The 51,481-nt window shown below is 39.7% G+C and overlaps 1 protein-coding gene across 1 annotated transcript; it reads left to right on the top strand.

Moving 5' to 3' along the window:
• Nucleotides 1-12,892: 12,892 nt before the first annotated feature.
• DIDO1 (death inducer-obliterator 1) lies at nucleotides 12,893-48,158 on the top strand. The gene is made up of 16 exons (XM_010181380.1): nucleotides 12,893-12,989; nucleotides 15,028-15,138; nucleotides 15,451-16,354; nucleotides 16,677-16,995; nucleotides 19,712-19,924; nucleotides 20,711-20,936; nucleotides 32,189-32,636; nucleotides 33,564-33,723; nucleotides 34,403-34,519; nucleotides 34,734-34,841; nucleotides 35,290-35,425; nucleotides 35,536-36,082; nucleotides 36,918-37,071; nucleotides 38,095-38,184; nucleotides 38,819-39,014; nucleotides 44,782-48,158. Exons 1-16 carry the CDS (start codon nucleotides 12,893-12,895, stop codon nucleotides 48,156-48,158), a joined length of 7,203 nt encoding a protein of 2,400 aa, XP_010179682.1.
• Nucleotides 48,159-51,481: the final 3,323 nt, after the last annotated feature.

Raw genomic sequence — 51,481 nt, 5'->3', positions numbered from 1 at the left:
GGACCGTCGGTGCGGCTGCAGGGCGCGGGCACACCGGAGGCCTGGCCCGGTTCCAGAGGAGGTCGGCGACTCAGTGCGGGGGCCCCGGAGGAAGCCAAAAGCCGCCGCCCTATAAAGCTCCTAACGTGGTTGGGCCGGAGCGGAGAGGACGCCCTCCCCGGGCGGAGCGGGCTAGAAGGCGGGCTCCTCCATGTTGAGGGGAAAGGAGAGGACGGTTGTGCTCTGAGGCGATCGACGTCATCAAGCTGACGCCGGCAAACTTCTCCGTTACGACCGACTTGAACCGCCTTTCTCGTTCTGTTTCACCGTTGCCCGGTACCGGACGAGCCGTTGGCCGCGCGGCCTTGCCGGTGGCCGCGTGCGGGGGCAACGGAAAACTCAAAGGAATAAAACCGTTCCGGGGCTTTGAGGGTCTGTGGAGGGAGGTTGGGTCTAAAGAATTAAACCTGCCTTGAGGTGTCGTTCATTTTCTCTGGGCGGTGGAGATGATCGCCTTCTCGGTGAGTTACACAAGAAAAGTTGAACTTTTGTCATGTTCTCGTGACTTTCTCGTAGGGGAAAGGAGGAGGGTTGGATTTTTTAAGCAGTGGTAATCGTTGGCTGGCTTGAAGTATTCAGTAAATTACCTGTCAGTTCCCCACCGCTTGCACTAATGTACTCAAATACTGTCCCTTGGGGGCGATGATAGTTTAGAGCTGCCTATTTGGCTTGCAAAAGCTGCCTTTTAATTTTGTTTTATACCGTTAAGTAGTTTTTAGTTTATACCAAGTGATAGCTGTATTTTGACAATGGGTTAAGAAAATCTTAGCAGTTTAGCTTAAAATTTTTAATTGGGAAACTATTACAGGCTTTTTAACATGTTACAAAATGTATGTGTGTTACTCTCCCTGCTGTTTGTATATTCAGTGATGCAAAACAGTGTAACATGCTGCTTTTCTTTTTTTTGCATAGTCTTTCATGTTTTCCTTCTAGGAATTTCAGGGAGACAAAATAATGCTGCTTCCTTTTACTTAACTCAAAAGGATGTATATAGCCTTTGAAATTTCCCTGGCTGTTTTATTTTTTCTCTGGATAATCTCAGATTTTTTTTGCAGAAATAGTTCTTTTGAATCATGGCCTTGTTTAAGTAAGTTCTTTAGCAGCTGATATTCAAGACTATTTTGCTTTATTTTATGAGACCTTTTTCACTACTTTTTTTTCCTTCTGTTTCACACAGTTTTCATGCAATTGTAATTTAATTCGGTTTAGCTGCAGCTGTCAAGTTGCTGCTTTTACAAACAAAATGTACTAACTTTTGAAGCAGTTTAATTGCTGGTCAATGAAAGATGCTAATGTGTAGTTATTGTACAAGTGCAGCATATACTCTACTCATTGTAATAGATATTTTGGGTTCTGCTCCACTTTTATGTCTGCCAGCTGCTTGTTACCGTTGTTTGACATTTGGAACTTTCTATAGCAGCAAATATAGAATTAAGCTCAAAATAGCTCTTCAGTTAGGCTTTAAATTTTTTTCCCTTGATGGTTCCAGAGATGTATTGCACATAAAGGTTTTTTTTTTAATGCACTTTGGAAGAATAAAGGCTCATGTTAGCATTCTGCCTGCTTTGGAACCACATAACTCCAATGATTTGGAAATCGAGTCATTGTTGATTTCAAGAGTAGCAATTCAGTAGTTATTTTCTAAAAATTTCCTTTCTTTCCTAAAAGACCTCTCCAACCATTATGATTTGGTGATTTAATGGGTATTTTAGTTGATTTCTGTTGGTGTGCAAATGAAGTTTTCTGCTTTGCTGCAAATTTATGTACGCTACAAAATACAGATTTTTAAACTGTCCAAATATCAAATAATGTGTAATTCACGCAGTGCTTCAGGGGATGCTTTCCATATAACTAGGAAATGTTTTATTTAATTAAAAAATAAACTCTGAAACTCCCCAAAACAATATTATTAGAACTATATGAGTCCAAAATAGTAAATTAAATGGAATAACCATTTTTCAGTGTCTAGTGGACTCATCAAAAAGCTGTGTTTGTTCTACTTAATCCTGCTTCACCACTACGGTTTTCTGACAGTAGATTATTTGTTTCTAATTTAAGATAGTAATTGTCTTTATAGTTGTAACTTACAACTGGAGGATTTTAATTCTGTACAGCCTGAAACTTCTGCTAGAAATATTAAGTGGAGGGAGGAAGGGCAGGGATTATAGGGGTTAGGCTGAGAGTTGATAAAATTCAGCTGATAAAATGGGAGAAGAAGGAGCTGTACACAGCAGGAACAAGATTAGATGGGTTTTAGTTGACAAGTAGTAGAATTTCTCTACACTGGTTTTAATTTCTGGTGCACGTTTTCTGCCGTGTCTCATGTAGTGCTACAAGTAGTAGGACAGCGATAGGAGATTTAGGGAGAGGATTTTAATATAAGTAAAATTTATGTAGTTTATGCAGGAACTGGTTGCTTTTTAGTGTGCTGTCAAGCCTTGCTCCTCACTAGGAGTATCGTTAGTGCACTGTCATTTAATGCTCTCAGGGTTGTGCTGCTTTTCAGTTTTCATCTAATACAGCTGCTGAAATGAGTGAATGCTTCAGTTATTAATGGTCTCAAGAGCATTGATAGACCTTGAAGTTAAGAAAAATCTTAAATTTCCAGTTAGGGAGCTAAGACAAAAAGACTGCTTGTGTGTTATGTTGTGTGTTATACCCCAATGAAAATTGGGAACTGAGCTGTGTTTGCTGCACTTTTAATAACATAATCAGTATGCTGTAATTGGGGAGTTTCACTAAACTCTGAGGAAGAAATTAATTTCTGTTTTACTTCATTTAATGAAGCCTTTTTGATGGAATAAGAATGAAGATAATAACTTGTTTCAGTTGTTATATTTTAGTTCACTTGTTACACATGCAATGATAGAAAAGAAGTGTAAAAGCACAGGATTTTTCTCCTTCAACAGCTCTGCTGATAGGGCCAGAAATTATAATCCTGCAGTTGCTTTGAGTCCATGTCTGTATACACAGTTCTACTGACAACAGTAACTAGACATGCCAGAGGATACAGATCGTTTAATGATAGTGTAAAACTAACATTTTTCTACATGTAATATTTTGGGATGTGTAACTGTGTACTGTAATAGCGCCAACTTGACCAAAAGCCCATACAGCTTTTCTTAGTTTGTGTAAAACTGTTTGAGAAGAGGGATTTTTAAGTACAGTGTAAGTATTCAAGCTGAAATGTGATAGTTGCAGCATTGTAACTTGAATGCTTAAAAATAAACAAGCCGTTGGATGTTGAAGGGTTAAATGGGAAGGTTCTCAGACTGAGCCAGTTACCATTGCTGTTCAGTTAACAGCTGCGTAACTGTTGCTGCTCAGTTAAGGGCCTCTATAAAGAATGATGTCTTCGGTGCTTCAGCAGAGGAATGCCAGACTGTGTGAATCACCTTTCAAAGCCCATTTTCCCATGCAGTTACTGAAGATGTGTTTTCAGTGCTGCTGAAGAGATCCAGTTCAGTAGCAGAAATTGAACGCTAGGCAGATGTCTTTTAAAAATATTTTTATTCAAGGTGATGTGAACGGAATGATAAGGATATATATTAAGTAAAGGTTTATATTGAGTAATACCCAGTAACAATCAAAGTTAATAGTGAATATTGCTGTTACCTAAGCTTAGGACCATGGCTTGTAAAATGGGCTTGTACTGGGTCCTGTAGAAGGTTTCTTGTACAGAGATGGTTATGTTTGTTGTTTTAATCTAAGCTTTTGACCACTGAAAGCTGCCTTTTTTTTTCTTAATCTGTGTAAAAGAGGAAGAGGAAAAAAGCAGAGTTATCTGTGCTGCTTGTGATTCTGCTCACAACTTAGTGAGCAAAGTCCATTTGCAATCTCATTTTTGCTCACACTCTTCAGACCCTGAGAGAAGAAGTAAACCTGACCAAAAAAATCAGTTTTGTTTTGTTGTCTTTGGGTAAATTTTAATTGTTAGGGTAGATATGGGATTAGCTTACTCAGAAGAATGTGAATACAGGCTTCAGAAGGTATTACAGTAGTGGTAAAAAAGCCAAATGTCAGTCTGTTAGTAGGGCACTAGAGTGTACCTGCTTAGTCTTTTAAGCACCCATGAATCTCTGAACTAGAAAATATGAATGGCATATACATAATACTTTTCTTTCCTCTTAAAAACACTAAACAGTTTGTTGTTTGTTTTTTTAGCTAAAAAACCAATTATGGGCCTACAGTTTGGACTGGTCCTTTGCTAATGTTCAGTTAGTACAGTTGTCAGTTAACAGCTCTTTCCCCAGCCACCAACAGAAAGAGCTGTGCTGGCAAAAACTCAAAATTTATCAAAAATATCTTGGAATCTGTTTGCTAATGTAACTTTTTTGCATTCAAGGAGTTTGAGTGAACTTTCCTCCCAAGATAAACCAATTCCCTACTTGGCAGGGCCTGTCCTAGTGTGTTGATAGAGCATTCATGTGTGCAGCCACTCTGACCAAACTCCACTGTGCCAGGATGGGGCACAGCTGCTGCCCCACCCTGCAAACAGAATGGCTCACACAGGTAAAGGTACAGTTTTGCAGGTGTAAGTACACAGATATGAGACACTTATGCCAGCACAGCTCTGTCGATTAGGGATTGTACCCCTTAATGTTCCTGACTTAGGCAGTTGTGACAGTGAATGCCTGTAGTGTAGATTTGATCATAGTCTTGTCTGTCATTAAATAAAATTTTCTTGTTTGCTAGATTTTTGGTGGGCCTGCTGCTAAAGTGCCTTGAATGAGAAATTGCTATTTAGCTGAATTTAGCTGTGGGAACTTCACTCTGGTTCAAAGCACTTTTAGCTACTTACCTGGAATAAAATACACTTGTAATACCTGGTGCTGTTCTCATTCTGCTGCACTACCTACTGAGTGGTCCATCCCTTATTTCCTGTGTGATGCAATCTGAAATAAGATTTTTAAAAAAATTGCTTGGGAAAGATGATTTTTCTAGTCTGAAAGACACAAAAATAAACTTCAGTGTGTGTGTGTATATTTTATTCTGCATAAACCAGGGAACTACTTTATGCACTTTTGCTTGGAGTAGTTATGTCCTACTGTGGAGTCGCACAGTGTCTTTTCTCTCTAACTGCTGCTGTGCACTGGAGTCTGCTGTGTGTGTGTGGTGATGTGATTCTGTGCTTGCCCTTTACATTCAGCACTTCCAGGAGGTCCCAAATTCACTGCAAATGTGCAGGATCACTGTCCTGCGCCTGCGCAGTGATCACCATGTGAGGCAGTGGCCTTCTTATGGGGCTTACATAAGGTAAGTGAGCAGCCTGACAGAAATCATAGAAAGGATGGTGGTGTGTAGATTCGTTTGAGACAGAAGTAGAGGGAGTTTGTAACAATGGATGGTTAAAGATGCTTTAATTTGGAAAGGTTCATTTCTTTATTACATGCACAGAGACCAAGTGAATCTATAGAATGTTTTTAAGAGAAGTTATTTCTTGTACTTCTTGGAATGAATACATTTGCTTAATTATTTTAAAAAGTAAGCGGTCAAGTTGGTTTGCCATGAAGTTTATTGTCAATTTAGATTATTTTTTCAGTAACTTTTTCAAGTGGAAGAAAAGGATCTTGTGAAACTTATAAATGTATGAAGTATCATTTTTCATGAAAGAAAAATCTGGAAGAAAATTGAACATTAGTTTCTACATCTTTGGAAGTAAAAAAAAAAAAGTGTTTACATTTAAAATATCATCAGTTGATTGGCATCAGCACTGAATATTGGTAGTACTTGGTACTGTGTAAGTTTGCCTCTCATGGGCTCTGCTGTACCAATACAGGCCGGGTGTTTTGCCCCATAGCCTGGGCATTGGAAATAACTTTCAGCACCAAGGAGAAAGAGCTGTGTTCAAAGAGTGCAGATTCTGTATCCTCCAGTGTAAGCATTGCTGTCCTGAGGCAGGCTGATCTCCCATGCTAGTCCAGTCAGTTCTTTTCCTTACTTTTGGAAGGAACTACCCCACACTGCAAAATGAGGCTTTGGAACCTGTCTTTGTAAAGGGAGATTTGGAAGTGAGGGAAGAAGCAAGTGGGACTGAGCAGAAGGATGTGATGTGAGACTGGATGGTAGATGTCAGCGGTGCTATCCCTGTCTGTCTCGTTGTGTGATGTGCATCTGGGGTTGAAATACTGTTGTCACGCTAAAAGCTACCGTAAAACTAGATGTTGGTGATACTTTGTCTTAATTTGACTAGCACTGTTTGTGTTCGCCTAATGTTGTTGCTGCTTCATGCAGTGTTTAAGAAGAGTACACATTTCTCTAATTAGGTTGGGGTATTTCTGAAAAACATGGCTGTATTACTGGATTATGCAGTAGTGAATCTACATAGTGCAAATTTAGAAGCTTGTCAATGTGTTAATTTTTTAATAAATGGGAATAGTGTATTGACTCTAGAATAGGAAGGAATTAACTTCCACTTTTAGTTGTTAGTTTTGCAGGTATATGAGGTGATAGCTTTCTTGATATGTTTATAGTCTTGGAATTAATTTAGTGTGTTTAATGATAGCAAAGCATTTACAGAAAAGTGTTAGTTTTTGTAGCGTTTTTATTTTTCTAGGTCTAACTATAAGCACTGAAATACTTTTGATTTTATGCAAATTTTGTTTTTAACATGATCATTCAAATGTATATTTTGGTATAAAACCTTTGCGGACTTTTGACCTTGAACTGCAGCTTGTCTGTAGCAGTCAAATAAGGTGGTGAGATGGTAAGAGGGGTAGGGGAGGTTCACAACAGTTTTCTTACGTCTCCCCATATCCAGCCTTGAGCCTTATGACTGCTGCCTCTCTCACTCTTACTCCCATTGCTTCCTTCTCATCACAACATTCCCATTTCACAACTTCCTAAAAGGTATTTTCCTTCTTCCAGAAGGAAGATACTTAAATCAGTAAGCAGTGGGATAGGTTTCATACGAAAAATAAAAGACCATATACTAGCTGTACTTGGTCATCTCATTTTCTGTTGCTTGTCATGTAAGTAGTTGCTCTCACGTCCTTCTTGGACAAGCAGCTGGAGGGAAGTGCCCTACAGCCCTGTGTGAACGTGGCTTTCCCCCGTGCTCGTGCAGAACCTGTTTTCTGCTGTTAGGGGTCAGTGGATTGTACATTTTGTCCGTGGTGTGAATGGAACCGCTCATTTATGTACAAAGTAGGTTTTGCCCTACTGACTTCCTTTAGGCTGCTTTTGTAATGCTTGTTAATGCAAGGGATTTTGCTGCTGCTTAGTAGGAAGAGTGCAGGTTTCCCTGACTGATGAATGTAGCCTACTTTTAAAAGCTTGAAGACTTAAAATACTTATGCTTTGCATCTCTTTGCGGAGACAAAGTGTGTTCTGTCTTCTCACTAACCCTTGTTTTCAGAAAGTTGAACTTCCTATTGGTTGTTCGAGATTTCTGTCCTGTCCTTGGATCCTGGCCATTGAATTTCCATGATGTATCTAAAATATTAACAGGAGCTTCAATAGGAAGACTTAAATAAAAGAGGAGGACAGGGGGCTTTGTTTCTCTGTCGCAGTAGAAGTAAATGTTTGTTAGGTCTCGCTGAAACAACTCCTGCAGGTACTAAAGTCTATCACAAGTCTTAATATGAAGTGTACCTTGCTTTCTTGGATGCTTGTGTAGGAGTGAGTACATGTGAGCTCTTTCAAAGCCAGAGACATCCTTCAATAGAGTTCTCGAGATGAGTAGGAAATATGAAAACTAATAGGTGCCAGATATCGATAATTTAGACTAAAGTATTCATGCGAGGTGCTTGTATAAGCTGTAAATAATGAGATACTGGAATCTGTGCGGATTACAGTGAATTGGCGGAGTATTGAAGAGTGCTGACATCCAAGAACATGGAATAAGATGCAACGTATTTTGTCATCAAGCTGTTGACAGTGAGGATTAACATTAATGAGAGGATAAAGATCACGAGTCTTACATAGATTCCTCAGGAAACAATAAAACAGCTAGTAAGCTGGAACTCAAGAATTTACCCTGATTTTTGACATAGATGTTTTGTTGTTTGTTTTTTTTTTTCCAAACAAGTCCTTGGCTAAAGGAGAAATTAAGTTATTTCTTTTGGTTGTTTATAGTTCATATTAAAGGTTTTATTACTAAGCTGTCTTTCAAGATCCTTTTTTCTGAAGTGAAGTCTTCCTGGTTAACTGCAGCAGGGAATTCTTAACACGCTTAAAATGATAAGTTGTAGAAAAGACAAAATCTTTATGCAGTCAGTGGACCCATTGAGCATTTTATTACCTCTTCAGGGCAATGAGAGAAAAAACAGAAGTGGTGGTACTGATCTGAATGTGTATGCGTTAGAAGCTTGTTGAATTGGCCTTTGTCTAAAAATATAAAGACAAAAAAGATGGGGAAATGCTGTTCTTTAGCAGCTTTGCTCTGTCATCATCAGATTAAGATGTTATATTGAGGCATCTTAGAAAGGGTTTAGTGCAGTCAGCATCAGCACATCCAGGTGTCTCAAAGCTGCCTGCCCTGCAGTTCACTTCCCTCAGCTCCGTGTTGCTGGCATAGATAATCTCTTCCTTTTTGCCTGAGATAGTACTATGCTTTTCTTGAGGTTTTGGGGTTTCAGCTGAATCTGAGAGGGGTAATATATTTACAGAAAGAGAGAGTGAGATTATAAGCTTTCTGGTTTTTTGTTGTTGTTGTTTAATGAAGCTGTGTTGGAGGATTGATTTTTAATGTTTACTGTGTGTTTGTGAACAAGTCGTATTGTAGTAGCAGGATTTGCAGTTTGGGAATATCTTTTCTGTCTCATTAAATTGGCTGCTGATACTGCTTTGGAGTTTTTTTCAAGATGTATATACTGAAAATCAAACAGGTTTGCAGTAGTGAAAGAATCCACAGGGATGCTGTATGTGATTTTTATACTTTGTGCTTCAATCGCTTCTGAAATTTAGGTTCAGGATGCATTAAAGTGCCTAACTTTTTTGGGGGAAACTGGAACATTTTACCTGCAAAATAATACAGGAGGAAAACCTAAATAAATGTTTTATTTGCTGAATATTCTTTCTCGAGATACTGTGCATCAGCTTTATGCTCCGCTTTTAGATAAGTGACTGTTCCATGTCACTGGAATGCTCATGTTATTACAATTTGCAAGCTTAAAACAGAGTGAATGAAGCAGCGAATGAAATGCTGCAGGGTGAGGAGCGCTTGCTGCATGGGCAGCGGTGTACACGTGGTGCATGGGAGAGCAGGAAGGTGCTGCACCAGCTCAGCCTGCTGAAGGGGATCTTCTCCCTCCCTGCTCTTGCATGTCTTTACAGTGATTCTGGTGTTCGCTTTTTTATCCTTTTGGATCACTACTTGCAGGGTTTATTTTTTGCTGAATTCCTAAGTCGAGTGTTTCCTAAGTAGCCAGTGACTGTTTCTGTGGCAGGGGTCTGTGGGTGGGTGCTGTGTAGACCACATAACAGTGCGGGAGAAGGGGACAGGGCAGTAGGAGCCCAAGTAGTGTTAGGGTTGTACTTTGTAGTCCATAAACACAAATTTAATAAACACTGTGAATACTTTCTTAATGAGGACCTGCTGTGTGTGTTATGTAGCACGTTTCAATCAACCTAGAGTTTATATTGGCAGCGCTTCATCTGTGAACAGATTTTCCCTTTACGAAACTCTTGACTTGTGTTTATAACTTTATAATTTATCTTTAAAACTTAAGCAATGTGCACTGTGAAAATGCTTATCACAGAATTTGTTACCTTAAGCAAAACCAGAGGACTTTTTGAATGAGCAACAGTATATGCATTCATTATTATTTTTCCTTCTGCCCTGTCATTTATAAATACTCTTGCCTCACATTTTTCAGAGGTACATAATACCCTCTCTAAAGGAGATGCTGGCAGGCATTGTCTGTTAGGGGAACTACGATAACTTTCAGTTTCCAACTAGAACTTCCAGTTTCAGAAATGTGATTAGTGGACTGTATTAGAAATAAAATTAACTTGATCCCAGATGTTCAGTTCCTTTAAACAAGACAGCCACTTTGGTGCTTCAGCTCACATTTCTGTCAGCGTCTCAACTGCAGTTCAAGAGTTAACTCGAGAACAAAATGAACAAAACCCCATGCTGAATTGGCAAGAGAAACAGATATTTGAAGACTTCCAGAGTTGCCTTATGTTGTAGTAAATATTTTTGCAGGCTGCTGGTAGAATGTTTGCTAGGAAGTGCCAGCAGCCTTGCTAGGTTTAAAGGTATAATTGTGAGTTAAAGCTTTGTGCTTTTGTGTTTTGATAATATTTCATTTTTCAGCTTCTTTTAGATATTTAAGTTTAACCTGTATTAAGATGCAGTTCTGCAAAAGCAGATTCATGTAAAATAAGTTTTAAACTGACTCTATTTTTCATGAAAAATAACTTGGACCAAATGGGAAGAGGAAAAATGGAGTTACTAAATAATAATAAGGAACAACCAAACATTTTCCAGCAAATGTCGGGGTCTGCAATTTTAGTGTTTTAAGTGTACTGAAATTTTATACTTCTCAAATTTGAAATTAATTAAAAATTGCACTACTGGAAAAAGTTTTTTTCCTGTAGGTAATAGATGTAATAATACAGGTGATAATAATAATAATGAGATAATATCTACTAATGCAAAAAGAAGCCCGATTCTTGCATAGAATCTCTTAGTTTTCAATTATTATTTGTGTTAAAAATGCTGTTTTACGTTAACTCAGAGCTGTGCACTGTGCAGCCTTGCCGCTGGGTGGGGTATGGTGAACACTAAAATGTTACTTCAAAGAGCCACAGCATCTCCTGAGAAGAGAGAATGCTGATTCCATCTTTGCAGTGCCACCAGCTTTATTTAGTGATACCAGCTCTGACTCAGAAGTAATTGTAAAGAGCATGGTGCACACAAGACCTTGAATGTGCACTGTGCAGACAGTCCTTTAGACAATTCTTTCTTTAATATGTTACTGGATAAATTATTCAAATGGGATGCACTTTTTGTATGTTCTAGAGGCATACTTTGTTTTCATAGTTTAATATTAGAGATGAACAAGAAGTGCTTAGCTGACTTTCCCCCCTTCCTTTAGGCGTATCACTTAAAAATTGCATGATGTGTGATCAGTTGGAGATTCTGAACAGGGAGATTGAAAAGTTATTACAGAGCAGCAGCGTGAAAGAAGGCACTTTAAACTCAGACTGTCTTCAGCCATCAGTGACTGACTCCCTGGATATAATCACTGATTCAGACAATGGAGCAAAAAACATATTAGAGCAGGTATTCAAAACCATGAGATACGGCACTGGGGTGTTTAAATTTAATTTATTCTATTCTACTTTTTTTTAAAAAAACTTAATTTTTTTTTCTCCTCTTTTTGGAGTGGGAATAGTTGGTTTAGATAATGCACATAATCCCCTACAGAGAAGGTGCAGGGGAAGGAAATATAAATGTGGATCTAGCTCTATACTCATGGTGGGTTTTTTCTAATTCTGCTTTGCTACAGTCAGATAAAATGTGAAATTTATTGTTCAAGAAATATTAAAGTGATCCACTGACGAAAATCAGATTTGAGGAGCAATTTCTCTTCCTCCCCCCTCTCCTTATTTTTGGGTTTTGAGACACGGCATTTGAGAACACCTGGAGATGATCGAAGTGTGTTTCTGAACAGCAAAGACACTTTAAGAGCTGGGAGCTTGAGAGATTTGGGGGAAAAATAAAACATTCTTTAGAAAGAAAAGTCAGACTGTGTATTGGCACGTCTATGACGGATTATCTCCTCTGCTCTTAAATTTGTAGGTCTCCCCACCTGGGGTGTTAACAATCCGTTTTCAATCCTTTGACAGAATTATTAATATTTTAGTCATTTCCTACACTTGCTCTGGCAGTTCCCCTGCACCTTTAGTTGCAGAACGCTGACATGCAGAGTGTGTGTTCAATAATGTTCTTCTGTCTTCACTATTTGGTAGGGCAGTTCAGAAATGACTTTTTCTGTCCTGCCCGTCTGGCAGCGTTGTTCTGGTGGGCAGACTTCTTTGGGTTAAATGCAGGACACGGTCTGTGTGTGAATTGGGATCTCTGGACTAAACAGATGTTTGAATGCTGTAAAGGAATTTCCTGTGATTTTTTTTTTAAAGTATTTTCCAAAGGTTACTTTTTGGGAAAGTGTGCTGTTATTGATGTAATCTGATGTCCTTGAAATAAAGCTGCTGAAATTTTCACTTTGTTAGTAAAAGGGGCAGTGATAAGGAGGATTCCTTTATTCTGAAGCTCAACTGTGGATTTTCATTATCCCACCTTGTAAAACCACTGAGTAGCCACTTGGATTTCAATCCTCAGGTGAAATTTAGTACAAACTGGTAAATCTTCCCTACGGCAACCTTGGGCATGCTAGTGGAGTTTAAAAGCACTTCTGTATTTCCATTGCACAATATATGCTTATTAAATTTCATTCAGAATGCTTTTAAATACTGTAAATGGAATAGGCTTGTTGATTAGTTTGTTACTGTTCTTGGAAGTTTTAATGAGATTTAAATTAATTGATGAGAGTACAATTACATTTTGTGTTTATTTCGAGGTCTCAAGTGTTGGTAAGTGGTAGTGGGGGCATTGTTTTACTTTGACTTTTCATTCCAGTTTCAGTGGCTTTCTGAAAACAGAAACCTGTCAAAAAGGCAGAACAACAAAATTTGCTTTATAATGTAATAGAGGCAAAACAATTCCAAATTCATGTGTACAGACGTAAGGTGAGTTCATAAATATATCGGTGCCTTATTTTGTCTCTTCTTTTTCCAGGAGCAAGCAGGAAAAGGAGCATTAACAGTGTTTGGTCCTGCTGACGGTTCAGACATTCAGTTGGGCAGTTCTGAAGCAGGGAATTCAGCATGTCCCGGGAGGACAATGCTGAATGACTCCGATCCTTTGCTGCCCTCCTCTGGCTCTCCCCTTCATTCAGCTCTACTGGGAGAAACTGTTGGGGCATCTAATGCTGTGTCAGGTAAAGCATATTGAGGACATTGAAGACACTTCTTATTTCTTTACAATTAATCTGGAATTTAAGCCTCACAATCTGGATTACCTCTTCCTGTAGCTTTTTAACATTTCTTCATCTTCAAAGGTTAAAAAAATGTCAACGTTAACTATTTTTGACTTCTTTCCTTACTTCCATTGCAGCCTTTTTCTGGTATGAAAATAATTTTAGTGTTGCTCAAAAAAAAAGAAAACAAACAAAAACCCACCAACAAAAAAAAAACCCACCAAAACAACAAATGAACAAACAAAAAACAACCCCACACACCTAAAAAGTATAGTTGGTGATTTTTTTTGTGGGGAAACTTAATAGAATTTCATATTGGATTAAAGTAGTTTCAGCTTTTTACTTGTGCCATACAGGCTTAAAAATAGCTTTTATTTCTGGCTGTAATGTCACAGTCAGTTGCTATTTAAACTGATGTTCTGGAGCCTGCTGCTTTAACAGCTATGTTTATGGTATTGCACTGAAGTGACTCCTAAGTTATGACTTAAGTGTTAATTTTTTAAGCGTATCTGCATGGATGTTTGTTTCCATGGCATTATCAGTTGTGTTTTAACATTGTTAAATGTCATACTGGAGAGCAGAAGAGTTGCACTATATAGAGATCATGTTTGATATGGCAGAACAGTAATGCAGGTGATGCTGTATATGAAGTAAGGAGTCATTTATCTATATATTATGCACTGCAAGATTTGGAAAAGCTTACTAAAGGATGCCTCTGAAAACTTGTGGCTGTAATGTATACAGCTGTTAGAAGTAGCTTTGATTCTTTCAGCAAGTACTGTTATTTGGGAATTCTGTGAGTGTTCCCTTTTGGCTTACCTGTGCAGTTCTTGAGCCAGGAATATGCATAACTGCTCCAAAAACATGCTGGAGGGAGAGGTAGGGGGTTTGTTGTTGTTGCTTTTACAATGCTGTTTCTGTTTACCCAGTTTGTTGAGGTAGACTCGCTGTTGCATATTATAGTTTCACATGAGCAATGTAATTGCAGTGACTGCACAACATAGTTTCTGCATTTATTTAGCATTTACATGGCATGCAACTCATTTAAAACACATGATGTAATATTAACTTTAATTCTTATCTAAACCAGGTTATTCCTGAATTGCTCAAAATGCAGTCTCAGACTTTATATTCCTGTAATTTGCTTCTGTCTTCTCTAACAAGAGTCACCTAGTATGCTGGAAAAAACTTGAGGAAAAAGGGATCCTGGTTGTCAGCACATATTTCACCCCCCACCCCGCTATGGTTCCACATGTGATAGTTGGAGGTTTTGAGGTTTTTATGGGGTCTCTGTGGTAGATCATAGAGGCTGAAAATCTTTTTGTAAATAACCATGTCAAGGAGCAGCCTTTCTCAAGTTTTGTTCAATGCAGGTTTTGTTTGTTTTCCAGAGAGGTGTTTGAGAAGATTTCTGTTTTGTTCTTTGTTGTGTATTTCTTCTATCCAGTAAACCTTGTAGAGAAACAATGAAGGGCACGTGTGTAGTTTTGTCCTGAAAATCCACCAGTGCTTCTGAAACAACTTTAAAATAGCAGCTAAACTATTTAATAGGCAAGATACAGACCTAGTATATTTTAACAAGGAAAACTTCATAATACTTTGAGTAACCCTGTATTATCTAAACAACAGTAGCTTTGAATTTCTTTTAAGTGACTGATGTTTCTACTTTATTTCTGATCCTGCTGCAGGTAATCAGCAGTCCTTTCTGCCAAAAAATGTTACTGCTATCAAATCCCATCCTTTCCTTTAAAGCAGTAACTGGTCTGTACTGTCTGTTTGGATGACTCTTTGTTCTGCTCCGTGGTCTTCCACGTTGGTGCATGCAAGGTTCCTGTGTCCACATAAAGAGTAAAACTGCTACAGGTTTTTCCCCAGACAGACCTCAGGGAATAGGTTCATACCATGAAAGGGCTCTTTTTGAGAAATACTAGAAATCAAATGTCAGTATAGTGTCTAAACTTACTTGGATCTGAGTTTTGAACCATGTATGTCTCTTCAGTGTTTCAGGGTGGAGCCAGTGGTGTCCATGCTATGGAACAAGCTGTAAGTTCACAGCCAGAGCCATTAGAATCTGAATCTAATACTGACAACATGGAAAATAATTCTCCTGGTAAGATTTCTTCTTTATAAGTTGAGCAGAAAATCGGCTTATTTGTCCACTGTATGTGTGTATGTCTATATACTTATATTTTTAAATAACAGAAGGACATGTAACAGCTGGATTATGTTGGCACAGTTTTCAATGATGTATTTATTTGTTACTGCTGTGGTGTTACATTTGCAAGAAAGCATTTTATCTGTTTTCAGGGTCATAAATTGAGATGATATATATCTCAGAGAAAGTAGTACTATGTTGAAAAAAACTTTTAAGAAAAAGCGTCTTCCTTCACCACCAGTTTAATAACTATTCCCTTGTTTATAGCATCAGTTTTGGATGAGAAAGGTGAACAAAGCAATGAGGAGGAACAAAAAACTATCAAGCCTACCAGTAAAGAATTCAGGAAAACCTGGGGGTTTCGAAGGACTACGATTGCGAAGCGAGAGTGTGCAGGAGATGTTGATGTGGACTCTAGTGAGCCCCAGCCACAACAGCAGCAACATAGCTTAAACCTCAGGCGTAGTGGACGGCAACCAAAGCGAACAGAAAGAGTAGAAGAATTTCTTACAACAGTGAGACGCAGGGGAAGGAGGAGCATTCCTACCATTCTGGAAGACTCCAGTGAACCAGCGTCCTGTCCAGCTACAGATGCCGAAACTGCCTCAGAAGATAGTGCTGAGAGCATTCCAGATACAAAACCTGTGACTCGGAGGATTGCCACTAGGAGTAGTACAGATCAGAAAGGCTCTAAACGCAAACGTGAAGAGGAAGAAGACGACGATGAAGAGGGAGAGGAAGATGATGATACTTCGGATAGTGATAGTGATGGGTTAACACTAAAGGAACTGCAGAATCGACTAAGAAAGAAACGTGTTAAAAAGAAACCTGTGCAGTTGACATTGAAGGATATACAGAACCGCCTGAGGAAAAGAAATCCAGAACCAGATCCTACAGAAACAGGTGATGTCCAGTCCGAAAAACAAGTGGAGTCTGAGTCGCCTGTCAAACAAGAGCCTGAAACTGCAGACAGCACTGAGATTGGAAGTCAAGTGGTTGTGTGTGAGGAGAACACCGAAGATCTTCAGGTTAAGGAGGAGGAAAAGCCTGCCCTTGGCATAAAAGGCACCGCAGATGAAGAACCTGAAGTACTGCCCAAAAGCAAACCCGAGTCTGAGATTTATGATGCAAATGCCCTGTATTGTATTTGTCGTCAACCTCATAACAACAGGTGGGCAAAGGTTTCAACTGAAAATGGTGTGCAATTAGTTGGAATTTTTCTGTGAGGAAAAATTGGACCAAATGCTCGCGCTTATTTTTTGAGTATGTGTAAATGAGCTGTTGGGTTTATTTGAAGTTTAGGGGGGAGCATATACCAGCTATTTAAAAGAGGAGGTAAAGAGTTGAATACAGAAGTGAACAGTGAGGCAGAACACTAACCTCATGCCTGAGAGGGGCACTTAAAAACTGCTGCTTGGAATATCTATTGAGCGTTAATTGTATTTTCACAATGTTTTACTGTTCCTTGGGTTTTTGTTTTCTTTCTTTTTCAGGTTTATGATTTGTTGTGATAGATGTGAGGAATGGTTTCATGGTGACTGCGTGGGTATTTCTGAGGCTCGAGGCCGATTGTTGGAAAGGAATGGTGAAGACTACATCTGCCCAAATTGCACCATCCTGCAGGGACAGGATGAGCCTGTTTCAGAAATGGACCAGCAGGAAGCTAAAGCTGGGCAAGTAAATGCGGATGGCACAGAACTCACAAGCATAGGAACCATTGAACAAAAATCTGTTGAGGACCAAGGAATCAAGGGTAGGATTGAAAAAGCTGCAAATCCAAGTGGGAAGAAAAAACTAAAGATATTTCAACCCGTAAGTATTTGAATTGTTTCTTATTTTTCATATTTCACTGAGTACATTGAGACGATGGCTTACTTATTCGGCTCTAAATCTGACTTGGTTTTTTTAAAGCTAAATGTGAAGCTGAACAGCTTGCTAAAGAGTATTGACATTTTCAATGATAGTGAAACTTCTTCACACCGACAAGTGTCCATTGGAGTTTAATTCCAGCTGTACTTCCTCTGTGCTTCCAATTAGTCTTTGAAGTTCTGATTTTTGTCCTGATGCTTGTTCAAGTTACTAATACATAGAGAATTGTTTTATACTACCGTTTTTAACATAAAAATATGTATTTTGTCTTACTGCAAACTTCTGGCATAAGATAGAAGTTTAAATTTTGTAATAGCAAGTTCCATGCCCAATTCAAAATGCAAGCAAAGAAGCTTCTTCAGCTCAATGGACACAAATTTAAAAGCTTCATGCTACAGCAGTTGTCTTTATACTGCCTAAGCTCCTGGAGTAATGACAACTGAATATTGAATATTTTCAGTTTCTTCTTACTGTGCCTCAAGGAGCATGTTTAGTTTGTGTGCTGTTAGAATGCTACAGCTATTCATCCTTTTTCTGTATGAATTCGTTCTTTGACACTTAATCTTTAAATTTTGAAATAATCCCTAGAACAAGTATTACAAGTTTGATTATAAGTGTATCTCTGGAGGAATCTTTCTGTCGAAGTACATTTTCTACAAAGTCTTTATGGAACACCCCCACACACACCTTTCAGTCAGTTTAAATAGCAGAGCTCTCCGTATCAGCGTAGTGAGCTTAACACACACAACAGTTTGAGCTCAATAGAGAAATATTTACTGTTTTAAGGTAAATGTGTAGAAACCAGTATTTTTCTCAAATATTTTCAAGTAGTTTCAAATACTTGTGTAGTTCCTTGTACACAAAAACCTTTCTGAGAGTCCAGCTCTGTTGGAGTTTGTCTGCATTCCACTGACAGCGTTAGTATTAATTTTAAGTTTTGCTTCTGAGTATCAGCCATTACTCTTGGATATTAGCACGCTAACAAGTTACCTGGATGTCTTAGGCATCTCTCTTTTAGTGAAAGAAAAACATAATTATCATTAACTCATTGCCTCTTATGAAAGAACTGCTTATATTTTAGGTATTTTGGCATTTGGAAGTGGAATGGGACTGCTCTATTTGTGCTTGCCAGGTGGTACCACATCTCGAGAGAACTGAGTGCTCAAGGCTGTCTCTGTTTTAGCCCATGCGGTCCCTCATAGCTCTGCTTAGATTCCTTTATGACCTTTATAAACAAGCACCCCTCTTGCTGCAGAATTGCCCATTCTAAGCAAAAAGATAATTGCTATTTCATATATTGATGTGCTGAACAGTGACCGAACAGTCTCGTTACTCAGTTTAGCTGTTCTCTTACACCACTATTCTAAGCACTTTGAGAGAGACTCCTTCTGTTGCTGTCTATAAGCACCTATAGCTGCAGAGTTTTTGTTTATGAGTAAAACTAGAAATTGTGAAAGTACAGACATCAACACTGAACATTTTAGCATCATTGAGTAAACATCCTTAGTTGGAAATGACAGCACAATTAATCTGAAATTTGAAGGAATAGAAATTGATACTTTCTTGTACTTCACAGTTGTGGGTACATGATGGAAAAGTGTTCTAAAGCATAAACTTCATTTTTGTGGGAAAATTCCCAAACCCAGGTTTTATCAGCCTGCAGCAGATAGTGTTCCTTACTGACTTTTGATTGCAGAAAAATAAACCACTTGATGCAAATAACACTTTTTTCACTAGAAATATTCCTGAAAAACTTCCTTTTGGTAACTACAAATTGAAGCTTATTGACAGGGGAGAGCTGTCTAGAACTACAGTAATTCTGAGTGTTAGATCTGTTGTGTAACATTTTTAGGAGTAATCTACAAGTGTGAGACTAAGGACATAACACCTAGAGTTGATACGTTTGAGCCTAAGGAGCTTTCAAATATTTCTGGACTTTGACCTCATGTACTGTGTTTTCAAGGAATGTGCTGTTTTCTAAATCTTAACGTTTGACAAGGAAATGCTTATTGTCTAACGCTTTGCTATAAATAGAGAGTAATGGTGAAGCAGAGGAAAATACAGATTGCATATGCAAACCTCTCAATGTTTTAAGAGCTATTAGGCTGTGGCAGAATTCTCCAGGAGAATTGTTGTTTATGTCAGTTGGAGACAACTTCTGAAGTTAAACCTGGTGAACCACTAGAGCAAGAATTATCTGTCCACCTGAATAGCTGAGTGCTTCCTTTTGCGTGTGTGCATGGTTGAGGACAGCTGCTGCTGGTGATCTACAAGTAAAATGTGTTTTAGAAACCTTGCTCTTGAGAAACCAGTTCTGCATTATAAAGGAGATTTTTCACATGATGTGGAAGGTCAGACAAAAGCATTTGTGGGCTTATGGGACCTGAAAATTGAGGAAACCAGCTTCCCTTAGTTTACTGCTGGCAGACCAACCACTTGAAAATGCAACACATTCTGAAAGCAGTGTGTTACAGGAGTGAAGTTCCTGCTTTGGTGTGGGCTGTTTCTGTTCTGTCATCAGTGAAAGTTGTTTTCAGTTGTGCAAGTCGCTGACAGAGCTGTGTCTGCACATCAATGCGTAAGCATTTCTTCTGGTTGTAAAGGTACGTTTCTCTTGTTTCCTCTTTGAAGTTTGAACTTGCTCTATTTCAATCTGTAGGTCATTGAAGCTCCTGGTGCATCCAAGTGCATTGGTCCTGGATGTTTTAATTTAGCTCAGCCGGATTCTGTGTATTGCAGCAACAACTGCATTCTCAAGCATGCTGCAGCCACCATGAAGTTTTTAAGTGCCGGCAAAGACGCAAAACCAAAACCTAAGGAGAAGATCAAACCAAAATCTGAAAAACCTGGCATGCCAAAATCTCAAGTGCAGGTAAGCTTATGTTCGTGATCCAAAACAGTTGTCCTGAAGCACAGGGGCTTATTTCTGTGCCCTCCTTCTTGAGGCAAATAAAATTGCCAAGTCCTGCATTGAAGAGGAGCTTTCTGTTAAACTTCTCTTTCTTCTCTTGTGTTTTTCTGTGATAACAGCATTGTTGTATTCTTCTGACAATGAAAACTTCTGACAGTTTTCCTGTCACTTCTTAAAAGTCGTAATAATTGCCTCTAGATAGATAGGTTCTTGGAAGGGCTTCCTAGATGGCAACGCAATTTAAAAAAAATAAAAATTAAAAAATAATTCTAAATTAATTTACCTTTCAAAAAAATGTATACCTTTTTAATTTTAATCCCAAATTAATTTTACCTTTTTAAACTCCAATTTTTACTGGGTTTTGGGCAGTAACGTGGAATTCCTGTGAATTGTAAATTAACGTGACTGTAAAAGAAGATAAAAGTAGAAAGACGAAAACAAGCCTTCTCTTTTCCCTTTTGATACCACTATAAAATAGGCAGTAGTTTTTTCAAACCAACCAACCCACAACTTGATGATAAACATTGTTGTTTTGAGGTGATTTCTTTAACATTCTCTCTTTCTGAAGTTACAGGATATGTTACCGTTGCTGTATAGACTTGAATGTGAAATTACATCATTGCAAGTATATGTACAGGAGCTTACTATGAAATAAATGTGTACATGTATGCACCTGTATCTCTGCTTGTCTGTAAAATACAATGTATCTGATGATCGTTAGTAATTAAGCTTCTTTTAACCACACAGGCAGGTACTAAGCCACTTTCAAACCAAAAGAGACCATTTCCTGAAAAGAGAGACACGAATATGAAGAAGACTGTTTTGACAACTACCAAGACCGAGGCAAACGTTCAACCTATTGCTAAAGAGCCCGTAGCAGAAAACACCACACCGTCCTGGGCAAGCGATCATAATTACAATGCTGTAAAGCCTGAAAGGACTGCTGCCATTTCATCTTCACTGTTATTCAAATGTATGTATCGCATAGGGATATTCCTGAATAATCATTTACGTTTTCTTTGAGTACCCATCCATTCTTGGCTCTGCAAGACCAGGGAGTTTAGGATTTGGGGTTTGTTTTGGTTATTATTATTTTTTTTCTTAATATGGCACCAACCAACTTTTTTTTCCACCTTCAAAGATTTGCACACTGAGTCGCGCAAATGGGAGACACTTTTAGAAGTTTCATTTGTATCATATGACAAATGTATGGTTAAGAGCCTGGCAATCTACCCGGCTGATTTCTGGATGAAAACTATATGATTAAGCTTCAAATTTTTCCTGTAACACAATTAACTGTTTCTAATCTAGAAAAGGTAAACATTGATACATTTGTGTTCTATTTCATGAAAAGGTCGCGTGGTGTGCACCAGGAATCAACAAGTGAATGTACTAATTTGAACTGTATTTTTGTAATTTAGATTTGGCACCTCTCTCTCAGGTCTTGCATTTTCAGTGCTAGTGCCGAGAATGAAATCTTCATCGTGGTATCCAACGATACTTTACACTTCTGCAAACAGCTTTTAACTGTCAAGTGTATCCAAGTTCCTCCTGCTGCTCTTCCTCCTTACATGAAATACTTTTAAGGATCATTCTTTACTTTTAAGTTTAGGGGAGGGAGGCAGTTCTCTTTTTATTGTTGTTTTTTTTTTTCCTTTGTATTTGTATGTTCATAATCCACACATTATCCACACACACAACACCACATCTGAAGTGGATATTAGGCAGGGGTACTGCCTTGCATATTTTTACAGGTTTTGAATAGCATCCTTGTAACTCATATAAAGGTAAGTAAATACTCCTTTGTAGCCTGAACAAGTGTTTCTGATAACGACATTTTTTGACTGGCTCCAGCTAAGTAGTTTTATAATGCAGTGGTGGAACTTCAGATGAAATCTTACATTTCACGTTTACAAAACACGCGGCCTGGTGTCTAATGTTCACACACTTGAAGATTAATGAGTGCAGAAATGCAGTTCTTGCAGCTTTCTTAACAGCTCTTCAGCTGATTTTACATTTTTATTTTCAGAAATAAACCTAGTTATTAAACACTTGCATTAAATGTAAAGTAACTGCTAAGTTTATAAATTATCTTTAACATGAGATTTTTTTTTAGATGTAATTTTTAAACGCTGAGGAGCACCAGCTATCCTAAATTACTGTTTATTGTAATAGCACATTATAGACCGAGTATATTTTAATTGTATTTGCCCACATCAAATGTTTGAATGGTTTTATTTTTTTCCCCTGCATATTTTTGTTGCGTATTTTGTTACTTGGGCCTTGTGCCTTTTTTATAATGAACTTTCAAAGATAGTATTTTGATAAACTTGCATTTTTTAAGCTGCTCCTAAAGAAACTAGTACTGTGACAGTAGTGTTGTAAACATAAGTAAAATTTAGAGACAAAGTTGTAAATGAAACTATAAGGACTTATTTTACATGTTGAGTTTTTATGACACTTTCTGTCTCCTAGCCGTATCACTTAAAATGTCTGTACTGCTGTAAGTTTTTTTTTTTTTCTAGGGGTCCGAAACACAGGTTTTGAGGCAGCAAGTTTGGGAGGTTTTTTTGAGGGGGTTGCTTTTAAGTTTTACTACACTGTAGGTTATACAGTTCTAAACAATTGCACTAGGAAATTGAATTCCTGTAGTTAAATTGATTCAAAAGTCTGTGTATATATGAGACTTTAATAATGAATAGAATACAGCCTCATTTCTGTGATGAAGAACTCTCATATCAAATGCATGGAAGAACTTCAGATTGCTGTTAGTAAGGTAAGTTGTACTCATATGGGGACTCGGTGTCAGTACTAAATTCCCACGTAAATTGTTTGTGTATTTGTGGAAAAAAAATTGTCCTGCTTTTTGATTGGATGGGTTTGAGGTGTAATCTTCCTGAGAAGCTGCTATTGCATCATCTTTAAAGAGTATTCTACAAGATTTTATTTAACAAATCTTTATATACTGTTCAAAACACAGAAGTTACTGCATTATGGAAATTCTTGAAAGTCATCTCACTTTGCGTATTTGAAATTTAGAACTCAAAATCTGAGCTAGTCTGTCAAGAAAAACACCTTCAGTGGACAAATCGTATCTGGTTTAGACACTAATCTTAGAACAGTGTGACTTACTGTTTAGAATTGTTTGTTGTGTGTTTTTGAGCATCGATTATGCAAGACATTTAGGATGACCAGTTCAGACATCTGTGTCTCATGCTTGGACTTCAGGTCACCCACAGGAGGCTCAGGATGGCATTCCTCCATATACAGTATCTCAAAATACTGCCTGCATTCTGCCAGAGCTTCAAGCCATAGTCTGCAAATCCTTACTTGTGACTTCAGTGCACGGGGCCTTTTAGGAATTAAGGAAACTTAATGTGATTAGCAGCATTACTCCCTCTAATACTCTTTCCATCAGTCAGTTTATTGTACTTCAGCCATGGATTTACTTTATGCCTTTACTCCGTCCTTGTCAGATACAAGGTTTTGGTTTTGTTACATATGGCAGTAGTAGTAGCAAGAAGAAGATTAAGCCACTCCTGCAGATGCACTGGGTGACAGGGGCACGTAGTGCATTTGCATCTAAACCCTTACGTCTTGTGGCAGAACTTCCTGAGTACAAAACACTTCCTTCTCACACCAAGCCACTATGAACTTCTGTTTACTTAACTATAGACAGAAAAGTAATATGAGCTTATTGCTATCTGTTGTAATATCTTTTTTTGTACTAGTATTTTGTAGAAGTTGTTAATGAGTGGGACTCTGAAGGAGAAGCGCTCCATTAAGAGAAAAGTACAAAGTTTGCAGTACCTCTCCTGCCGTACAGCAGTGAATTACGGAGAGTCAACGCTGCCACCTCCTGGAAGTGGAGGGCCAGGTTTGTGAAGCCCTGGCTCTGGTGATACAAAATTCCTTTCATTATCCCCTTTCAGTTTTCTTCATTTCATGGCTCAGGAGGTAAAAGGGATGTAGCAACCTGTAAGCACCCAAGTGAGGCCTCGTCTGCTCACAGACTGGTGCCAGTTTAATGCTTCTCTTCAGGCAAGATTGTGCCAGCTTAAGTTGTGACTCTTCATGAGTGCAGTGTATGTGGACACACTGCTGTTGGTATAGCTTAACTACTATAAAATACTTAAACTGAGGAGCTGCTCTTCAAACGTGTTTGTCTGCAAGGACTGGTTGTAGTTAAACTTCATGCCTTTGTTTTGGGTGTGTTTCCCCATAGGAACAGCCCATGCCGGCTTCCGTATTGTCACAGCAAAACCACTTCTGGCATCTGAATTAACTCCTTGAAAGCTAAGATACCTTTGCTTAATGCTACATTCTGCAACATAGACCCATACTAAGAGGCAATATGTATTGAGTAGTACCAAGAGAATAAAAATAATTCTATGTTACTGGCAATTTTCTGGGACACGTGGCCACTGTCTAGCCTTAACCTTTTGTAACTAGAGGGGCTTTCAGAAAGGCTGCTGACAGACCAAATAATGATTAGAATACCTAAGTCTGCCAAAACTTTTGAGAGGTTCACATTGGAGATCTTCTGGCTTTGGAAAGACGCTAGTACAGGTGTGGCTGCTGTACCGCAGCTCAGATGCTGAACTTGCAGCATGAGGATGGCAGGGGCTGTGCTGGCACCGGGGCCGAGCCCTGCCAGGGGAGCAAGGCAGCCCAGTAGTGGCTGCTGCAGCCAGCATCCCCTGGGACCCAGCCAGTTAAAAGGAGCAGTGGGATCCTTGGGGCGCGGTTGTCATCTGCTGCCTGTGAACTGCTGGAGCTCCCCTTCTCTGCTCTACAAGGTATGTTATGTCTGCCCTGTGGCTGCTGGCCAAGTGAAGATTTTTGCCGTGTCTCTTGAGTTAGGAAGGCTGGTCCCTGCTGCTGGTCTGGTTCCTATTTTGCCTTCCGAGCACCGAGTACCCGCAAGGTGCTTGGATGACAGAAAGCCAGCACTTGGCATGATGGGTGCTTGGCCTCAGTGTAAGGACCCATGGCTGAGGGGAAGGGTTGGGGGATCAGGAACCTGGTACAACTTTCTGATGCACTATGAATATGAGGGTGGTTTATCTCTTGTCATCAACACTGAAAGTGCTGAAAGCTTGATTAAAAAAACCTCACCACCCTCTACTGCTGTTTTGCTTTCTTTTACTGATACTACATTAGTTCTTTGAACTACATCACTTGGCTGCATAGCCAGTGAAAAAGACCTTCCTCTGCTCATCCCCAAATAAAAGGGGTTTTTTGAGGTGATCTTGGACTTTGGAGTCAAGTTTTGCTGCTAATCTTGGTGCTGATGGTTGGCTGTGTCTGATCTGTACTGAACTTGGAACCTGAAGATGGCCAGTCCCTGCAAGGAGTGATGATACCAATCCAGAAACGGTCTGGAAAATAAGGAGCCCTATCTTTTTGCAGCAGATGGTGCCCCTCTCTCACTCAGAATGGAGGAGTTGGGAAGATGTAGTTGCCTAATGTAGATCAGCGAAATCACTACAGTTTCATGTAGACTAAAACAAGCAAAGAACTGTGTGTCTGTGCTACACATTTTGCATGAGCATAGCTGCAGTGTTGGCTTGAAGGCAAACAAATCGCCACCACAGAAAAGGCCCTTCCTTGTCTCGGAGTTTCCTGAAGTCATGAGCTTTAAGCCAGATGTCCTGTCTTTGTGTGCCTGAATGTAAAGGCTTGGCACACAGGCGGCTTAATCTTGAGCTTCTTCCTGTGCAGATTAGAACTGATAGAGGCTGTGAAAGAAGACCGGCAAGGGCAGGAGGCACACCTCAGACACTGGGGTTCAATAATAAAATTTGATTTGGTCTTGAAAGCGCAGGCAGATGCGTTGTCCCGTAGGCAGTTAACAGTGAAAACTAACACTGAAACCGGTGTAAAAATAGTAAAACACTTCTGAATTACTTAGAACTAATGTTAAGCGATTTTTGAGGGCAATGACAAAAGTCTAGCAAAAGCAGGTTTCGGGAAAGCAGCAGCTGAACGGCGTGGAACCGGAGCAGTTACAGAGCACCTCGCCTTCCCGGCCCCGGGCACTGAGCTTCGGGTGCCACCAGAGGGTGCTTGAGGGGCACCTCAGGACTGACTGCTCGGCGAGTTTCAGAGGCTCAGATGTCAGGCTCGCATCTGGCAGTGACTGCAAAGGCTGCTCTGGAGGGACTCAAACTGGTAAGTAACCTCCCCTTGCAGGGTGCTTTAGGACTGACATCCAAAGCACCGGCTCACCCATGTGCTGTGTTCAGTTTTCTAAGATAATGCATCGAAAGGTTTCACTTTGGAAGAAGCCGTGGATTAAACTTTGGTACCGGCCACTGCATTGGGGTGGTGGGGTCAGATTAAATTCTGCTGTGTTAAACTTATTTGTATCATGGGTTAAACAGAGAGGGCTCATACCACAGCTGTGTCAGACGCATCTGTGTGGGCCAGTGAGGCTGTGGCAAAGGGAAGCTGCTGAAACAAGACCAGTTTGAAATTTGAGAAGTCCTGCCTGTCCTGTTTCAAAAGCTTCACAGAGGTAAAAATGCATTTCCTAAATCCTTGGATATTGGCAAATAGAGGTGAGATATTTCATCTTCACTGAGCCAAGAAACTGTGTCCTTTTCTACTGCGATATCTGCCCTCGCTTCTTGTAATGACCCGGACTACAGGTCAGCCTGGGCAGCTGCAGCAGCGCTGGATCAACTGCACAGTGAAGCGGAGAGCGTAGCTACCTGCGTCTGAGCGAGAAGGAGCTGCAGGACCACACAGAACTCCACAGGACAGTTTCACAGGCCAGTTTTTGAGCAAGACCCAAAATGCTGACTGGAGTTATTTTAATTCCTAAACAGATTATTGCTTCTGGTTGGTTTTTGTCACACCCACATTCCTGTCCGATGTTTAAGCTATTGTAAAGGCCAGTGCTGTTGCAGATCATTAGAGAGAAGCTCTTCTCAAAATGCCTGATTTCTCAGCTCTGGCCAGCCTTTACTCAGGCAAAGAGGTGTTTTTGCTTTTTTAACAGCTGCAAAGCTGCCCTAGTGTGATTTTTCCTCCCTCTAACTTGACATTAGTTTCTTTTTCCAAAAGACTTAAAAATTCTCTTAAGTGTAGTGCATGATCCGCTTTAAAAGGTGGATCACAAGTAGCCATACTCTGCTGCTTACATTGTATTTCAAAATTAGTTTTGTGTGGGTTTTTGGTTTTGTTAAACTCTCAATGACACAGGAGCATGAAAAGGATCTGTAGAGCCCATGGGTGCTTCAGCAGCCTCTGCACTGGGGCCATGCAGAGGCTCCCCCTGGTGTGCAAGGCAGCGCCTTCTCAAGTGCTGGGCGGGTATTGTCCTGCTCCCCTGGGCCACTGTGGGAAGTGGTGTGCAAGCTGGACAAGACAACGCAGCCATCGGCCTGTGCTCCCCACACTGCCTTGAATTTAATGCTGGGGGTCCGTACAGTGTTCTGTAGCAGCAGTGATGGGGTTTTATTTTGTAAATAATTTGAAAAGAAAAAAAGCTGGCCCGTGCAGACTCGTTACAAAACAGACTTCGAGTGTAACTGCCTATGGTTCATCTACACATCACTTAAAACTTCTTGCATCAACCAGAGCAAGAAATAACTGTGACTTCAGTAATTCTGAAACTGTACAAAGAAAAGTAATAGTACATTTCTTCAGGTATTTAAAAAACTGGAAAAACTACATGATGTCTCCAGTAAAATAACACATCACAAATGTGGTAATTTAAATAGAACCGGGGGGGTGGTGGTGTATTTTTGAAGTGGCTTTTTAAAGCTACTGTTCCAAGGAAAAGCTGGGTGGGGAGGGAAAGGGGGAAGAAGCAGCAAAGGCTTGAATGCTCTACAGAAATACTTTGAAGAGATCAGAGGAATTAACCATGTTTCCATTGGATAATTTCCATGCTGGTGTAAAGCAGCCTCCCAGTGTAGGTGAGGGATTGATATGAGTGCATCCCGCAAATCCTCCACACAAGCAGCACTGTGCTGTGGAAATCATTATTAAATTGGGCCTCAATAACCACATTACGGTGCTGAAACATCGATGTCGAGATGTAGAGAAGTGAAGGATGTGTAACCATCAGGCTCTCCACAGGCTTGTCCATAACACGATGGATAACGTGGCAGTTACATCCTTCACCACTTAGTTTTGCTCTTCGCTGCGTGTTGGAATATGAGCTTCCTGGGGAGTTTCCTTAGTGGAAGATGTTAGTCGTATCTGTAGTGAACATACCGTAGTAATGCTGTTTATTAAGCCTTGCAAGGAATGTGCTTTTCTGCCAGAGGATTCATTGGGTTTCACTTGGAAATGAGCTGACTCAGGAGCTCCATCTGTGCCTGTGTCTTTGTGTCCGATGCCTCTTCAGTCAGTACGGATCCTGCTGCTGTCCGAAGCAGTGACTCACAGGATGAAATGGGGAGTGGATGTTTTGGTTTAAATAGCATTTCTAACATCACGCCGAGGGAGTGACACCTGTGTGTTCAAAAGTGCCAAACAGAAGAGCCACTGATCTGGCACTGATCTTCTGTCCGTGGTGAAGTCCCCTATTACTGTGTTAGGCTGGATAGGCTGATGTTCTGTTGTCATCACTATCCTTTTAAATTTGTTTAAGAGGTTTTATTGTAGATACACTGGAGCTACTGACGAAAAGGACCAGAAACATCACAGTGTAAAATACAGCGGCTGCTGTGTATAGTGGGCATTGACTGCATCTTCCCTTCAAGTTGTTCATGGACTGCAAAGCAAAGTGATTTAAAACTCCTTCCATTGTATGTCCTGGCAGTTTGCTGAGCATCTGTTCAGAAGTTAAATTACACATCTGTTGACGTACTGCTCTCTGAAGAGAGTACGTAATTCTGTTAACTCTTCCAAACATACACTTGTGATAGCTTCATACCTGTCAGGAGACGGTGTAAGCGCTGGGGTGTTGCAGCTGAGTCGCTAGAAGAGCGAGCTGCCACCAGAAGAGGCAGCCCTGCTCCTTCACTGTGTGCCATGGGGCATTGGAGCCAAGACACAGTGAGCTCTTTGGGCTGGATTGTGTGGCAGCACATCAGTCTTGTCACTGAAAACCAGAAGGACAGGATAAAAATGCTGGTTTCTCATAGCCTAAATAGGATAAGTGGCTTTTAAGGTTACATTCATCTACAGCCATCACAGGTTATTTGCACGTGTAGGATTTAAGCAGTCTTGATTCTTTGTCAGAGTGTGGACATGATGTGAGTGTCCTTCAGATACAGTGCTGTGTCCTTCAGATACAGTGCTGTGTCCTGTAGGTGCGAAGAAGCAGTTGGTAGATGTTTTGAAGCACTGAATCAGCACATTCAAAATCTGTACCATCAGTTTCCCCAATCAAAAAGTACAGCTAGGTAGGCAGCTTTAATTCATCTAAAGCAGTTTGGAACTGCTAAACTTTCATGGAGCTTATGAAATATTTGCACATTTCCTGTTGGCTGAAGCAGCACAGAGTTCTATGCCTCACGGTGTCACCTTGCAGAATAAAGGATGCTTCTGCATCTTCTTCAACACTTCCTGATTCTGCAGCCCTTCAGTCCTGGGAACTTCAGCCTGCTTTTATGCTAGTACCTTTTATTTTAAAAATACATATTCTTACTATGATACAGCTGTAATATAGAAGGGTTTGTAATATGGATGTATTTCTTGTATATACAACATCTGAATGACACAGAGTGTCTTGGTTGTGCCATTTTTAGTTGTATCCCTGTAGTTCTTGTTAACTAATTGGAACTAAGCATTAAAAAGACAGTATCTAGAGAATTAAACATGAATTTAGAATTTCACATTTTGTATTTCTGCTGTAAACCAAAAGAACTGAATGTCTTAGCACCGAGGACTGAATTTTACTGTTGTCATTTTGCAATGAGCAGTGCTGTCCTGCCTTTCCCTGATGAGTCACAGAAACGTGCTGCTGTCCTACCTGTATGAAAAGGTGCAATTCTGTGCAGAAGATCCAATAAACCAGGAATAAAGAGAATGGAAGTAGAGTAATTCCTGCAGCGTTATCAGTGGGCACATGTTGGATGTTCACCTTCTCTCTATTCAAGTCTATTAACTCACAATAGGTTGGCTTTTTACCTCTGTTAAGTTCTGGGTGCTGAATGTGACCAAACAAAATCCATCAGCAATAGCTCCTGGTCCCCTTCATCCCTCCTAGGGTTGCCAGAGCCTTCCTGAAACCCAGTCCAGGGCTGGGGGGGTGAGCTCTAGGGGAGGGTGGGGACACGAGGAGACGTGGTGGGTCACCCCGGAGGGCTCCCTGGCTCAGTCTCCAGCAGTAACCAAGACCGTTCTTTGGGGAAAACTATGGGGAATAGCATGAGAGTAATAATTTTAGTCTACTTTATAGCAAAATCTTCATGTTCTTTGAAATCATTTGACTTGTTGCAGCAGCTCTTTTGCACTTAAAATAGTTAAATCTCACTCAGAAAAACTCTTCAAGGTGTCTACTTGTAAAAAACTTCTAGGAAAAAAAAAGGGATAAACATATACTGGTTTTGGTATTCTGGCCCTGGGGTGAGAAGCATCTTTCTGCTGGAAGCGTGCGCTAACATTCAGGGGTGCCTGAACTTGAATGTGGGTTGCAGGGCCGTTTCCTCCCAGAACGAGGGCGTAGCCCCTTATGTCCCTAAAGCATCCCAAACCTTGCCCATTTTGTGGATGTTTCCATTGGGAGCTTGGGCTGATTTGAGGGGTTTCTTGAGCCAGACATCACAGGAGTGCTCTGTCCCCTCAAGTCCATTTCGGAACAGATTGGGCACTTTAGACCCTTAAATAATATTTGCTCACATTATAGCAGGTCTGGAAGGTGAAGAGGAACCTTGGTAAAGTTATCGAAAGTGAAATTCCTGGATCTTTCCCAGGAAATGTCCTGTATTTTGCAACTAGGGCTTCTGGGCTAATTCATCTACAAACCCTGCTAGCTAAAAACATCTGATAAAAAATGAGCTTGTTAACTAGTCAGTGGTTATCTACAGATCTATGAGAAAAAAGGGTTTTCTGGAAGAAAACTTTTCTAATTGCATTTCAGGAGTTGTTTTGTGGTCAATTCCAACCCTTCCTTGTTTGAGCTGTCAGGACATGTTGTAGTGGTAGCTCACTGTAACTTCAGTGTCTTGTAAATGATGGGTTTTGTGCTGAGAGGGGGTATAGGTTGGTTTTGGGGCAGGGGGGAATGACTTTTTGTGTGTGTGTGTGTGTGTGTGTTGTATTGTTCCTGTCAGTGCCAGAAAGTGAATGGATAAAATGCAACTGAAAGAAATACTTGCTTTTAAAGTCCTGTGCAAGCGTAACTTCAACGTGGATGAAAACTGGAGCCTTTACTTAACTTTGTGAATTTTCTTGTATATGATGTGTATCAATTATTGTGTTAGCATTAGAACGTTTAATGGAAAATGTGAATATTGACAATGATGGGAATTAGATTGCCACAGCCTGAGCAGCAATATTAATGTTTCATTATTCTATACACCTAGAATTTAGCTAGGAACTGAATAGGAAGATCTAATAATAGTTTATGATAATGTTATCAATGTGATACTCATGGTAGCAACCATTATGTTTTGTTGGGTTTTTTTAGAGCGACTTCTGTGCTACGTAACTTGTCTGTCTTTGCTCTTTAAAGTAAAAAAAAAAGGGAAGGGGTTTATTAAACTTCAGTGATGCTAAACTTAAGGTAATATTAATGCGGTTTCAAATTAATGCACTCTGTTATCAGGTCAGCCTCTGTAACGAACAGGTGATGTGAGAATTTCTGTTTCAACATAAGACATGGTTTGTAGCGCCTTTTTTATAACTGTGTGAAATCTTGGGGTGTTTTTGAAGCTTAATCATGGGATATGCCACTCAGCAATCTTTGAAGGTGGTGCCTTTTTTTCTTACCCTTCAGTTTTCTTGTGGAGATTGTAAATCAAATTTTGAACCTTCACAGCCAAAGTGGAACTCTTTAAAGTCCTCAGTCGGCCTCTGAGATGTGCTCTCTAAAGGATCAAAGACAAATTTCTTCAAAAAAACCCTGTCAACCTCTGCGTGGTTTTTACGATTGCTTTTAAAAACGCTAGCTAAAGTAAACAGCTTAAATTGTCTGTTTGATACTTATTCTCTGGAGATGTCATTTCACAGAGTTTTCTTTATAGGTTGGTAACTGGCCTCCGTGAATAGGAAGTTATAAAGTTAAGCTTCAATATTCTGTTTTCTTCTTTGTTTTAACAGCTCACAGGGAAGAGAAAAAGCATGAAGATAGAGGAGAGCCTGCATCGGCAGCAAGGAAAACTGCTGCGTCTGTCATGGAGAAGCAGACATCTTCTCTCACTAAAAATCTCCCTTCAAAGAAGTCCCCGTCCTTCCCTAACACATCACTCACTAAACCACCACTTAAATCTGCTGCGAGTTTCAAGGGTGTCATTCCCAAGAAGCCTTGGCCTTCGTCAGGCAGTGCTCCCTCAAAACACCCATCTCTTTCTCACGACTCACCAGTTCCCAAAAAACCAGCTCCATCTTCCACTTCGGGCGGAGGACTCAAAAATCCTTCAGTGTCTTCCGTTTCTACCGCACCTGGAAATAGCCAAGTGAAGGCGTCAGCTGTGCCTGTCCAGTCACAACCCAACTCTCAGATTCGACAAAATATTCGCCGGTCCCTGAAAGAAATTTTATGGAAGAGGTGGGAATCCAAAGCACTTATTTTAGATAGGAAACTGCATCTCCTTGTTTACTATTTGATAAGGGTTATTGAGGGATTGAATTTAGACTGCAAATTACCACAAGTAGAGTTGGCATTTCAGATTTATGTTAGAAGAAAAATAAATCCTGATGTAAAAGAAATATGTATGTAAAAAATAGCCTTTTAAAACCGCACCTCACTATTCCACTTCTATTATGGCAATTCCAGTTGAATTCAATTACAGCATAGAAGCTTTTACAGTGCAGGTGCTGGGAAGTTTTACAATCTGTTGTTGGCAGTCTTTGGACGTGTTGAGGTTGGAGGGAATGTATTATAGGAAATACAACAGTGCAAGGTTACAGTCTTACTGAAGTAGAGATTCCCTCCCCTCCCAGCATAAAAATCAACAACAGCATCAACTAATCCTGGTCAATGGACCACTGTATCACCTAGGGAAGAAAACAAACAAGGATAAAGCACTTTGTCCCACAGTTATTATTAAAGCCAGTGCCAGCCATCAGTACTTACTATACCACCGTGCTCTGGTGGTGTCTCTGAAATGGAAATGCTGTTCACAGGGGAAAACGTAGGACTAAAACTCAAGTGCTTGGGCTCGCCGTGTTGGTCACGGCAGGGAAACTCCTCATTTCAGTGCGGTGAGCAGGAGCAGTTGTAGTGGCAGATGCGGGTTCACAGAGGCCGTCCTGTATGGCTGCCTGTGGGCAGTACTGAAGGGTTGCCATCATTCACAGCTGAAGGTCTTGAGACAGACTTTGGCTTTGAGATGGCTTTTAACGCAGTCGTGAGCCCTCAGCGGGTGAGGAGGGGCCTAGGTTAGCTCCTTCCTCCAAAAAGCGTGTTTTTGTGAATGCTACCTGGAAGTTCACCCCTAACGTAAATGCACCTACCACTTTTTGATTTTAACAGAGTCAATGATAGCGATGATCTGGTCATGACAGAGAGTGAAGTTGGCAAAATAGCACTCAATATTGAAAAGGAGATGTTTAATTTGTTCCAAGTTACGGACAACAGATACAAGAGTAAATACCGTAGCATCATGTTCAATCTCAAGGACCCCAAAAACCAGGTTTGGAATTTCCTTAAACAGTGAACATATACTGAAGTATGCTTTTGAGTTGTAATGATATGTCAAACTCTACACTCAACAGTTTCAAGATAGAGATGAATTATACTGTAAAATATTATAAAGCCATTCAAATCTTTATTTATTATTTTTTTAATCCAGTTGGAGTTCAGCGTCTACTTCAGTTATTTATGTGCATTTATTAAGTTTGGGCATTTGGTGTGAAATACTTATTTACAGAATGGCTTTCTTAAAATAAATACGGACTTTATTAAGTTTTTCTCTTGTCACATTCTTTAGTGCATGTTGGATACTGCCCATGTACGTGATCATATTTATGCTTTAAATATGAAAAACTGATGCTGGTGCCGATGAAAATATTCACTTGAGAACACTTGAAACTTCTTATAGACATGAAACAGGAGAGTGGTGGTTCACCCTGTAACGTTCCTATTCAGTTATGTTGATAGTTATTGATGATAATGAGGAAAATTCGTACTTTGTGTTTATTTCATCCTTATTTCTGGTTGCTGCACCTTTCCAAATTTGCTTATAAGTTGCTGGTGTTCTTAGTAGGGAATTAAGGGACTAGACCAGGTTTTGCCTGTCCAGTGCTGCAGATGCTGTTGGTTACCCGAGCAGGTTCCCTTCACCATGCCAACAAAGTCTGCTTTGTTTTCAGGGACTTTTTCATCGTGTCCTTCGTGAGGAAATCTCGCTGTCAAAACTGGTGAGAATGAAACCAGAAGAGCTTTTATCTAAAGAATTGTCTGTATGGAGAGAGAAACCAGCTAAAGCAGTAAGCAACATTATTTCCTCCATGTCCTTAGATACAAATTCAGAGCAAGCATATTATGCTAATGAATCATTTTCTCCCAAATGACATGACATACTAATAATGTTCAGTTTCAGTATACTTTTTCTCTACCACCAGCCAAATGATAACAAAGTATGGAATAAAATGGTGAAATAAATATGTGGACATTTAACCAAAATGGTTTGGTTTCTTTCAGATGATGGAGCCAAGAAGCAAATCTCATGAAGTCAGGAAAACAGCTGTAAAACGGGAACGTGCGTCAGCTGTAAATATGGAAGATTCTCCACCAGTGTCTGATTCTGATGTAAGTATTGGCTGTTGCTTCAGCATGAAGACATTGAGGGGGATAAACAATAACCAAGGCCTCAGATTTTTGATCAGATTGTTTCAGTGAGCTGTAAGGATGTTATTACCTCTTAGGTGTGCTATCAGCTATAAATTTTCTTTTAGTTTGAAGAAGTGTAACAACCAAATGACATATTTGCATATTTGGCATGCACTTCTAAAATGCTGTGTATTTTTCAGCCCTTGCTGTCAATTTACAGAGAAATCTTTTATTTCTGAACGTTAGGCTGTCTACCTCAGAATGCCATGGAAGGAAATGAGGACAAATAATATTATGTCATATCATGACCAAGGCTTTTAATATTTTCTTTAAAGAATTGAGGTCAATTAACCATTTCCAAAGTATTTTTTTAATGGTAGAAATTAATGATCAACTGCAATATTTTTTTGTGCTTATTCATTTTTAGGAGCAGCAAGAGGTAGCCCGAACTGCACCGAATTCAAACAATGCTCCTTCTCTAGATGTTTTTAGCAGTATGTTGAAGGATACGACAAGTCAACATCGGGCCCATCTTTTTGACCTGAACTGCAAAATCTGTACAGGTATCTACAGTGCTGACTTTGTGCAAAGTAAAAGAATTGTTAAGTGTAGTTTTTCTCTCAACTATTTCATTGTTAAATAGTAATGAAAAGCTTTTAAAATAAAATTACAGGTCAGATTTCAGCATCTGAAGATGAAGTACCAGCTAAGAAGATGAAGACAGTGGCTCCTGCTAAAAAGGCAGAGTCGAAATCAAAACCAGAAGCTCAGCCAAAGTATGAAGATTCTGCACCAACCCCAGCAGCAGAGCCTGCCGAAGAGGCCGTCTCGGAAAATGCAATGGAAACTGAAGTTGGACCAGTAGCAGAAGCAATTTCTCAGTCAAGCGTAGAAAGGACTTACATTCCTACAGCCCAGGGCCATACCAATCTGGATTCTTCTGTACCTGAAGAAGTTTCCATGTATCCTGCCTCTTGCGCTGGTGGAGTTGTCACCACTGTAACCGTGTCTGGCAGAGACCCTAGGACAGCAATGAGCAGCTCCTCTGGCATTGCGACCCAAGCCCTGCGCTTTGCTTCTGCACCTGACAAAGTTTCAACAGGCGAAACAAAGCAGGAAACTGCAAAACCAATTATGACTGTCCCCAAATCAATATTGACAAAACCGTCAGCCTCACCAGATCCAAGATACTTGGCAGTTCATCATTCACCCAATATCAGGTGTGTACACCAAGCTACCAAACCTTTAATGTGGTTACCTTCCAAGTCCCACGTGTCCCATGTCCCGTTTCCCTCCCCCCAGTCAAAATGCATGTCCAACTTGAACGTTCAGGTAATCCGAATCAGGTTTTTGATTTACCGTCTCCTCATTTACCTTCTCTAGCTGGTAAAATTTTTGGAGCTTTGGTGTATGTTGACAGCAAAGATTCTACAACATAAAACTTGAAGGTATTATGCAGACTTAAAAGTCTTGCATGTCCATTAAGATATAGAAAGTGAGTGGATGTGAGAGATGGTTTAAAGGCGTTTCCAAATTTTCATCCTATATTAAAATACTGTGACATCTGAATTTATGAATACAAATTAAAATTAACCAACTGATCAGATTGAAAGGACGTGGATGTCTTTCATATTCTGGGTATATACAGTAGTAAAAATTAAATATTGCAAAGTATATCCCTATGAAACTGCTGTTCCAAGATTTTTGTTCATATATATTTTTTTTACTTGAGAATCTCTTTCCAGATGCATATTATTGACTCATTCAGTGGGAAGCATATAATTCAGATCCGTTTGTTAGAGCCAAGATCACAACAGTTACAGTGCTAACCTAATTTTATAGAAGTCCTATCTTTTGGCATCTTTTTGTCTGTCTGCAAGCTTATTTTCAATTGCTCTTTGCTTTTTTTTTTAGTCATATAAAGCATTTAATAAAACTTCTGTTATTTGTTTAGAATAAAGTATTTGATCAATAGGAGGAGGGGAAAAAATTAAAAATGAAGGGACCGCTCTCCTTTGTATTCTGTAACCTCTCTGTTTTGGATTTGTTTTGCAGTGTTGCAGAGCCACGCTCACCTCAAGACAGCGATACCTCCCTCTTTCTGTCTCGTCTCAACACCATTTGGAAAGGATTTATTAACATGCAAAGCGTGGCCAAATTTGTCACTAAAGCATATCCTGTCTCCGGGTGTTTTGATTATCTTAGCGAGGTTAGCACTGATGCGTGTGTGTGTTTAGAATAAATCTGTGCTGTGGTTCCTGTGGCTAGAAAGGCTGGGGTCACTACATATATATGTGTGTATATATATATGTGTGTGTGTATATCTGTCTTTATACATACATATACATGTAGATACCTGTACACGTATGTGTGTGTATATATATGCACATATACATATTTCTATTAGAACTGTAGCAGTGGTAAATGGCCCTTTAGAAACAGGAAAAATAGCTCAAAAAAAAAGAAAGCCTTTTAAAAATTCCTCACAAATTAGTGAAGAATTCTTACGTGTTTAAACATGAGATTGAACATGTTTAATGTTCATGGAATAATACCTTTATTTCAGCTTCATTCTTTGAAAAGAAGTTTTAGAGCCAGTGTTTTAAAGGAAATGCCTTGTTCTGCTCTCAAACTGGATGGGTCACTGATGTGTGACCTATTACAAAATACTGTTTGGCCACTTATGAAAAATATCATCCTTTTTGCTAATTTTCAAAGAAAAGCAGTTGGATGATACTCCAGGAGGGTATACATTCAGATGATGAGATAATATAAAGGTTTGCGCTAAAACAAATGAGCTTTTTTTTCTCTTTTCTCTCTGAATTTCGTGTGACTGTTGGGAAGTTTCAAACACAAATGAGTGGACTTTTATCAGTAGGGTTGGCAGTTCTGTTAGGGATTGCTTTTGCCCAAATGGATTTTGCTGTCGTGACAGGAAGCTCACTCGAATTCATGACTTGTAGTCATCAGTGCAGCATTTCCTGAGAAACTGAAAGTGTGGAGAAAATCTGTTTCAAATAGATGTAAAAACAAAGCCAGTTGTGGGCATACAGAGCTATCGGGCATTTTACCACTTGAAATTTAGAAGCTTTAGAAAAGTATGTATGAAAACTTACTAAAATATAATAGCGCATTATCCACAAGGGTACTGGGATGGGGCAGCCTGCACTGCTTTTAATCCTTGAGTCTCGTTTGGTTTTTCTCATGCTCCCATGTAATACTTCTTGTTTAGGATTTACCAGATACAATTCACATTGGCGGGAGGATCTTACCGAAGACAGTCTGGGATTATGTTGGCAAACTCAAATCTTCGCTTTCTAAGGTATTCACTTAAAATCCTTTGCAAAACCCGGAAGAAAAATACAGCAATATAAAATGACGACAACTTATAATGTGAATTAGTAAAGAGCAAATGATAGATCACACCTGGGAAACCACTGACACCACTTATTACTTTGAAATTTTTGATTTATTGAAGAAACGTGTTTATTGAGCTGCAGATCGTCTTGATCTCTCTCTCCTGCATAGTAGTTTAATCTTCATACTATTGATTAATTTTTAACAAACGTAAATAATTTATTCAGTATTGAAGATTGAAATTAAAATTTTAAAGAAAATTTAATGCATGTAATAGATTTTGCTTCTTAAAACACTTCAGAAGTTAAAAAAAGTTATAATCGTGAAACTAAGAATTTTCCATCTCTTTCATACTAATTTGAGCCTCAAGATGTTTAATTTGTTGTAAGATACACAGTAATTGGTATTTCTGAAAACGACAAACCGTTTTAATATTACAAATTGAACGACACTACTCTCTTAAAGCTGAAGTATTGCCTCGAAAGCACAGCTGGAGAGATAAATGCACAGTTTAGTTTTACCCCTGGAATCTGCCCTTTACCGTTTTACTTGCTGCTATGTTGCAGGTTGCAATTTTCCACTTTGCTTTTTTATTACAGGAATTGTGTTTGATTCGTTTCCATCCTGCAACAGAAGAAGAAGAAGTCGCCTATATCTCTCTCTACTCCTATTTTAGCAGTCGTGGTCGTTTTGGTGTTGTAGCTAATAACAACAGACATATCAAGGATCTCTACCTGATCCCCCTGAGTTCTAAGGACCCAATTCCTTCAAAACTCTTGCCCTTTGAGGGACCAGGTAAGCACAAAACAGAGGAGCTTAAGTGCTAGGTAAAATCATAGAACAGAAGTCAATCTGAGACAAATTACTGTTCAGTGTTTAATGTAAGCATTATTACTGGTTTTTTCCTAAAAAAATAATTAAAAATATGTAAATAGGGAAAAAATGGAAATCCAACTCTGTTCAAGATAAAACTGACTGAAAATTATGTAGCTAAAGATACTTAAATGCTATTAGGAGGATGAGTTTACTTGTAAAGCCTGGTACGTGGAACAGCCAGTATATTAAAAAAAAACAACAAAATCCCAACACAAACAAACAAAACCCCCACCCTACCTTCACCAGCCCATAAATCCACAAAAACTAGGCCTTTACAAGCCATTCACCATCGCTTAAATCAAGCAGGAAACACAGCCCACAGAGGAATCAAGAAATCGATGAAGACAAAGGTAACATTTGTAGTGGTTCCACCACATTGTCGTTGTCTCAAGCTAAGTATTAACCTGTGTGTGCCACCTGGGGCACAAGGTGGTTGAAAGGTTTTGTTCTCAGGGATTTGGCTGGAGTTTGCAGCACCAACTTCTGAAAATCGGTTTGTGAGGGAAGGGGATCCACATTCCTTAGGGTTTGTAGGGGCAGACAGCAGTTGGTATAGGCAGGTTATAATATAATCTAATTTGAGATAAAATTACCAATAGTAATGTTTGGCTTGAGTTTGCTCCATGTTCATGTGTTGAACGTGGTAACAGAAGAACTGAGAATGAACTCGGCCATGAAACACCCTTCTATTATAAACCTTGCAGTCATCTTCATCTGAGGATGGAGGAGGTGCATATGCTTAGCTTCCAAATAAGCATCTGGGATTTTATGTAAAAGTAACACGTTAAGAAGCTGAAGAAATACAGACTGCAATGAAGGCAATATTTCATTGCAAAATACTGAACGGTAGATGTGGAACAGCAAACAGGAGCTGACCTTTCTGAGAAGCTGACGGTCCTCTGCTCCCCAAATACAAGTTTAGGACTAAACTCAATAAAGCACTCTCAGAGCAACAGCTTCTGAGCCACAGTTTCATATGTTGATGGCATATGACTTCAACACCAACTGATACATCACTTGCTCTGCATCCTCAGACAAGATTTCGCTCATACACTCTGGCTTACCTGTCCTTGGACAGCGCATGGTCTAGGTCGTCGTTTTTAGGCTGTAGCTGAAATGGCAGAATTATTGCTATCTAAATGATAGCACCACAGCTGTAATTGTTAAATCTCAGCTCTTTATAGTCTAACTTACTGAATTGAAAGGTAGGGAAAACTGCTATTCCTGTTTCATAGCCAAGAAACAAAAACACTTAAGTGCAGAATGCTTTTGGCACAGGGATGTAGGCAAAAAGAGACTGAACTCGTGGACTACTTTTTCCAGCCAAAACAAAAGAAATACCCTCCTTTCTGGACACACAGGAATGGGATTGGCCATTGAATCAGCTGCAAATGTCTGCAGTCTTTTGCTGGGCTGGTAAAAGTCTCCCTAAAGCAGGTTATTTGCCTAATCATTGCCTACTTGCATTCGTGTGGAAATAGCAGCTTTCCTTTTTACGCTTCCTTTTACTTCTCCATTATAGGTTTCATTTCAAATTAAACTCTTAGGTTGGAGTTTGGCAAATGCAGACAAACTATTAAGCATTTGTCTAGAAATTTGAAATTTCAGCCTGGTTTTGTTGAGTTTAATAGCAAAACATTTTCAAAACTGGAAGAAATTGCTCATAAGAAATACCAGGTATCATTTGCAGGTGTTACTAATGGAGGCAAATCTGATGAGTCAGGTTTTCAAATTGAAATACCTATTTGTAGGCAAATTAGATTAAAGGATAGCAGTAGATAGAAGGTTCCAAAGGCAGAGAGGCGATATGGTGTGACAGGTTCATAAAAAACCACTTAGACTTCCACCATCAACTCATCTTAGAAGTGTCTGTAGCAGCCTTTACCTCATTGTCTTCGTATTTTAAAACCAGAATCCAGTACGGGGGGAGCAAAAAAATCAGGTAAGCTGTTTTTCTGGTTTTGTGTATGTAAAATCACAACATAAACGACATGTAATCCATGCTTTTTAATGACATCTGATGGAATTTACTGCTTTTTTCTTTCACAATGAATAAAAATATTTTATGGAAAGTGGTCATTGTCTCCTTAAATCTGATCGTGTGCCTTCAAACAGAGTTTTGCAAGGACTCAAAAAGCATTATGCTTTAGGCAGCTTAAGGTGATTTGATGACTATGACTGGAGGGGGGAGGAGGGAGAGGACAGTGAAGCCCTGCCACTCCAGAAATCCTAGTTAGGATACTCCAGCTCTGTCAACCAGTTCCAGCAGGCACATGGGGATTACCAATTTCTCCCCTTTTCTGATGGACTGGATTTGAGACCCAACTGAGGACTTCTGAACTGCGCTAATTCCTAGGAGATCTGCAAAAAACCTTGATATGGGTGATTTAAAACCAGAGCAAAACGGAAGGCCATCCATATTTATACTTCATCTCAGACATATGTGACTAGATTGCCTTGTCTTTTGCAATGGTTTAATGTGTGTGAATTTACTGGTCTGCTTCACATACACATTTTCATCTGTAGATCTCAAAGCACTTTTAAAACTACAGTATAATCAGACTTAATTAGCAATAGAAAGTGATTTATTGAGGGGTTTAGTGGCAATGTTGGGAATGTAACAAGTATCTTAGTTAAAATAAATGAAAGTTAGTGACAGCCATGTATCAGCAAAGGATTCCACAAATGCTGATACATCTTTTTTGTAGTTTATAATAGGAAGCTTGGTTTTATTTCTTTAAAGTATAAAGGCATGAATTCTCCTCATGCTGTTTAAAATGCTCTTAAAAATTGCAGCAAATGAAACAAAATTTTAGCTGTGCTCTGGATGGAGATGGGTGTTTTCATCTCAGCAGACATCAGGAAAAGCAGCTGTAGTAGTAGAACACGGCATTACAAACCTTTTCTGTGGCAGCCCATTCTGTTCAGCAGTGCATCTTCATGGGCATCTTTTAATGAAAAAAATGTGTAAGGGTAAGAAAACCAAATACTCATCTAATACGAATATTTGGTGTATCCTGTTTTAATGGCTTTAGTTAGAGGATGCAGCTCAATAAAACCAGCATGTGGACTTCAGGTACATAATAGGATAACAACTATTTTGTAAATAATTTAGCACTGGAAGCTACTGACTCTGCCGACAGAGCTTGCAGCACTTTTAAAGTGCTTGCTTGTGAAAGGCAGTCATTGAGCAATAGTTTTCATTATGCCCTGAAATTAAGCACTTCCCCTATTTATGGATATTGAAATAGAGAGGGGCTGACCTTTGAGATGCTGCTTTAGCTCTATGTTTCCATTCAGAAAAACCATTTACTGTTTGATGGCTTTGAACTCAGTGAATGTAGAAGCCAGGCTAGGCAAAACTGCTAATATTTGTGTAAAATTACAGTATAAAAACGTCACACTTTAATAGCTTTCCTTTTGGCACTGAATTTTAGAGGCACAAATAGGAAATGATACGTACTACGAACTGAAAAATAAAAGATTATTTACAACAGCATGTCCAATACCCTTTTAACCACTGAGCTATGTAAAACTTGACCAGTGAACTGTGAAATAATATAAATGCTGTTTTGGATCTAGAATGCATTCGACAGAGTAACTGTGGTCAAATTTAATTATTCTTGTTTCTCACTTAATTCCAGTGATGGCAAATCCTGAGAGGAAATCTCAAGGAAATATTTCAGATTGGCCTCAAGTTTTCATTATAATTTTGTCTTTTTTTAAAAAAAGAGTATTTCTGGGGAGTAACCAGCCTTTGCTGGTGTCTTCATTAAGTGATTAAAACAGTTTCACTATACCTATACCAGTTATAATCAGAACAACACAGATTTGAGATGCTTTCTTTTCCTTCAATTGTCAAGAGATCATATAAAACTTTAAAGTTAACTTATTTTATTTGAAAAAATACTGTGCTTGTCTTATTATCTGTAGTTCATTATTTGGAAAATACAGTTTATATGGGATAAGATTTGAGCTTAAGAAGTGGAAGGGTCAGTGATTTGGGCAGGCATTCTGTGAACAAAAGTTACTGCTTAATGAAATCTGTAGCGAGTATTGAAGAGAAATAGTAAGCTTAAACCAAAGCAGCTGTGGTTTTGGTGTGTTATTTAGTAACTGCAAGTAACTCCTGCAGTTTAGGCTTTTATTGAAGAAAGCTTGACTTCATTGGTTCTAATGCTTGGGCTTTCCCTTGGCATCAGTTCAAGTATTTCATGGTGTACTCGTGTAGGATCTAACTGAATTCAGCTTAAGCTGTAAGAGTGAGGGTATCTTCTCACTGACAAAACTTCACATTTAACCTAAAAATATACTGAACTCTCACTGATTTCTCAATGTGACGTTAGCAACCAGAAAACTTTGGAAAGGTGAAGCTTATTAAATGTGAATGTAGTGTTAGGAAAACCTCTGGTATGATTTTCTCATTAGATGATCAATTTAAGGGTCCTCTTGAAACTTTCTCAAATTCAGTTGTTTCAGCAAAACAATGTACCTGTGAATGTGATTTGCTAATGGAATTTATCTGCGACTGGGCGGTCTGGGGTTTTTTGTTGGTATCAGAAAGTTTTCAGTGCTAATAATTAGATAAGTAAAAATTGTTCCTTAGTAAACCAAATTAACTGCTTACTAAGAACAAAGAATACGTGTGTGTGTGTGTGTGTGTGTGTGTGTGTATTATATATATATACATACATACACACACTTACAGGATCATGAATAGAAGCAGCAACGTAGGTCAGAGTCCTCACCATGTAACCACACTGAATATGATCTGTTACTTTCCAGGTTGTTTTTTGTTTCTGTATTACTGAAACTACAGTTACTATAAAGGTTACTATAACCTCTCACCAAGGAGTATTTCTGCTCGCAATGATTTTTACTTATAGAAAGGCATCAAAGTTAAAGAAGTCACCTTGCCCTCTGCAGACCAGGGTCAGACCCAACCAGGGTCCTTTTCTCCCCCCTGCTAAACCTCCGTCTGTCTAAGCTCTCCTCTGCGGTTTGGTGCGGTCAGCAGCAGCTTTCCTGCTCCTATCGCACTTTAAAATATTTTCTCGCTGGGAAAACAAACAAGCAAACAGGGAGTGGGTTTACAAGCTTTAATCCCGTTTCCAAACACAGTTTGTTTGAGGTTATCTCTTTTCAATTACTGGTATTTGTTTAACTTAGAGACAGTGCATGTATAGACTGGTGTAAATGTCAGCGTAGTCTTCAGCACAGATTATAGCGGAAATAGAGCGATGAAGTTTAGCCCAGGTTTTGTCGCTTTTCAGTATCTCTGTGTATACAACATATTTGAGGACTGTTTAAATATGTGGTTTTACAGGGGAAGAGGTAGAGGTGGTTGAATAACAAAATGCATGTGGCAGTATAAAAAACTATGAAAGCTTTCTTTGATTTTGAACATTTGCAAAGACACTTTTTAATAATCATGCCTGTTGCTGCAATCTTTTATTTAAAATGTCAAGGAAGGAATTAAAACCTTTCTTACGATATACAAATATATATGAAATGTAAAGAAATATAGATGCATATGTTTATGGACTAATGAAAATTGCAAATAGAATTTAAAAAACCCTGTTATCTTCCTGACTTTTTAAACTGCCGCTATATAAAATAATTGAGTTTCTACTGAAATGATCATTAAAAAATTAATTTTACATCTACAATCTGTGTTCCCTTTCAGGTCTTGAGTCATCTCGGCCAAATTTAATTCTTGGATTGGTTATCTGTCAGAAAGGGAAACGTCTTGCCAGTGGCATGGAGACGGAAAAGATAGAGGAAAAGCGCAGCAGAATTCAAGCACATGAGGAAAGCGAAACCTCGCTGTTCTCCAAAGGGCCATTCGCTGCTTCACAAGAGAAGAAAACGGCAAAATACACCCTTTATTCGGGAGATTCAGCCATAAGTACAACACCACCTGGATCTCCTCCACCTCCACCCCCGCCTTCCATTCCTGACACCTCAGCGGTTACCCCTTCGGTGTTAAAAATACTGTCCTCGATTAAAAGTGGACCCACAACTACCGCCCCACCACCGGTTTCAACCGCGGCTCCTGCGAGCGTTACTGCTGCGCCCTCTTCATCCACAAAAACGACCACGCCTCTCGAGCACATCCTGCAGACGCTTTTTGGGAAAAAGAAAACTTTTGAGCCTGTCGCCAAGGACTCTGAAACCGTCCAGGCTTCCAATCAGGAAAGTCAAGCCGCTGCTAAAGAAGGAATATCAGCTGTTCCCCTGCTAGATCCCATCGTGCAGCAGTTCGGACAGATGTCAAAAGACAGAGCTGTGGAAGAGGAGGAGGATGACAGACCGTACGATCCTGAAGAAGAATACGGTCCCGAGAAAGCTTTCGAAATGCCGACTGGTGAAAGCGACAAGCGTTATAATGTGGACAAGCCATCGAGTACAGCAGAGCTAGAGGATGAAGCCTACGATCCAGAAGATGAAACCATCTTGGAAGAAGCAAAAGTTACTGTTGATGATTTGCCTAACAAAATGTATACAGACACCAAGAGCAGTTCTTCAGAAACACCTGCTTCATATGTGCCCGATTTATCTGCATCCTCATCCTTGGTAGAACAGCAAAAGATGCTGGAAGAATTAAACAAACAAATAGAAGAGCAGAAAAGACAACTAGAGGAACAAGAAGAAGCCCTCAGACAACAAAGAGCAGCTGTCGGTGTTTCAATGGCTCATTTTTCAGTGTCTGATGCCTTAATGTCACCACCACCAAAATCTTCCCTAATGAAGGGTGAATTATTCCATCAGGACCAGCAAGCTGCTCAAAAAATTGATTTAAATCAGCAAGCGCAAGTTTTAAGCCAGGGCTGTGACCCAAGGCAGAGTAGAGATCCTCGTCAAGCCAGAAGAATGGTGACAGAGACCAATGACAGCGTTGACTCTCGAATAAAGCCACAGGTGCTACTGAATGAGATACCCACCAGAGAAATTGCTCCGGTCAGTTTTCCTAATGTTTTGCAGGCTTCACTTGCTAAGGACGATAAAACTTTGATTTCTGCTACTCAGCCTGCTTTTAGTGGTGATAACTGGGCTTCAAGTGATAAGGCTTCTATGGTGACCCAGAAAGAGGTCTCCAATAGCACATTTGAAAACACCGTTCAAGTTAATTTGGAAAATACGAGTCTCGCAACTTCTGGAGAACCTGCTGCATCCAAACCTTTACGTAAAGTGCTGCTTCCGACACCTCCAAGTACATCTTTTCACCCTAATTTCTCCACATCAAATGACAGTCAGCCTTTGCAAGATATGCATCAAGTACCATGGTCAACTGAGTCGAAGGAAGGAATGGGAAGGGATTCTTACTCAAATGCAATGTTTGCTTCTCAGGAAAAGGCAGCTGGTCACTTTGAACCAGAGAGGGGCCTTTCATCAGTGCAATATGACGAGCAAATAAATCCTCAGGCTCATCAGTTTGTAGAACAAACCGAATCTCCATCAGTTCAGAGTGAGGGCGGACCTGTCCCACAGCACTTTGAAGAAAACCGAGCTGGACCTCCATTTGCTTTGGCTGGGCAGAAAGGAGGGCCTCCACCTCCAATGATGCTTAATGCACCTGGAGGACCTCATGGACCTAATTTTAGAGGACCGGCACCACAGTTCTCTGAAGAGCATGGTTCTCTAAATAACGATGGGCAAAGAGGGCCTCCCTCTGGACGATTTGGAGGTCAGAAGGGTCCAATTCCTTCCTTATTTTCTGCACAGCATGGACCGCCACCTATTTTTGGTGATAACAGGGGCCCTGCGCCTTCGTACCATGGTGTTCCCAGAGGAATGTCACCCTCTCAGTTTGAAGATCACAGGGAACCTCACATGGAACAAAGGGATTTCTCCGATCCCCAATACAATGAAATGATCAGGCCTCCAGGACAGTTTGAAGGACCAGATCCACCTCAGTTTATGGGAAACAGAGGACCTGCGCCTTTTCCTTTTGGAGGTCAAAGACGACCCCCACCAGCTCAGTTTAAAGGACAGAGAGGAGGCCCTCAGTTTGGAGGGCCAAGAGGTCCAGCCCCAAGTCATTTTGGGGGACCAAGAGGGCCTCACTCAAATCAATATGAAGGGCAGAGAGGTCCACCTCCAAATCATATACCTGGTCCAAGAGGACTTTTGCCACAGCCATTTGAAGAGCGGAGAGGGAGTCCACCACCCAGATTCGCCAACCAGAGAGGTCAAGCACCACTTCAGTTTGGAGGACCAAGAGGAGCCACCCCTGCACTGTTTCCAGAGGAAAACGAACCACCTTCTTCCAGATTTCATTTCCAAGGTCAGCCCCCACAAGGTATGAAGCCAAGCCCCAGACCACTCCTGGACCTTCCAAACCACCCAATGTCTCACAGAAAAGAGATGTGGGAGGAAGCTGGACCATCTGCGTCTCTCATTTCTGGGCAAGGATCTGATTCAGAAGGACAGTGGTCAGGATCTGACTTCCGAGAAGGCAAAAATCCTGATTATAGAGGCCCCGCATTTGAAGGGAGACAGAGAGAGAGATACGAGGGGGGAAATAAAGACAAGGTTTTAGATCAGCCAGAGCTTCAGCAAGCAGATAATCGACCAGGTAGACCCTTTGAGGAAAGGCGAAGGGATCGAGAGCATGGCAGGCCTTGGGAAAGAGACCGTGGCAGAAACTGGAATAGAGACAGGGACTGGGAGAGACACAGAGACAAGGAATGGGATAAAAATAGAGACAGAAACCAAAACAAAGATAGGGAGAAGGATTCAGAGCGGGCTAAGGAGTGGGAAAGAAACAGAGACAGAGACAGAGCCAGAACCAGAGAGAGAGACTCCTACAGAAGACGGGACCGAGAGCGATCGAGAAGCAGAGAGAGAGATCGTGACAGGGAGAAGGACAGGGACCGAGATAGGAGCAGGGAAAAGGAGAGAGATCGGGAGAGAGATCGCGATCGTGAAAGAGAAAGAGGAAAAGATCGCAAGGATCGGAGTAAGAGTAGGGAAACTGGTAAAGAGGTGAAGCCAGAAACACTAAAGGAAGCTCCAAAACCAACAGAAACAGAAGCTTCATCTTCCACTAATCAATCATAGAAATATGATTGACACCGTATTTCCCATAAATAACGGACTTTTACAACACAGCAAGGACTGAATCAGCACCTGTATATAATGTATATTCTCACCTTTACAAAAACTAGCCTTACAAAATGGACCGACAAATTAGCCATTTTTGAACAACTGTGAATAAAAATGAACGGATAAAAGGCAAGAACTTAATGGACTTTCACTTGCTGCATTTTGTGCATAATGTTTTTTTCTTATAAAAATTCACAGCGTTACCTGTACTGATATTTCGTTTTTTTTCTACTTGCATCTTTATCTTAAAATTTCCATTTACAGAACAGAAATGGAAAAAAAAAATCAAAGAAGAGCATATTGCTTTTTAAGATTATAAAGTTATGTTTTCCAGTAACTTGAATTGTAATTTTATAAAAGAATTTAATCCAGACTTAGGAGCCATACCTTTACATCTCATTTATGTGGTATTTTGGTGTCAAAGTTATTCCTACAGCACACGCTTTAAAAAAAGAAGAGTCCACTGTTGCTGTCTTACTTTACAACACAGGGGTTGTAGGAAAAGGCTGCAGAAGAACAGTGTTAATAATTACTGGTGACTGACAGAGGATTTGAAAACGGAATGTTATAAGCTTAAAGTGCACTATCTTCCTTTTTCTAAACAAGTACTTTGTGTTTTGGAATCCATCTGTTAAGCGTACAGCAAAGAAACAAGTCGTACTTGGTTTTTTCACGAGACTGAGGGCTTTTACATGTCACATTTTTACCAATCTGTAATTAAAGAACGTACCAGAGTAGCACCTTTATAACCAGCAAAACTTTGAAAAAACGAGACATTTCTTCGAAAAAGGCTAAGACTACAAATGAATACCAAAGGAAAGAAGAAAACTTGGTTAAGCAGGCCACTAAATTTACTTTGATTGAACCGATTTAGCGGAACATTTATTTGGTTTGGTTTTCATTGAGCAGAGATTTGCCACAGACTTAAGATATGTTCCCATTTTATTGTCTTTTCATTCTAAAAGCGTTTTGTTTCTGAAAAGAAAAAAAATCCAACGACCAAAAAAAAAAACCCAAAACAAAAAAACCAACACCACCACCAAAAAAAAACCCCCAAAAAAACCAAAATCACACAAAAAAAGTTTCACTGTTTTCTCATTAGACCCTTCTTAGGCCGGTAGCGAATATAAAACTCTCCCCTGCAAAAGCTGTCACTGCATTAAGCTGGAAAAGAAGAGAGGTGGCATTCACCGCTGTGATTCGAGAGGGAAGTTTTTCACTGCAAAATACATGAGGTTGCTACTTTTCCGTGTATTCTTCAAGTATGTGATTCTAAAGTGTGAAACCAAACCCCGCCAATTTATTTGACCGTGTAGATTAACAGTTGGGTCAATATTGTGATATTTTTATAAAACAGTTTGGGAAATGTCAAATGAGATTCCTAGAAACATCTGCATCTTGAAGACTACATCACAAGTAGCAAGTAATGCCACGTATCCCACTCCAGAGTTTACAGTTCACATTGGTGCATCTTGGAGGTCCCGATACATCAAGGATTTGCTGGTTGAAACGGTCATCTGTGTTCTGAACCTGGCCACAAAGTGTTAAAATGCAGAGGTGGTATTAAATGCAAACATCTACTGAGATGTCCGATTATTTTTTTTTTTTCTTAATGAGATGTTTCTAATTTAAAGACATAAAATAAAAAGTATGCAAAAAGTAAGTGTGTTTGTTTAGGTTTACTTGATAGAAATTTCTGTAAATTGTATTTTATATGGCAAAATATTTCACTGTTCATTAAAATATGGGACTTCACAGGTTTTTGTTACTGTAAGTAGAATAAACATCTACAGAGAACTGTTGTCCATTTCTGAAATGTGCCTGTGTACGTTGTTTTCTGAATACTGCTACTTCTCAACAAGCCACAGGAGTCACTGCAAGAGACTCGGGCCACACAGCTTGAGTTTCCTCAGTGACAAAAGCAGATGTTTTGCAGGACATCTCTACCCATTGATGTTTAATTGTAGGCATTCTAAAAATCTTATGAAAACTCATGCACGTGATCTTTCAGTTCTAAAACATTCCCTAATGTATTATTATTTTTTAATTATAATTTGAATTGGGAAGTTTGTCATCCGCAGACTTTACGCTAAAAGATCTAAAGAGCTCCCACAGATGTAGTGGCAAAAAATAACCCCAACGGCACACAGACAGACACTAATGACACTGTTTTAAACCACAGCTTTCCATAGTTTATAATGGCCTAGACTTGGATGTTGCAGCAGGCTGTAAAACCTAGGCTGAAGAGAACATAACAATTTAACTCAGTTTACAGAGACTAAAAACAGCACTGCATTATTATCATGCATTGCAAGAAAGAGAAGACCAGTACTCTGGCTTTGCTCAAGCTTTTTATTAACATGAAACAACTTAGTATTTTGAGCTTCTGTCTATGTTTATACTAAGCTAAATTGACTTTCCAAAGAAAATTCTGCTAAATTTTTATGTCAAAGCCTCTGAAAGGTCTAGAACAATATAAGCAGAAAGATTATTACATCTATAAAAGATGGTAATATTCCAAGTTCACGTATTATAAAGGAGACTGTGCAGAAGGAGGAGGGGGGAGAGTGCGTTGTCAAGTCCAATGAGCACAAAACTGCTTTAAAAATTTCTGCTTTTGTTTCTAAAGGAAAGTCACCAGTGTAACTTTCAGACTTTGGCTGCACCTCCGATAATGTGCATTATACACATACACCACATTAACAAATGCAGTAAAGAGACTTTTTTTATCTGCTCACCGTGGTGAGATGCCTGCTGTGGACAGAGCCATTCTCTATGGGTGCATCCAAGCTCATTTTCCTGAAATCATGCGGTGATACCACTTTGCAAGTCCAGAAAAACTGAACTTTTTTTTAAGAGCCTTTGGGTTGTCTGTCAACAGTTTGGAAACACTAACAAAATACTCAAGTGTTTAGAATGCAGTAACTTAATATTACAGCAGGAAACCCAGGGCTATGGACTCCACTGCAGTTGTGTATGGGGTGTAGGAAAGAGCCTCCTACTTCATGGGCTCCTCTTGGTGGGGCGGGGTGGGGAGGAACAAGGGAAAAGCCTTTATTCTTTATTTATACAGCAATAAAACAAAACAGAGGTGCTAATTTCAGCCATGGTGGCTTTTTTCTCTCACAACTTTCCTTCATACTGTGCTATCCGTGGTAGTTAACAACTGGTAGGTGAGAGCACCCAGTGGCACCTGAGTCACAGAAAAAGGCGATGGTCATGGACATGATCTTGTTCCATCGCCTGTTGGAAAGAAGCCAGAGAGTCGTGGTCAATGG

The sequence above is a fragment of the Mesitornis unicolor genome, unplaced genomic scaffold (assembly GCF_000695765.1).
Source record: "Mesitornis unicolor isolate BGI_N332 unplaced genomic scaffold, ASM69576v1 scaffold13333, whole genome shotgun sequence".
Classification (NCBI taxonomy): domain Eukaryota; kingdom Metazoa; phylum Chordata; class Aves; order Mesitornithiformes; family Mesitornithidae; genus Mesitornis; species Mesitornis unicolor.
The sequence above is the reverse complement of the archived record's forward strand: the minus strand, read 5'-3'. Positions and strand labels throughout refer to the sequence as shown.

Bases quoted from the DNA above. Each gene is read 5' to 3' on its own strand.
- DIDO1 (XM_010181380.1), top strand. From the start codon at position 12,893: ATGCTGAATGACTCCGATCCTTTGCTGCCCTCCTCTGGCTCTCCCCTT. The intron at 34,842-35,289 runs GTAAGTATTGGC...ATTCATTTTTAG, and splicing joins CACCAGTGTCTGATTCTGAT to GAGCAGCAAGAGGTAGCCCG. The intron at 39,015-44,781 runs GTAAGCACAAAA...GTTCCCTTTCAG, and splicing joins CTTGCCCTTTGAGGGACCAG to GTCTTGAGTCATCTCGGCCA.